Source organism: Nipponia nippon, unplaced genomic scaffold (assembly GCF_047370975.1).
Source record: "Nipponia nippon isolate SJK-2023a ecotype South Korea unplaced genomic scaffold, ASM4737097v1 scaffold_51, whole genome shotgun sequence".
NCBI lineage: Eukaryota > Metazoa > Chordata > Aves > Pelecaniformes > Threskiornithidae > Nipponia > Nipponia nippon.
The window spans coordinates 131,397-196,776 of NW_028262371.1; the positions used below are offsets into that span (position 1 = coordinate 131,397).

Sequence of the window (65,380 nt, forward strand, 5' to 3'; positions counted from 1 at the left end):
TGCGGCATCTCCTGCGCTCACCCCTCTCTGTGCAGGGCTCCTGCGCTGGCGGCACTGCAGAGCGGTGGGGAGAGGGCCGAAAAGAGCCTGCCGTGGAGGACGAGGAGAGCCCAGAGGACGCGTTGAGTCTTTGCCTTTCGGAGCCCTCACCTCTGAAAAGGTGAGTGTGGGCCAGCTTGAGGCCAGACCGGGCCAGCTGGGGGCTGGTGGCCCAGCTGGGGGGGAGAGAAGCAAGTCCCAGCGCCATGGGGCTGGAAACGGACAGGAGGAGGAGGAGGAGGAGAAGGAGGAGGAGGAGGGAGGAGGAGGAGAAGGAGGTGGAGCAAGAGGAGGAGGAGGAGGAGGAGGAGGAGGAGGAGGAGAAGGAGGAGGAGAAGGAGGTGGAGCAAGAGGAGGAGGAGGAGGAGGAGGAGGAGGAGGAGGAGGAGGAGGAGGAGGAGGAGGAGGAGGAGGAGGAGGAGGAAGAGGAGGAGGAGAAGGAGGTGGAGCAAGAGGAGAAGGAGGAGGAGGAGGAGGAGGAGGAGGAGGAGGAGGAGGCGGAGGAAGAGGAGGAGGTGGAGCAAGAGGAGAAGGAGGAGGAGGAGAAGGAGGAGGAGGAGGGAGGAGGAGGAGAAGGAGGTGGAGCAAGATGAGGAGGAGGAGGAGAAGGAGGAGGAGGAGGAGGAGACGGAGGTGGAGCAAGAGGACAAGGAGGAGGAGGAGGAGGAGGAGAAGGAGAACGAGGAGGAGGAGGAGGAGGAGGAGGAGGAGGAGGTGGAGCAAGAGGAGAAGGAGGAGGAGGAGAAGGAGGAGGAGAAGGAGGAGGAGGAGGGGGGAGGAGGAGGAGGAGGAGGAGGAGGAGGAGGAGGAGGAGGAGGAGGAGGAGGAGGAGGAGGTGGAGGAAGAGGAGAAGGAGGAGGAGGAGGAGGAGGAGGAAGACGAGGAGGAGAAGGAGGTGGAGCAAGAGGAGAAGGAGGAGGAGAAGGAGGAGGAGGAGGAGTAGGAGGAGAAGGAGGTGGAGCAAGAGGAGGAGGAGGAGGAGGAGAAGGAGGAGGAGGAGGAGGAGAAAGGATGAGGAGGAGGAGAAGGAGGTGGAGCAAGAGGAGAAGGAGGAGGAGAAGGAGGTGGAGCAAGAGGAGGAGGAGGAGGAGGGAGGAGGAGGAGAAGGAGGTGGAGCAAGAGGAGAAGGAGGAGGAGGAGGAGGAGGAGAAGGAGGAGGAGGAGGAGGAGAAGGAGGAGGAGGAGGAGGAGGAGGAGGAGAAGGAGAAGGAGGAGGGGGGAGGAGGAGGGAGGAGGAAGAGGAGAAAGAAGAGGAGGAGAAGGTGGAGGAGGAGGAGGAGGAGGAGGAGAAGGAGAAGGAGGAGGGGGGAGGAGGAGGAGGGAGGAGGAGGAGGAGGGAGGAGGAGGAGGAGGTGGAACAAGAGGAGAAGGAGGAGCAGGAGGAGGAGGAGGAGAAGGAGGAGGAGGAGGAGAACGAGGTGGTGGAGGAGGAGGAGGAGGAGAAGGAGAAGGAGGAGGAGGGAGGAGGAGGAGGAGGAGGAAGAGGAGGAGGTGGAGCAAGAGGAGAAGGAGGAGGAGGAGAAGGGGGAGGAGAAGGAGGAGGAGGAGGAGAAAGAGGAGGAGGAGGAGGAGGCGGAGGAGGGAGGAGGAGGAGGAGGAGGAGGAGGAGAAGGAGGTGGAGCAAGAGGAGAAGGAGGAGGAGAAGGAGGAGGAGAAGGAGGTGGAGCAAGAGGAGAAGGAGGAGGAGGACCAGGAGGAGGAGAAGGAGGAGGAGGAGGAGGAGGAGGGGGGAGGAGAAGGAGGAGGAGGAGGAGAAGGAGGAGAAGGAGGAGGAGGAGGAGGAGGAGGAGGAGGAGGAGGAGGTGGAGCAAGAGGAGAAGGAGGAGGAGGAGGAGGAGGAGAAGAAGGTGGAGCAGGAGGAGCAGGTGGAGCAAGAGGAGAAGGAGGGAGGAGGAGGAGAAGGAGGTGGAGGAAGAGGAGGACGAGGGAGGAGGAGGAGGAGGAGAAGGAGGTGGAGCAAGAGGAGAAGGAGGAGGAGGAGGAGGAGGAGAAGAAGGTGGAGCAGGAGGAGGAGGTGGAGCAAGAGGAGAAGGAGGGAGGAGGAGGAGAAGGAGGTGGAGCAAGAGGAGGACGAGGGAGGAGGAGGAGGAGGAGAAGGAGGTGGAGCAAGAGGAGAAGGAGGAGGAGGAGGAGGAGGAGAAGAAGGTGGAGCAGGAGGAGGAGGTGGAGCAAGAGGAGAAGGAGGGAGGAGGAGGAGAAGGAGGTGGAGCAAGAGGAGGAGGAGGAGAAGGAGGTGGAGCAAGAGGAGAAGGAGCAGGAGGAGGAGAAGGAGGTGGAGCAAGAGGAGAAGGAGGAGGAGGAGGGGGGAGGAGGAGGAGGGAGGAGGAGGAGGGGGAGGAGGAGGAGGAGGAGGAGAAGGAGGAGGAGGAGGAGGTGGAGCAAGAGAAGGAGGAGGAGGAGGAGGAGGTGGAGAAGGAGGAGGAGGAGGAGAAGTAGGTGGAGCAAGAGGAGGAGGAGGAGGAGGAGGAGGAGGAGGGGAAGGAGGAGGAGGAGAAGGAGGAGGAGGGAGGAGGAGGAGGTGGAGCAAGAGGAGAAGGAGGAGGAGGAGGAGAAGGAGGTGGAGCAAGAGGAGAAGGAGGAGGAGGAGGAGGAGGAGGAGGAGGAGGAGGAGAAGGAGGTGGAGCAAGAGGAGAAGGAGGAGGAGAAGGAGGTGGAGCAAGAGGAGGAGGAGGAGGAGGAGGAGGTGGAGCAAGAGGAGAAGGAGGAGGAGGTGGAGCAAGAGGAGCAAGAGGAGAAGGAGGAGGAGGAGGAGGAGGAGGAGGAGGAGGAGGTGGAGCAAGAGGAGAAGGAGGAGGAGGAGGAGGAGGTGGAGCAAGAGGAGAAGGAGGAGGAGGAGGAGAGGTAGGTGGAGCAAGAGGAGGAGGAGGAGGAGGAGGAGGAGGAGGAGGAGGAGGAGGAGAAGTAGGTGGAGCAAGAGGAGGAGGAGGAGGAGGAGAAGTAGGTGGAGCAAGAGGAGGAGGAGGAGGAGGAGGAGGAGCAGGAGCAGGAGCAGGAGCAGGAGCAGGAGCAGGAGCAGGAGCAGGAGCAGGAGCAGGATTTCTTCCAGGGGATGCCGGGGACCTCAGACTCCCGTTTCCGCCTGTTGCGACAGGCAGGATCCCATTTCTTTGGGTCACCAAGAGACAGAAACCTGCAGTGGTCACCACGCTCCCCTGCCCCAGCCGCTGCCCCACCTCGGGAGCTGGGCTGGGGGCGGCGGGGGCCGGGCCGGCCCCGGGTCCCCATGGTCCCGCCTGGGCCACGGCAGCTCCCTGGGGACTGCGGGGCCACGGGGACGCTGGAACCACCCCAGGATGGGCTTCAGGAAGAGCGGCCTCTGCAGCAGCAGCTCGTTTTGGAGGCAGAGGACACGGGCGGCCTGGTCGCCGTCGGCCTCCAGCTCCCGTCCGTCCTGCGCCTCACACCTTTGCTGCTGGTTGGTCACCGCTTCTGCCAGGTTTGGTGCTGCCCGAGCTTCCCCCCAAGCTCCCTCGCCAAATGCTCTCTCTCCTGAGGGTTAACTTGGTCCTTCCTTCGTGTCAGACTTCACGGGCGCTGGGTCTTCAACTGGTCCCGCTCTGTCCTTTGCCGACGTGGTAGCTGCTTCTTTCTCCTCCTCCTTCACGGTAGATGAGCCACCCCATTTTACATCCCGTTTGCTGGGAGTAAAGACAGAAAACCACCACGCGGAAGGTTGACAAGCGGTGAAAAAGAACGGCTCGCACTCTGCTGGGTGAATCTAAGGAGGTAAGGACTACGCCGAGCGCTGACCCTTCGTGACCTACAGTCTTCTCAGGGAATTGTATAGCGTCCGTTACGAAGACGGGTTTGGAGGAATTCTCTACCGCGAGCGGGGGTTTTAAATCCTTTTCACCATTCCTCTGTAGCTTGAAGAGCTTTTTTTACGCTATAAATGCAACGAGGAAAGCTTTTAAGAAGTGCTTAGCGAAGGGCAAGCAAGAACAGTGAGAGCTGTTAGCCCGTAAACCGAAACAAGAGGTTCCAACTTCTTCTCGTGCCATGGATTGGGGTTTTTCCCAGGGACCGGCGTGGGTGTGGGTTTTTTGTCGTGATTGTTGCTGGGTTTGGGAGGTTTTATAGTCCGGACGTTACGCGAGGTGTTACCGCGCTCCCCGAAGGAGATGCGTCACTCTTCGGTGGCCGGGCAGGCTTCAGCCGGGAGGTGAAGGGTGGGGGTCCGCTGCCGCGTGCGCCGGGCTGATCTGAAGCCTTGAGCACTGGGTCTGGCTCTGGGCTCCCCCTGCCTGGTAGGGAGAGTCCATCAACGGGCCCCAAAGGTGACGAAGGGACTGGAGCGTCTCTCCCATGGGGACGCTGGGAGAGCTGGGCCTGCTCAGCCCAGAGAGGAGGAGGCTCGGGGGGGGCGTCCTCAATGCGTCTCAACCCCAGGGTGCAAAGCGGACGGAGACCAGCTCTTTCCAGCGCTCCCCAGTGCAGGACCAGAGGCAACGGGCACAAACCCAAACACGGGAGGTTCCCTTGAACCTCAGAAAACACTTTTTTGACCGTGTGGGTGACTGGGCCCTTCCAACCTCAACCGTTCTGTGGTTCGGTGATCCGTGAGTGGAGACATCATCAAATAGCGTTCGTCCTCTCTGCTGCCCGCCTTAGGAACCTCTAGAAATCTCTCAGGGCGCAGATAAGGAGCCACCGAGATGCTCTTCAAATCGGCCAACTCTTATTTGGACGCCAGCGCGATCCCTATGTTTAAGGACGACATTTCTGAGCCGCCTTTCGAGCCCTCTGCCTCTTGGGCTGCGGATGAGGGGACGGATCCCAAACGCCAAGACAGTTTAGAAAAGAGAGCGTAGTTTGCTCAGGTTTCCTATTCCGACGGCATCTGCGTCGTGGCTGAACCCCAGCCAGCGACTAAGCCCCGCGCAGCCGCTCCACAGCGGGATGGGAAGGGTCAAAACGAGAAAATGCATGGGTTGAGACGAAGCCAGTTGAAGAGGGAAAGCGAAAGCCGCGCACGCAAGGGATTCATTGACTCCTTCCCATCGGCAGGCGGGGGTTCAGCCATCCCCAGGAAGGCAGGGCTCCGTCCCGCCCAACGCTTGGCGATTCCACGATTCTGTGACTCTACGTTAACGTCCCGTCGGCAGCTGTTAACACCCGACACCGACCGGAGGAGAGAGGCAGGTGGAAACATCTTCGTGCCGAAAGAGATTTTCAGAACGGAGGGGAGGGCGCGAATTTTAAGATGCCAGCGATTGCAGAAATGCGGAGAGAGCATCTCGTCCCGTCTGTGGTGAACTCCGCCCGGCGGCCAGCGTCGTGTCCTCACGGGAATGATGAAAGCTTAGCCCGAGATTGCCAAAGAATCGCTAAATGTCATTAGCAACCTCAAAAGGCAGTTGGGAGAGAAACACCCGGTCAGGATACTCGCCTTCCCTTTTGTCACCCGGCTCCGAGCTGAAAGCAGGAGGGGTTCTCGATCACGGTCCAAAACCAGCCCAAGGCGGAACCAGCAACCTCCATTTCCGAAAGGTTCCCTCCAAGGGCAAACGCAGGGGAAGATGCTTCCTTTTCCTCTTTTCTGCATGAGCTCTTGCGTTTGGTAGGAGGAAGAGAAGAGCTGAAGCGACAAAACCTCGGACTTGTGTGCAGCGTGACTAAATGTCGGACGTAACACTGCCAAGGGGGAGAGGCAGGGCTCCGGAGTGGGCTGAAGGGAAGGGAAGGTGCTGGGGACGCGTGAAGACGGGGCTGTGGGAGAGCTGGAGAGCAAGATGGAGGTCTGCAGGGAGCAGGAGGGCAACTGTGGGGCTTGGGACACCCCGAGAGGAGCCAAGTGCCCCGGGGCGAGTGGGGCCGGTGACCCCCCCCAGAGGACACCCTGCCCCTCCCGGCCTGGGTGACGGGTTTGGAAAATACCCGCGGCCTTCGGAGAAGAGAGACGTCGTCCTGGTGGCCGTTGCGGCCATGAGGGACTCCAGCGTCTGTGACAAGAGGGAGGCGAGCGGCATCCTGGATGTGGCCGTGAGAGAGCCTGCCTCCCGGCCGATGGAGGTAAGCGGCCCGCGGCCGCCCTGCCCTTGAGCCCTTGCAGGCGCTGTTCTTCCATGACGTCCCACCCTAACCCAGTGCCTCAGGCACCTTGAGGCCATTTGAAGCCAGCAGAGGAGGATGGGAAGGGCAGCAGGTTGAGAGGCAGCTGAGGACACGGCTGCAGCCCAGCGGCAGCACCATCCTCACCTACGTGCCCTCCAGGTGCCGGGCATCGTGAGGTGCATCCGTGAAAACGTGGCGTGCGTCCGCCCGGCGTCCGCCCGGCAGAGCCTGGACTTGCTGCTTCTCCTGATGACGGAGCAGGGCCCCGGGGAAGCGGTCACGAGCTTCTTGAAGCTTGAAGCGACAGGTACTGACCCCAGCAGCCCCCGGGGGCTTGGGCCGTGCGGGGAGAGGGGCCTGGAGACCTTCTGGCTGCCAGAGCCATGGGCAACTGCAGGACAGCCTGGGTCCTGCGGGGCTGGCCCGGGCACGCAGCGTGGTGGCCGAGGTAGCCCTGCTGACAGAGCGCTCTGGGCCTGGTCAAGGGAAGCCATGTTGGCTTGTTTGTCGCACGAGCCGTGGGGGTCCGCACTGCCTGGTGGTGGCCACCTGGGGAGCTTTGCAGGCCCGGAGGGTTACCAAGCCTTCTGGCCGTTCGGGCCAGTCGGGAAAGGGGGTGGCTGAGCAGGGGCCACGCGTTCTCCCCGTGTCCCCGTCAGCGTGCCCATGGCCACCGCCTGCCAGGAGGCTGCTGCAGGGATTCCTCTGCCGCCTGGGTGAGCATTTCTGCCAGGGTGATCGTTCGCCTCTTCACAAAAAGGCAATTCTCTGCTTCCTACAGGCAAGAAAAATGCTGGTCCTGCTGCCGGACATCACGGCGGCCCGGGAGAGTGCCAACATGGACAACAAGATGAAGGCCCTGCTGGTCTTCAGAAATGGGATGGGTCACACGAGGAGGGAGCCTGACCGCTCTGCAGCCGGCGGCGAAGCTCCGGCCGCTCTTTGATGATGGGAGGCCGCTGTGGGAGCCTCTCCCCTCACATCAGCCCCGCTGGCGCCCTTCCTCAGGGAAGTCCTCCTGTCCTCCTCCTTCCCAGGAGTCCAGCCGGCTGCGCGCGCTCTCCATCTGCCTCTTCCAAGACGCGATACAGATGGTGGGGGGGAAGGACAAGCGGCAGGTGAAGGAGAACGTGCGGAGAAGCCCGCTCCCGCTCTTCTTCCGCACGAGGGACCAGAGCGAGAGCCTGGCCAAGGTAGAGATTTCCAACGCGACCAGTGCTGCGGGGAAGGGCGTGCTGCCACCGCAGGCGTGGCCTGGGCGTCAGGGAGGGGCAAGGGCTGCCGGCCGTTGGCCTCTTGGCGTCTGTGTCGCCCCAGGGTGCAACTGCCCGAGTCGCTGAGGACAGGGCAGAGCTGCCCTCCTTCCCCGCCCCGGTCCCACCGCTGCTGCGGAGGGCAACTGGGGAGGGCCTGGGCCAGCCCCCTGCCCTTGCGCTCTCTCCAGCTGGTGCAGGACAGGAGCAGAGGTGAAGACTGCCTGAGTCAGGGCCTGCCGTACTTGAAGGACGCTCAGGTCCCCTTGCGAGAGGCGGCCGTGAGGTTCATCGGTGAGCCACAGCCCCTGGGGACCCTCCTTTGGCAGCCTGGCCCCGGTCCCAGCCGCTGCATGGCAACAAGGGGCAGCCCTGTGGCTACCAGAGCCCCGGCTGCCCTGTGCCTCCCTCTCCCAGCCCTGCCCACGCAGGAGGGCTTGGTGGCCACCTTGCTCGGTCCTGAGCAGCAGCTTCCAGCTGATGCCCTTGTCCCACCTGCTCCCCCTGGCCAGGGAAAGGGACCGGTGGGGCTGGCATGGCCTGGAGGGGACGCCTGGGGGTCTCTGCAGATCGGTGGCTTTCAGCTCTGTCCTCTTTCCTCCTCTTGCAGCCCTCCGGCTTTTGGAGAAAGACGCCGAACTCTCGGTCTCGTCCCCGGCAGCTCAGAGCGTGCTGATCCCAAGAGGAAGAAGCCAAGATGGGGACGGGGGCTGCGGGCGCTGCGCCGCTGGCCCTGCAAAGCCGGGCAGAAGCGAAGCTCTCTCCAAGAAAATGGATTAAAGCTGGAAGCACAAGCCCAAGGCCAGGGTGTCCTTCAGCCGGGAAGCACCCTGAGCGTGCCGAGGTGTGCTTCTGCCCCCGACACGTCCCTCTCGCCACTGCGACACCATTGGCTGGACCCCAAATCCCAGCCTGCATCAGCCCCGGACCAACGCGGGACCCAACACGAGGCCCGAGGGCTTCGAGACAGCGATAGGTTTGATGCGGTGGTAGCCCTTGGGCTCGGGAAGGTGGCCACCGGCTCCGGCCCTGGAGGAGGTTTCTGAGCCTGCGCTCTCTGGAGCAGCGCGGCCTGGGCCGTGGGGATGGGTGTAGCTGGAGGGCTGCAGGCTGCACCCTCTGCCGCCGGCGTTTTCCCCGGGCCGTCCTCGGCTCTTGCAGCAGAAGGATGAAGCCCATGAGCTGCGGGCGTTGCCCGATGGTACGTTCCCCCGACGGTTTTCATTTCAGAGACGTTGCGGTGGTTGGGGAACTGCTTCTGGGTCTTCTGGTGAGGGGTAGAGGGCGTCGAAAATGCCTCGGGCAGAACGGAGCCCCGTTACGGCCGGTCTCTCAGCCAGGGCTGCGGTGACCGACGCGTGTTGGCTCCAACCAGAGGAGAGAACCGACTGGGTTTGGTTTCTGTGGGTTTGGTGGGGTTTCCCCTGATTTTTCGTGTTGAATTCAGCACGCGATTAACAGCTGCTCGTCGCGACGTGCGACTGATGCAGCTTCCAAGTCCCGGCGCGCTCTTTGCCTGGCGTAAAGGCCTCGTTGTCGCAGAGACCCTGCCTCAAACGGTCCTCGCCGCTGCAGGGGTTGAATTTTTCCTTGTCCCTTGGCTAATTTTGCGGGTGTAAGAGTGAAACGCCGTAGACGTTCTGCTCCCGCTCTTTATAATTCGGTTTGGCATGGCTAGCTCTTTCCAAGTGAGCTCCGTGGTGAAACACAGTCTTCGACACAGACGAAGCAGAGACGTTGAATGCTTTCTTCGCCTCCGTCTTCAACGCCGATGATGGGCTCTGGGCTGGAGAACCACGACTGCGAGAAGGACAAACTCCCAACCAACCCCGAACTTGTGAGGGATTTGCTGCTCCAGCTGGATCCCGGTAAGTAAGGGGGCCCGATGGGATTCATCCGAGGGTACTTCAAGAGCTGGGTGACGTCGCAGCGAGACCTCTCTCAAGGATTTGTCAATGCTCTTGGGAAGCTGGGGAGGTCCCAGTTGACTGGAAGCTGGCAGACGTCATCCCAGTCTTCAAGAAGGGCAACAGGGATGACGCCGGGAAGCGCAGGCCTGTCAGTCTCACCTCTGGGCCCGGCAAAATCATGGAGAAGATTCTTCTGGGCGTTATTGAGAAACACCTGGAAGACAACGCAGCCATTGGCCCCTGCCAGCACGGCTTCACGAGGGGAACGTCCTGCTTCACAACCTTAATTTCCTTCTATGACAAGGTTACCCGCCGGGTCGACCAAGGGAAGCCAGTCGATGTCATCTTTTTGGACTGCAGGAGAGCCTTCCATACCGTCTCTCCCAGTATCCTCCTGGACAAAACGCCCAGCATCCAGCTGGATAAACCCATAATGCCATGGGTGAGCAATTGGCTGATGGGTCGGGCGCAAAGGGTTGTAGGAAATGGGCAACATCGGGCTGGCGACCAGTCGCTAGCGGGGTTCCGCAGGGATCCGTCTTAGGCTCTTCAAGCTCTTCATAAAGGACTTGGATGCAGGACTGGAAGGTTCGTCATCCCGGTTTGCCGATGACACCAAACTGGGAGGAGCCGTTGACGCTCTCGGGGGCAGGGAGGCCCTGCAGAGGGATCTGGGCAAATCAGAGAGCTGGGCAACCACCAACCGTACGAAGCTGAACGAGGGCAAGTGCCGGGTTTTGCACGTGGGACACGGCAACCCCGACGTACCTACAGCCTGGGGAAGGAGAGATCGGGGGGTCCTGGTCAACGGCAAGTTGAACACGAGCCAACGGTGAGCGCCGGTAGCCAAGTGGGCCAACCGTGTCCTGGGGCGCATCAAGCACTGGATTGCTCGCCGGGCGAGGGAGGGGATGGACCCGCTCTACGCCGCGCTGGTGCGGCCTCATCTTGAGCACGGTGCGCAGTTCTGGGCGCCGCGATGCAAAAAGGACGCGAAGCTACTGGAGAGCGTCCAGAGGAGAGCCACGAAGATGGCGAAGGGTTTAGGGACGAAGCCGTACGAGGAGCGGCTGAAGTCCCTTGGTCGGTTCAGCCTGGAGAAGAGGAGACTGAGGGGAGACCTCGTCGCGGTCTGCCGCTTCCTCACGAGGGAAGGAGGAGGGGCAGGCGCTGATCTCTTCTCCCTGAGGACCAACGACAGGGCCCGAGGGAACGGCAGGAAGATCTGCCAGGGGAGGGTTAGGTCGGACATTAGGAAAAGGTTCTTCACCCCGAGGGTGGTGGAGCACTGGAACGGGCTCCCCCGGGAGATAATCACAGCGCCGAGGCTGACAGCACTTAAGAAGCATTTGGACAACGCCCTCAGCCACGTGGTGGGAATTTTGGGGTTGTCCTACGCAGGGAGAGGAGTTGGACTCGATGATCCTTGGGGGTCCCTTCCAACTCAGGACATTCTGTGATTCTGTGAACTCCCTGAAGCCGAAAGCAGAAACCAGAAAGTTGAGAGGCAACTGAATGTCCCAAGCGGAGGAGGAAACCTGACAACAAGGGGAAGGGCGTACCTCCAGAGAGTCTGCTGAGAAGGCGTCCTGAGGCATGGCCACTGGCTCAGGAGAGGTGGGAAAACCTGGCCGTTTCTTCAAAGTACCCCAACGATTCAGCTGGATTTTTCCTCTCTTGATACCTACACACAGGGATCAGTCCCTTGGCCTATGGGCCATCCCTCTAAAACGTCTGCTGCGTTCCTTCGGTCCATGACTTTGGGCTCCATCTGTCACAACAGTCCTTCAGGGCAGGAGAGGTGGCGAGTGGTGTTGGACCGTTGCCTGCTGAAGCCAGCTCTGGTTCCGTTATCGCTGTCAGGTTAAACCACAACACACTGGAAAAAAGCCGAAAAGTGTAGACGCCTTTCTTTGCTTTGGATCTTTCTCTTCAGTTCTTCATGCTCCCATTTTCTGACATCTGACAGGCATTAAAGCAGGATCCTTTTGTGTCTTGCGCAGAGCCCCGTGTCCCCAGAACCTTCCCTGCCCAGGACTCCTCCGCCTTTGCACAGAGCGAGTCACACCGAGGTGTCGACCTCTCTTCACTGCTCTGGATGTTGGGTTAGAGGGTCACTTACAGCACGGGAGGATTCATGTCCCATAAACATCTGCTCTGCTCCAGTTAGAAACAGGGCCCAACCTCATAGGTTCGTAAAAGCACTGAGGCTGAAGGGACCTCAGGAAGGCTGCAGCCCACCCTCTCAGAGGCAGGGTCAGACCCAAGCCGTTCAAGGCTTGATTCAGTCCGAGTTGGAAAAGCCCCAAGGACAGAGACTGCAGAACCTCTGTGGGTGACCCGTTCCAGCGCTGGGCTGAGCTGGTGGGGAAAAAAGGTTTCCTTATGTCCTGGCTGAACCTCTTCTCTTCCACCTTCCTCCCGTTGTCTTTTGTCTTCCCACCATGCACCACGGTGAAGAGCCTGGCTCTGTGTTCTCCATGATCTCCTCGTAGGGACTGGCAGGCCGGGATGAGGTCCCCCTCAGCCTGCCCTTCTCAAGGCTGGACAAGCCCAGCTCCCTCAGCCTCTCCTCACCGGCCAAGTGCTCCAGTCCCTGCCTGTCCTCAGGGACACTGGTGGTGTTGATCATCATAAAAATGAGGCTTTGGAGCCTAAAATGAGGCTTTGGAAGGCAAAAGTAGGAGTTGGGAAGGCAAAAGTAGGAGTTGGGAAGGCAAAAGTAGGAGTTGGGAAGGCAAAAGTAGGAGTTGGGAAGGCAAAAGTAAGAGCTTGGAAAGCAAAAGTAAGAGTTGGGAAGGCAAAAGTAAGAGTTGGGAAGGCAAAATGAGGCTTTGGACACTACAAATGGAGTTTTGGAGCCTAAAAAGAGGTTTTCTGCCCCCCAAATATGAGAGTTTAGATGGTCAAAATGAAACTGTGGGCCCTAAAGAAAAAGGCGCTGGGTAATAAAAGATACGTCGGGAGCTTAGGAATGAGAGCTTGGAGCCTCAAAAAGAGGGTTTGGGCCCTCAAAATGGGGCTTCGGCCTCTAAAACTGAGGCTTTGGACCTTTGTAATCAGATTTGGGGCCTTAAAAATGACGCTCTGGGCCCTTAAAATGAGTCTTTGAACCTTAAAAGGGGGGGTTGGGGCTCATAAATGAGGCTTCGGACACTCGAAACGGAGCTTTGGAGCCTAAAATGAGGCTTTCTGACTGAAAAATTAGGGTTTAGACCCTAAAAATGAAACTGAGGGCCCTAAAAAAAAGCTCTGGGTAATAAAAGACAGGTTGGGACCCTAAAAATGAAGATTTCGGCCTTCAAAATGGGGTTTTGGGGCCTCAAAATGGGGTTTTGGGCCCTCAAAATTGGGCTTTGGGCTCTCAAAAGTGGGCTTCGGAAACGAAAATGAGGCTTTGAAGCCTGAAATTAGTTTTTTTTGCCCTCAAATAATGCTTTGCTACCAAACACTAAGGCTTTGCAGCCTCAAAATGGGTCTTTAGAGGCTAAAAACAAAGTCTTGGACGTGCAACAAATGAGGAGTTTGGGCCCTAAAATGGGAATTTGGAACCTAAAATGAAGCTTTGGGCACGAAAATGACGAGTTTGGGCCCTAAAATGAGGAGTTTAGACCCTAAAATGAGGAGTTTGGACCCTAAAATGAGGCTTCGGGCACTCAAATGAGGAGTTTGGGCCCTAAAATGAGGAGTTTGGGCAATTAAAATGAAGCTTTGGGCACGAAAATGACGAGTTTGGGCCCTAAAATGAGGAGTTTAGACCCTAAAATGAGGAGTTTGGACCCTAAAATGAGGCTTCGGGCACTCAAATGAGGAGTTTGGACCCTAAAATGAGCCTTTGGACAATCAAAATGTGGCTTTGGGCCCTAAAAGGAGGAGTTTGGGCCCTAAAACGGGAGTTTGAAACCTAAAATGAAGATTTGGGCACTAAAATGAGAAGTTTGGGCCCCAAAAATGAGGCGCTTGGGCCCTAAAATGAGAAGTTTGGACCCTAAACTGAAACTTTGTACCCTAAAATGAGGAGTTTCGACCCTAAAATGACGGTTTGGGCCCTAAAATGAGGAGTTTGGGCCCTAAAATGAGGCTTTGGGCTGAAAAATGAGGAGTTTGGGCCCTAAAATGAGACTTTGAGCCCTAAAATGAGGAGCTTGGACCCTAAAGTGAAGCTTTGGGCCCTAAAATGAGGAGTTTGGGCAATCAAAATGAGGCTTTGGGCCCTAAAGTGAAGATTTGGGTACTAACATGAGGAGTTTGGGCCCTAAAATGAGGAGTTTGGGCCCTAAAATGAGGAGTTTGGGCCCTAAAATGAGGAGTTTGGGCCCTAAAATGAGGAGTTTAGACCCTAAAATGAGGAGTCTGGGCAATCAAAATGAGGCTTTGCACCCTGAAGTAAAGCTTTGGGCACTAAAATGAGGAGTTTGGGCCATAAGATCAGGAGTTTGGGCCCTAAAATGAGGAGTTTGAACCCTAAAATGAGGCTTTGAGCCCTAAAATGAGGAGTTTGGACGCTAAAATGAAGCTTTAGGCCCTAAAATGAGGAGTTTGGGACCTAAAATGAGGCGTTTAGACCCTAAAATGAGGAGTTTGGGCCCCAAAAATGAGGCTTCGGGCTTTAAAATGAGGAGTTTGGGCCATACAATGAGGCTTTGGGCCCAAAAACGAGGAGTTTGGGCCCTAAAATGAGGCGTTTAGACCCTAAAATGAAACTTTGTACCCTAAAATGAGGAGTTTCGACCCTAAAATGAGGGTTTGGGCCCTAAAATGAGGAGTTTGGGCCCTAAAACGAGGCTTTGAGCCCTAAAATGAGGCTTTGGGCCCTAAAATGAGGAGTTTGGACCCTAAAATGAGGATTTGAGCCCTAAAATGAGGAGTTTGGGCCCTGAAGTGAAGCTTTGGGCCCTAGAATGAGGAATCTGGACCTGAAAATGAACCTTTGGGCAATCAAAATGAGCCTTTGGGCCCTCAACTTGCCTTTCAAGAGCTTCCCAACATCCACCGCGGCCAGGAATTCAGGACCCGGAGCCGGGAATGATTCCTTACCCTTTGTCTCACCACCACTGATCCTCCGGCACTTCCCATTTCAACCCATTGACCACATTTCAATGATTTACTTCAAAAAAAAAAACCCCGGAACCCCGAAACCCAGATGACTTCTTGCAAAAAACAATGAATCACCGTTTCATCGGAAAACAGGGAAGAAGCGTTGCCTCGCCATGGGGAAGTTCTGCCTCGCGGATGAGGTTCCTCAAGAATCGGGAAGTAAAACTGACATTTATTTCCTCCGAGCCCGGCGATAAAACTCGACGGTCAGCAGATGCCAGCGAGGAGAAAAGTTATTTCTGCTCCTTGCGCTTGCGTCAGGTTGGGTTGGGTTGATCCGTCGTTTCCCCCAGATGTTCGGCATCGTCGTCTCTGCCTGAAGAGAATCACAAAAAAAGAGGCTTTTAACCCCGCTTAGAAGCCCCGCCGCGGCCTGGCAAAGACCCAAGCCACCCGTTTTTGCCTTTTCTCACCCCAAAAAAGCTCTTCTGGAGACTCAAAGGACCCACGGCTCCTTAAATCAACTCAAATTCGGGGTTACCGCTTCAAAACCACGGTCGAAAAGAAGCACCCCACCAAAATCGCGCCATCTCCCGTGTCTTCCCACAGGCCGGCGACAACCCAACAGCTCCAGTTGAGTTGGCCAACTGGGAGCGCCTTTTCCCCCCCCAACTCTGGGCGCTTTTTCCTCCCCAAAACCCATCTCCCGCTCCCAATTTTCCGACCGAAGCCGCCGCCGTGGCTCATCGGGAGGGCGAAAGCGGTGACGCGGGTGACACCACGCAGATGCTCGGGTTGACCTCGGCGATGTTGCAATTTTATGATTTATTTTTTTAATTTAAGGTCAGGGGTTTTTATTTTTTTCCTCTTTTTTAGGTTGGTTGCCGCCGTTCCGTAGCAACCGGGGGCTCATGTGACGGCCGTGCCACCGGCCCGGAGCGAAGGGGAAGAAGATGTTCCTGTCATTGCAGCAAGGGAAAGAGGAGGACACCGCCCGCCATGGGGGCCCTTCACCTCATCCCGCTGCTCGGTGAGCCTTCCTCCTCCTCCTCTCCCAAGCCCACCAACCCTCCCTTTTTTCCCTATCCCTTCCGTTTTCCACCCAATTTCCAACTCCTCCCTTCTTCCTCCGGCCCTCCCCATTTTTCCGCACTGTCTTCCCCCGTATCTTCATTTTTTTCCCCAAAAAAATCACTTTTTTCACCAATTTCTTCCCTTTATTCCCCAATTTCTCCCCTTTATTCCCCAATTCCTTCCCTTTATCCCCCAATTTCTGCCCTTTTCACCAATTTCTCCCCTTTTCCCCCAACTTCTTCCCTTTATTCCCCAATTTCTTCCCCTTATTCCCCAATTCCTTCCCTTTATCCCCCAATTTCTCCCCTTTATTCCCCAATTTCTTCACTTTTTTCCCAATTTCTTCCCTTTATTCCCCAATTCCTTCCCTTTATTCCCCAATTTCTCCCCTTTTCACCAATTTCTCCCCTTATTCCCCAATTTCTTCCCCTTATTCCCCAATTTTTTCACTTTTCCCCGCATTTCTTCCCTTTATTCCCCAATTTCTTCCCTTTATTCCCCAATTTCTTTCCCTTATTCCCCAATTCCTTCCCTTTATTCCCCAATTTCTCCCCTTTTCACCAATTTCTCCCCTTATTCCCCAATTTCTTCCCTTTATTCGCCAATTTTTTCACTTTTCCCCGCATTTCTCCCCTTTTCCCCCATTTTCTTCCCTTTTTTCCCAATTTCTGCCCTTTTTTCCCCAATTCCTTCCCTTTTTCCCCCAATTCCTTCCCTTTATCCCCCAATGCCTTCCCTTTATTCCCCAATTTCTTCCCTTTATCCCCCAATTTCTCCCCTTTTCCCCAATTTCTCCCCTTTATTCCCCAATTTCTTCTCCGTCGGACGGCATCGGGGCAGCGACTCCTTCGGTCCTTTCCCATTCGCCTCTTGGATTGGATCCCTCCGGCCACGACGGAGCAGCCCCTCCCGCCCTTTTTTTCCGTTTGCCTTTTCTTTTTCTTCTCCATTTTTTCTTTTTCTTTCCATTTTTCCTTTCCCTTTCTCCATCTTCTTCTCCTTTTTTCCTTTATTTTCCTTTTTCTTTTTCATTTCTCGCTGTTCAAGTTTCTTTTTTCTCCTTCTTTTCCTTTCCATTTGTCCTTTTCCCCTTCTCTTTCCATTTTTCTTTTTTCTTCCCATTTTTCCTTTTTATTTTCCCTTTCTCTTCCCATTTTTCCCTTTATTTTTCCCTTTTGCCTCCCATTTTCCCTTTTTCTTTCCATTTTCCCTTTTCCTTTTACCTTTTTCCTCCCATTTTCCCCTTTTCTTCCCATTTTTCCTTTTTTTTTCCCATTTTTCCTTTTTCTGGTCGCTTTTCCCTTCTTCCCATTTTTCCCTTTTCTTCCCATTTTTCCCTTTTCTTCCCATTTTTCCCTTTTCTTCCCATTTTCCCTTTCCCTTCCCATTTTTCCTCTCCCTTTTTCTTCCCATTCTCCCTTTTTTTTTTCCATTTTCCCTTCTCCTTCCCATTTTTCCCTCTTCTTTCCCCTCTTTCTTCCCATTTCTCCATTTTTCCCCCCTTTTCCTTCCCATCCTCCCTTCCCCCGATTCCCCCTCCCCCCTCACTCACCCTCTCTCTCTTCCAGCCTCCCTCCAGACGCTTCTCCTACCCGTGGCACCCACAGGTAATGCCTCCCACCCCCAAATTCGCCACTTTTTACCCCAAAACCCGACGCACCTCAGCGCCGAACCCACCGAGGTCCCGCCTCCGGGCACCCAACGACCTCGATGACGATCCAGCCCCCAAAATCTCCATTTCTGAGGAAAATCGGGTGGTTTTGACGCCATCTGCTCCACTCTCACCTCCTCCAGCCCCAAAATCTCCAGTTCTGAGGAGAATCCAGTCGTTTCTCCTCAATCTGCTCCTCTGTCATTTCCTCCAGCCCCAAAATCTCCATTTCTGAGAAGATTTTTGAGGTAGTTTCTCCTCCAATTGGTCCAAATTTGACTTCTTGGCCCAACCGACGCCTCTGATAGGCCAAATAACCCGGAAAACCCACCCAAGCCCGCCTCCTCGGGGGCCATTTTGGGCTGGAAACCCCTCTTTTGACCTAGATAAGCTCTCCCCCAATCTCAGCACCAAGGCGATGGCGTCTGACGGGTCCCACCTCACCTCGAAGGCTTGGAGACCTCCCCCCAGCTCCCGTCGGCGGGCAACTCAGTTTCGCCCCCAAATCCTTCCTCCCCAGCCCTTCCTCCTCCTCCCAACATCACCGTGACGCCGGAAAAGCTGGAATATCTCATCGGAGACACCATCGCCATCCAATGCACGGCTCCCTGGTCAAAGAAAATCCAAGGTTTTCAGTTTTCCGGGACAAGCGGTTGGGCCGTGGACATCAGGACGACGAGGAAGACCTACGTCTACCGCTTCAACGTCACGGGGCCGAAGGACGGGGGGGCGCACGCTTGCACGTACACGGTCATCAACCAATTCCGCCAAACCGTCCGCTCCCAGGACAGCAAATCCATCATCATCAGCGTTAAAGGTAGGCGAGACGCCGCCGTTCGCCTCCGTCCCACCATCCATCCGCGGCTCCTCTTCCTCCAAGCCCCAAACCGGCCGTTTTTTTCCTCAAATTTAAACCCGGCAAAGCCAAATTCACCGCAACGCCCCGCTGAGGTCCACGGAGATGGAACTGGGTGGGCGAAAGAGCCAAATTCCACCCCACCCCCACCCCCCCCCCAGAATCCCCATTTTGGGTCTTTTTTTTTTCATTTTCAGACCGTCCCCCTCAACCCACGCTGGTGCTGAAGTCTCCAAGCCGCGTCACCGTCGAAGGCCAACCCCTCGTCTTCCTCTGCACGGCCCCGGCGACGGACGCAGAGCGGAAGTTTCATTTCTACAAAGGGAAAATCGAGGTCATCGGCGGAGCCGAATTGATTTTGGGGAACGCCGAAGCCCAGCTCCGGCTGGGGGAAAGCGATCGGAATCACACCGGTAACTTCACCTGCCGTTACGAGGAGAAAACCGAAGGCCGCTGGATCCGGTCCTACCTCAGCCAAGCCGTGGAGATCCTCGTGAAAGGTAACGGCAACATTTTTGAGGACAAATCCGGCTTTTTTTAGGCAAGAGGGCTAGCCGTTCGGCGAAGCGACCGCGAACCGCGACGCCTCGGTTCGGCCAAGAGCGCTGAGCGGAAGCCTCCTCCCGCTCGTTCTTCCTTTGCTTAAAATTGTCCTTTTTAAGCCTTTTTCCCCCCGATTTTTCTCCCCAGAGCCCGCCGCGGCTCCCCGCTTGGGCGTCGAGCCTCCCAGCGGGGTGGTGAGCGAAGACGATCCCCTCCGGCTCACCTGCGTCGCCTCCAGAACCGACTTCAAGCTAAAGTTTCGCTTCTACAGGAACGGGGCGGAGATCCCGCCGGGCCAAGGCGGCTCAAAAAGCGGGAACGTCGGGAATTCTTCCCACCTTTTCTTCCCGCGAAGCCCCAGGAGGTTCAGCGGGCGATTCAGCTGCGGGGTGGAGGAGGAGGTGGGCGGGACGTGGGTGCCGGCGGCCCGGAGCGAAGCCGTGGAGGTCGCGGTGAAGGGTAGGTTCCCCTCCCGGCGCGGCCCCGGCGGAATTGGGCCGCGAGTCGCGTCTTCGCGGCAGCGTCTCGTCGCGATGAGCTTCATCTCGTGACGATGAGCTTCGTCTCACGACGATGAGCTTCGTCTCGCGATGAATTTGATCTTTTCGTGATGGTGAAGTTCATCTCGTGACGCTGAATTCTGCCTTCTCGTGACGACAAATTTCATCTCGTGACGATGACTTTCATCTCACGACGATGAATTTCATCTTCTCGTGACAATGAATTTCATCTCGTGACAACAAATTTAATCTCGTGACGATGACTTTCATCTCACGATGATGAATTTCGTCTTCTCACGACGGTGAATTTAATCTCGTGACGATGAATTTCATCTCGTGATGATGAATTTAATCTCGTGACGACGAATTTCATCTCACAACGATGAATTTCATGTTCTCGTGACAATGAATTTAATCTCATGACAAATTTCATGTCATGATGAATTTAATCTCACGACGGTGAATTTAATTTCGTGATGATGACTTTAATCTCATGACGATGAATTTCATCTTCTCGTGACAACGAATTTAATCTCGCGACGACGAATTTCATCTCACGACGACGAATTTCATCTCACGATGAACTTAATCTTGTGACGATGAATTTAATCTTTTCATGATGATGAATTTAATCTTGTGACGATGAGTTTCGTCTTCTCGTGACGACAAATTTCATCTCGTGACGATGAATTTAATCTTTTCATGACGATGAACTTAATCTCGTGACGATGAATTTCATTTTCTCGTGACGACAAATGAAATCTCGTGACGACCTTCATCTTCTCGTGATGACGAATGAAATCTCATGATGAATTTCATCTTCTCATGATTTTAATGTCATGACGATGAATTTCATCTTCTCGTGACAATGAGTTTCATCTCACGATAATGAATTTCATCTCGTGACGATGAATTTCATCTTTTCATGACAAATTTAATCTCGTGACAAAGAATTTCATCATCTCGTGACGAGTTTCATCTCATGATGAATTTAATCTCGTGACAAATTTTATCTTCTCATGACGATGAATTTCATCTCACGACCATGAACGTCATCTTCTCGTGACGACGAATTTCATCTCACGATGAATTTAATCTTCTTGTGGTGATGAGTTTCACCTTGCGACGGTGAATTTCATCTCGTGACGAGGAATTTCATCTCGTGACGAGGAATTTCATCTCGTGACGATGAGCTTCACCTTCTCGCCACGATAACCTCACCTTCTCATGAGCTTCATCTTCTCACGACGATACGTTTCACCTTGCAAAGCGGAATTTCACCTCGCGACGCTGAGTTCCGTCTTTTCACGACGCCGAGTTTCCTCTCACGACAATGAATTTCCTCTCACGATGCCGAGTTTCCTCTCACGACGCCGAGTTTCCTCTCACGACGCCGAGTTTCCTCTCACGACGCTGCGTTTCCTCTCACGACGCTGCGTTTCCTCTCACGACGCTGCGTTTCATCATCTCGTGATGATTCTCATCTTCTCCCGAGTTTTATCTCCTCGTGACGAAGCTTTGAGCTTCCCACCCTCGCGCGACGATGCCGTGCCTCCCACGCTAACGAGCTTCAGGACCACGCGCGTCATCGCCTCACGATGACCAGTTTTATGTCGTGACGATGAAGTTCGTCTCCTCACGATGATGAAGATCATTTCGCGATGAGGTTCATCTCCTCACGATGATGAAGTTCACGTCACAATGAAGTTCATGTCACGATGATGACGTTCGTCTCCTCACAACGATGACGTTCATCTCACGATGATGAAGTTCACCTCACGACGAAGTTCATCTCGTGATGATGATGTTCACCTCCTCACGATGACGTTCATCTCACGATGATGAAATCCATCTCCTCGTGACGATGACGTTCATCTTGTGATGATGACGTTCATCTCCTCACGACGAAATTCCTCGCCTCGTGACGATGACGTTCATCTCGTGACGATGACGTTCATCTCCTCACGACGATGACGTTCATCTCACGACGGTGACGTTCATCTCCTCGCGATGATGAAATTCATCTCCTCGCGACGATGACGTTCATCTCGCGACGGTGACGTTCATCTCGTGACGATGAAATTCATCTCCTCACGACGATGACGTTCATCTCGCGACGGTGACGTTCATCTCGCGCCGACGAAGCCCCCCTCCCCGCGACCGCCGAGCTCGCCTCGCGCCGCTGAGCTCCGCCTTCGCGCGCCGACGACCGTTGCTCTCCCGCCCTTGACCCTGAGGCGCCGCCGCCCCCTTCTTCTCTCTCCCCAGACCTCCCTTCCCAGCCTGCTTTGCTCCTGGAGCCCGCCTCCGGTCACGTGACGGACGGCGACCCCCTGGCCCTCACCTGCGTGGCCGCCGGCCCCCTCGCCCAACGCAAATTCACCTTCTACAAAGACGCCGCCCAACAATTCTCCGCGATGACCTCAGAGGACCGCGCCCTTTTCACCATCCCCGTCGCCGAAACCGCCCTCACCACCGGCCTCTTCACCTGCCGCTACGAGGAGAAGCTCAACGATAGGTGGATCCCGTCCCCCTTGAGCCAATCCCGGAGGGTCATCACGCAAGGTGAGCTCCTCCCGCCGCCCCGCCCAATCGAGGCGCTGGAGCTGGAGGGGGGGGGGGGCGGGAGTGATGTCATCGCCCAGGGTGACCTTCTGATGACATGGCGGCAGGCTAAATTTGGCGGGAAACGGGTTGGGTTTGGAGAGGGGGCGGGGCAAGCCGGCATCTCCTGGCCTATGGGGTGGCCCCGAGGGGGACGGACAACTCGGGGGTCAGCGGGAGGGAAAGGGGGAGGAGCCGGGGGGCGGAGGAGGTCGCTTATTGGGCGTCTCTCTCGACCAGCCCGCTTTCACCTCGTCCCATTGGCGGCTGGCTGTGCCGCCGGCGCCGTCACATTGCTTCTGGGGCTCCTATTGGCCGTTTGCCTGTGTCGGAGGCGGAGAGGTAAGCGGTGGGGGGAGGGGACGACAGAGCGGGCTATCGCGATAGGGGAAGGAAGCGGTGACACCTCGGAGGAGAAGGTGTCGGCTCGAGGGCCACGCCCTCCTCCGAGGACGCCCTCCAATTGGCGAATCGCGCCCAAACCCCCAAAATATCGACCAATCCCGAGTGCCTTCCCCCCAAACCTGCGGTGGCGGCCCCAGGTTCTCCAACCACGCCTGAGGGTGGGGGGCGGGGGATTTCCCATGAGCCTTTTCGGCAAAGCCACACCCACCACCGCCACCGCCGCCTCTCGGCCAGGCGGCGTCCATTGGAAGGGGCTCCACAACAAGGAGGACGCCAGCACCTACCCCATGGCCAATGTCTACGGCGGTGATGCGTGACCTCGACGGCGCCGGAGCGCGACCTCCTTCCCGGGTGCGGCGGCGGTGAGGAGGAGGAGGAGGAGAGGGCGACCTTCCTCCCTCGAGTCGCTCGACCCCACCGTTGACTTTGTAGACGATGCCTGGCGTCGGCGCTCAGTAAAGATCTCCCTTCCCGTTTCTCCTCCCCTTTCCCAACGCCAGCGGGAAGCGCAGCCAAGATGGCCGACGGCGCTGGTTTGGGTGACACGGGGGGAGGAACGCCCCCGCGCCCAAGCGATGAGTTTTGGAGGGCGGAGCGCAGTGGCTGGCTCCCCAACATGGCCGCCGCCACCTCCACGGGCCGCCTGCCCCCCAAAATGGCCGCCTGCCCCCCAAATTGCCCTTTTGCCCCCCCCAAAATGCCCTCTTGCCCCAGAAAATGTCCTTCCACTCCCCAAAATGGCCGCCTGCCTCCCAAAATGGCCTCTTGCACCTCACTGGGGCCCTCCTACCCCCCAAAATGGCCACCGCCTGCCCCCCAAAACGCCCTCTTGCCCCCCAAAATGTCCTCTTGCCCCCCCAAATGCCTTTTACCCCCCAAATGCCCTCTTGCCCCCACAATTGCCCCCTTGACCCCCCAAAATGCCTCTTTTGCCCCCCAAAATGGCTTCTTGCCCCCCCCAAACTGCCCTCCTGCCCCCCAAAATGGCCTCTTGCACCTCACTGGGGTCCCCCTACCCCCCAAAATGGCCGCCCCCTGCCCCCCAAAACGCCCTCCTACCCCCCAAAAATCCCCTTAGCCCCAAAATTGCCCTTTTGCCCCTCAAATTTGCCCTCCTGCCCCCCCCAGCACCTCGCACCTCACTGGGGCTCTCCTCCCCCACAAAATGGCGGCCGCGCTCACCGCGCATGCGCCGACCGGTACCCGAGGGGAGGGGGGAGAGCGGCGCGGAGGGATCTGCGCATGCGCCGACCGGTACCCGAGGGGAGGGGGGAGAGCGGCGCGGAGGGATCTGCGCATGCGCCGACCGGTACCCGAGGGGAGGGGGGAGCGCGGCGCGGAGGGATCTGCGCATGCGCCGACCGGTACCCGAGGGGAGGGGGGAGCGCGGCGCGGAGGGATCTGCGCATGCGCCGACCGGTACCCGAGGGGAGGGGGGAGAGCGGCGCGGAGGGATCTGCGCATGCGCCGACCGGTACCCGAGGGGAGGGGGGAGCGCGGCGCGGAGGGATCTGCGCATGCGCCGACCGGTACCCGAGGGGAGGGGGGAGAGCGGCGCGGAGGGATCTGCGCATGCGCCGACCGGTACCCGAGGGGAGGGGGGAGCGCGGCGCGGAGGGATCTGCGCATGCGCCGACCCGTACCCGAGGGGAGGGGGGATCGCGCGGAGGGATCTGCGCATGCGCCGACCGGTACCCGAGGGGAGGGGGGAGCGCGGCGCGGAGGGATCTGCGCATGCGCCGACCGGTACCCGAGGGGAGGGGGGAGAGCGGCGCGGAGGGATCTGCGCATGCGCCGACCGGTACCCGAGGGGAGGGGGGAGAGCGGCGCGGAGGGATCTGCGCATGCGCCGACCGGTACCCGAGGGGAGGGGGGAGCGCGGCGCGGAGGGATCTGCGCATGCGCCGACCGGTACCCGAGGGGAGGGGGAGCGCGGCGCGGAGGGATCTGCGCATGCGCCGACCGGTACCCGAGGGGAGGGGAGAGCGGCGCGGAGGGATCTGCGCATGCGCCGACCGGTACCCGAGGGGAGGGGGAGCGCGGCGCGGAGGGATCTGCGCATGCGCCGACCGGTACCCGAGGGGAGGGGGGAGAGCGGCGCGGAGGGATCTGCGCATGCGCCGACCGGTACCCGAGGGGAGGGGGGAGCGCGGCGCGGAGGGATCTGCGCATGCGCCGACCGGTACCCGAGGGGAGGGGGGAGCGCGGCGCGGAGGGATCTGCGCATGCGCCGACCGGTACCCGAGGGGAGGGGGGAGCGCGGCGCGGAGGGATTTGCGCATGCGCCTACCGGTACCCGAGGGGAGGGGGAGCGGCGCGGAGGGATCAGCGCATGCGCAGTGAGCGCGGCCGCCATTTTGGGGGGGGAACCGGTAAGGGAGAGACCGGTAACGGCTTTTATTGAGGCGGGAAACAGGAGGCGGTTGCCGGGTAACGGCCCCCGGGGGAGGCCTGAGGTACCGGTAACGGGGAGGTTTTAGGGGATTAAAAGGGATTTAAATGTGGCGTTGGGGAGGGGTCTGAGGTCGCTGCGGGGGGGGGGGGGGGGGGGGGAAGGGGGAATTGGGGGGGCTGGGGGGGGATTTTGGGGTCCTGGGGGGATTGGGGGGCGTCCCAGAGGGTCCTGGGGGGAATTAGGGGGTCCTGGGGGGTCCTGAGGGGCACTGGGGGGTCCCAAGGGGTCCTGGGGGGAACTGGGGGGTCTCAGGGGGTCCTGGGTGGAACTGGGGGTCCTGGGGGGTGCTGGGGGGTTTCAGGGGGTGCTGAGGGGGTCCTGGGGGGAACTGGGGGGTGCTGGGGGGTCTCAGGGGGTCCTGGGGGGTGCTGGGGGGTCCCATAGGGTCCTGGGGGGGTCTCAGGGGGAACTGGGGGGTGCTGAGGGGGTCCTGGGGGGTGCTGGGGGGGTCCCAAGGGGTCTCAGGGGGTCCTGGGGGGAACTGGGGGGGGTCTCAAGGGGTCCTGGGGGGAACTGGGGGGTGCTGAGGGCTCCAGGGGGGGTCTCAGGGGGAATTGGGGGGTCCCAAGGGGTCCGGGGGGGTCTTAGGGGGAACTGGGGGGTGCTGGCAGGAATTGGGGGGTTCAGCGGGGGAACTGGGAGGAACTGGGGGGTCCCGTAGGGTCCTGGGGGAGGTCTGGGGGGTCTTAGGGAGTCCGGGGGGGAACTGGGGGGTATTGGGGGGAACTGGGGGGTGCTGGGAGGAATTGGGGGGGTCCCAGGGGGTGCTGGGGGGAACTGGGAGGAACTGGGGGTCCCGTAGGGTCCTGGGGGAGGTCTGCAGGGGGGTCTTGGGGGGAATTGGGGGGATCCCAAGGGGAACTGGGGGTGCTGGGAGGAACTGGGGGGTCCCGTAGGGCCCTGGGGGTCCCGGGGGGCTGGGGGTGTTGGGGTCCGTCAGCGCCTTCGGCAGTGGGCGTGGCAGTGGGCGGTCCTCAGACGGGGGGCGTGGCCCCATGGGGCGGAGGGGCCCCTCAGGGGGCGGGGGGGGCCGGGGCCGCCCCTCCCCCCCCCAGGCTGCCGGAGGCGGAGCGGGAGCGGGAGAGGCGCGTCATGGCCGCCGCCGCCACTGCCGGGAGGGGCGGGGCCTCAGGGGCACGCCCACCGCCTGGGCCACGCCCCCTCCCCTTCCTGGCCACGCCCCCCCTTTGTGCAACGCTCCCCCCACCCCTAAGGTAAGGCGAGAGGGGGAGTGGCCTCCTTCGGGCCACGCCCCCTGCTCTTAAGCCACCTGCAGGGCTGCTAGGCCACGCCCTGACCCTCAGGCCACGCCCCCCAGTGGGGTTAGAGGGGGTGGGAGCCACGCCCCTTTCTGTGAGACCACGCCCTCTGGGTAAAAGGCCACACCCCTTCCCTCAAGCCCCGCCCCCTCCCCGTGCCCAACCCCGGGGCGGGGGGGGGGGGGGAGGTGCGGGGATCTGTGACATCACGCGTGAGCTCACAGCGGGCGGGGGAGGTGGTGGTGACATCACATGCGAGCGGGGGGTGGGGGGGTGGGGGGGTGACCTCACGCGTGACATCACCGGTGACATCACCGCCTACCTGGCCCCACACTCCGCTTCCGGTCCAGGACGTGGGGGACTGGGGGGGGGCGGGGGGGGCACTTAATTACCCCCCGCATATTAATGACCCCGCCCCGCATATTAATGACCCCGCCCCGCCCGTTAACGGTCGCGCCCCGCCCGTTAACGAGCCCGCAATGACGTCATTAGCCCAGCGATGACTCACTGTAGCCCATTCCCTGCACAAAGTACTTGAAGGCCTCGGTCAGCTTGGCCGGCTGCGGGGGTCAAAGGTCACGGGGTCAACGGGGGTTTGGCCCCGCCCTGTGGCCCCGGTGACCTCTGACCCCACGGTGACCCCCGACCTTTGACCCCCGCGCCCTCACCTGGGTGAGCTGGGGCTGCCCCCCGCCGTCGGCCATCTGCGAGAGAGCGGAGGGGGCGGGGTCAAAGGGCGGAGTCAGGACCAAAGGTCAGGGGTCACAGTCAAAGGTCAGGGGTCAAGGTCAGGGGTCAGAGGTCACCTTGAGGAAGGAGGTCTGGGTGGGGTCCAGCATGGCGTTGCACTCCACCTGCGGGGGGAGGGGAAGGGAGGGGGGGCGGGGCCACGTGACATCACCCCGGGGTCACGTGACGTCACCCCTCCCCCCCGCCCCTCCCCCGCTCACCACGGCGTCCTCGTGGGGGGAGTTGTCGCCCACCACCAGCAGGACGGGGCAGCTGGCAGGGGGCAAAGGTCAGGGCGGGGTCAAAGGTCACCCCGGGCTCAGGGGTCACCCCGGGGTCAAAGGTCACCCCGGGGGCAGGGGTCACCCGGGGGTGAAGGGGTGGCGGGGGTCAAAGGGGCTGGGGGGGGGTGTCAGCAGGGGTTGGGGTCAAGGGTCACTGGGGGTCAGGGGTCACGGGGTCAGAGGTCACTCACCGCAGGCTGCCGCCCCCGCTGCGGCCCAGGCCCAGGTCCCCGCGGCTGGGGGAGGGGAGGGGGCTGCTCCCAGTGCTCCCAGTCTCCCCCGCATCCCCTCCCAGTGCCTCCCAGTGCCCCACAACCACCTCCCAGTGCCCCCCAGTCCCCCCAAATCCCCTCCCAGTCCTTCCCAGTTCCGCCCAGTGCCCCCTAACCCCCTTCCAGTCCCTCCCAGTGCCCCCAAATCCCCTCCCAGTCCCTCCCAGTTCCTTCCCAGTGCCCCACAACCATCTTCCAGTCCCTCCCAGTGGCCCCCAATCCCCTCAAATCCCCTCCCAGTTACACCCAGTCCCCCCAAATCCCCTCCCAGTCCCTCCCAGTTCCCTCCCAGTCCCTCCCAGTGCCCCCAAATCCCCTCCCAGTGCCCCCCAGATCCCCCAAATCACCTCCCAGTCCCTCCCAGTCCTTCCCAGTGCCCTCAAATCCCCTCCCAGTTCCCTCCCAGTCCCTCCCAGTGCCCCCCAGTGCCCCCAGTCCCACCTGTTGTACATGGCCCACAGCAGGGGGGCGTTGGGGGTCGCCCCCAGCCGCTCCCGGCCCTGCCGCACCGGGGGAGGGGCGGCCGCCAGCTCCTCCTGGGGACAGCGAGCGCTCGGACCCCCAAGTGCCCCCCCCCAGACCCCCAAGTGACCCCCCCGGACCCACAAGTGGCCTCTGGGACCCATAAGTGACCCCCCCAGACCCATAAGTGACCCCTGGGACCTCCAAGTGCCCCCTGGGACCCATAGCTGACCCCCCCCAGACCCATAAGTGCCCCCCAGACCCACAAGTGCCCCCCTGGGACCCATAAGTGACCCCCAGGACCCATAAGTGCCCCCCCCGGGACCCCCAAGTGGTCTCTGGGACCCATAAGTTGCCCCCCCAGACCCATAAGTGAGCCCTGGGACCCACAGGTGACACCCAGGACCCACAAGTGCCACCTGGGACCCATAAGTGCCCCCCAGCCCCATAAGTGCCCCCCGGACCCATAAGTGACCCCCCCAGCCCCATAGGGACCCCCTCCAGCCCCATAAGTGCCCCCCGGACCCATTATTAACCCCCCCAGCCCCATAAGTGCCCCCCAGCCCCATAAGTGACGCCCCCAGACCCATAAGTGCCCCCCGGACCCATTATTAACCCCCCCAGCCCCATAAGTGCCCCCCAGCCCCATAAGTGACACCCCCAGACCCATAAGTGCCCCCCGGGACCCCCATACCTGACCCTTGAGACCCCCAAGTGCCCCCCCCGCCCCATAAGTGCCCCCCTCCAGCCCCGTAAGTGCCCCTCCCGCCCCATAAGTGCCCCCTGGCCCCATAAGTGCCCCCCGGCCCCCCAAGTGCCCCCGCCCCACCTGGGTGAAGAGATGGGCCAGGATCATCTCGGTGGTGGAGGACGTCAGCCCCGTCAGCTGGGGGGGGGGCACCCATGGGACCCACGGCACCCGTAGGGGCCATAGGGACCCACAGGGACCCATAGGGATCCACAGGGACCCACAGCACCCGTAGGGACCCACAGGGACCCCCTGCACCCATAGGGGCCATAGGGACCCACAGGGACCCACGGCACCCATAGGGACCCATAGGGACCCACGGCACCCATAGGGGCCATAGGGACCCACAGGGACCCACGGCACCCATAGGGACCCATAGGGACCCACAGCACCCATAGGGGCCATAGGGACCCACAGGGACCCCCAGCACCCATAGGGACCCACAGGGACCCACGGCACCCACAGGGACCCACAGCACCCATAGGGGCCCATAGGGACCCACAGGGACCCACAGCACCCATAGGGACCCACAGGGACCCCCTGCACCCATAGGGGCCCATAGGGACCCATAGGGACCCACAGGGACCCGTAGGGACCCACAGCACCCATAGGTGCCCTTAGGGACCCATAGGGACCCGCAGGGACATGAAGACCCATAGGGGACCCATGGCGACATGGGAACCTATAGGGGACCTATAGGAGACCCATAGGGAGCCTATAGGTGCCCTGCAGGTGACCCATAGAGCCATGGGCACCCATAGGGGCCCTATAGGTGACCCATAGGAGCCCCATAGGGGACCCATAGGAGGCCCATAGGGGCCTATAGGTGACCCATAGAGACAAGAGAGACCCTATGGGTGCCCCACAGGTGCCCCACAGGGTGATGGGGACCCATAGATGACCCATAGGGAACCTATAGGTGCCCCATAGGTGACCCCCAGGTGCCCCATAGATGCCCTACAGCACCATAGGGACCCATAGGTGCCCTAGAGGTGCCCCACAGCACCATGGGGACCCATAGGAGACCCATAGGTGCCCTATAGGTGCCCCATGGCGCCATGGGGACCCATAGGGACCCATAGGGCACCCATCAGGGCCCACAGGTGACCCATAGGGGAGCCATAGGGACCCATAGGTGCCCTATAGGTGCCCCACGGCGCCATGGGGACCCATAGGGACCCATAGGGAACCTATAGGTGCCCCATAGGTGCCCCACAGGGTGATGGGGACCCATAGGTGCCCCACAGCCATGGAGACCCATAGGGTCCCATAGGAGACCCGTAAGGAACCTATAGGTGCCCTATAGGTGCCCCACAGCACCATGGGGACCCATAGGAGACCCATAGGTGCCCTATAGGTGCCCCACAGCCCCATGGGGACCCATAGGGCACCCATAGGGAACATATAGGTGCTCTATAGGTGCCCCACAGCCCCATGGGGACCCATAGGAGACCCATAGGGGCCCTATAGGTGCCCCATAGGTGCCCCTCAGCACCACAGGGACCCATAGGTGCCCCCCGTGGCGATGGGCCCGGGAGCGGGCGGCACCCCAAAGGCCCCGCCCACCCCCTTGGCCCCGCCCACCCCCCCCGCGGCCCCGCCCACCTTGTGGGCGGCCCAGTCCACCCAGCCCTTGGCCTGGGGGTCGATGTTGATCAGCACCAGTCCCTCCACCGCCGCCGGCTGCAGCAGCTGCGGGCACCCGCGGCTCAGGGACCCCCCACTGCACCCCCAACCCCCCCAGGGACCCCCCACAGCCCCCCCAACCCCCCCAGGGAACCCCCACCCCCCCACTGCACCCCCAACCCCCCCAAGGACCCCCCCCACCCCCCACTGCACCCACAGCCCCCCCAACCCCCCAGGGACCCCCCCCCCCCGAACCCCCAAATCCCCCCCAGGGCCCCCAACCCCCCCAGACCCACAGCGACCCCCCCAGACCCCCAGGGACCCCCCCGAACCCCCAAATCCTCCCCAGAGCCCCCCAATCCCCCCCCCAGGGCCCCCCAACCCCCCAGACCCACAGCGACCCCCCCACCCACCCCAGGGACCCCCCCACAACCCCCAAATCCCCCCCAGAGCCCCCCAATCCCCCCAGGCCCCCCAACCCCCCCAGACCCACAGCGACCCCCCCACCCACCCCAGGGACCCCCCCACAACCCCCAAATCCCCCCCAGAGCCCCCCAATCCCCCCCAGGGCCCCCCAACCCCCCCCAGACCCACAGCGACCCCCCCACCCACCCCAGGGACCCCCCCCGAACCCCCAAATCCTCCCCCAGAGCCCCCCACCCCCCCCCAGGGCCCCCAACCCCCCCCAGACCCACAGCGACCCCCCCACCCACCCCAGGGACCCCCCCGAACCCCCAAATCCTCCCCAGAGCCCCCCAATCCCCCCCAGGGCCCCCCAACCCCCCCAGACCCACAGCGACCCCCCCAGACCCCCAGGGACCCCCCCGAACCCCCAAATCCTCCCCAGAGCCCCCCAATCCCCCCCAGGGCCCCCCAACCCCCCCCAGACCCCCAGGGCCCCCCAAATCCCCCCAACTCACCCCAAATTTAGCCAGGACGAAGGCGCCGGCCCCCACCCCCACGCCGATGATGCTGGCGATGCTGGGGGGGAGGGGGGGGGTCAAGGTCAAGGGCAGGTCAAGGGCAAGGTGGCCCCCCCTCCCCCTCCCCCCCACTCACTTGAGGTACTGGAGGATGCAGGGGATCATCTCGGCCAGTTGCTCCAGTGAGGGGTACTGGTAGCTGTGAGGGAGGGGGAGGGGGGGGTCACGGGGGGCAGCGAGGTCAAGCCAGGGGTCAACGGGGTCAAGGGGGGGTCAAGGCGTGGGGTGGGGGGGTCAATTGGAGGGGTCATGGGGGGAGGGGTCAAACTGGGGGGTCAGTGGGGTCAACTGGGGGGGCACTGGGGGTCAATGGCGGGGCAACGGGGTCAACTGGGGGGCTCAGAGGGGTCAACTGGTGGTTAGTGGGGTCAACTGGGGGTTAACTGGGTAAACTGGGGGTTCAATGGGGTCAACTGGGGGATTAACTGGGGGTTCATTGGGGTCAACTGGGGGTCGACAGGGTCAACTGGGGGGTCGATGGGGTCAACTGGGGGTCAGTGGGGTTAACTGGGTAAACTGGGGGTTCAATGGGGTCAACTGGGGGGGTCAACTGGGGGTTCATTGGGGTCAACTGGGGGGTCAATGAGGCCAACTGGGGGGTCAGTGGGGTCAACTGGGGAGTCAACAGGGTCAACTGGGGGGTCAATGGGGTCAGCTGGGGGGTCAGTGGGGTCACAGGGTCAACTGGGGGACAATGGGGTCAACTGGGAGGTCAGTGAGGCCAACTGGGGGGTCGGGGGGTCAACTGGGGGGTGAACGGGGTCAACTGGGGGGTGGATGGGGTCAACTGGGGGTTGGTGAGGCCAACTGGGAGGTCAATGAGGCCAACTGGGAGGTCGATGGGGTCAACTGGGGGGTCGGGGGCGTCAACTGGGGGGTGGATGGGGTCAACTGGGGGGTGGATGGGGCGGAGGGCTGTCCCTGGGCGCAGGGGGTGGGGTCAGGGGGTGCCGGGGAGAGGGGGCGTGGCCGGGGGCGTGGCGACGCACCCCGGGGGGTAGGGCGGGGCGCCCTCCTCCATGCCGGGCGGGTCCACGTGGACCAGCAAGAAATTCCGGACGATCTCCTGCATCTCCTCGTGGGCGAAGAGCGGGGCGAAGCAGGACTCGTCTGGGGGGGGGAGGGGAGGGGCGGTGGGACCCCTCCCCCCCCAGCACCCCGAGGCGGGGGAGGGGGGGAGGGGAGGACGGGACTCACGGGTGTGGCCGACGTCAGGGAAGGTGAGCAGGGCGGGGCGGCCGGGGCGGGGCGCCCCCACCAGGGTGACGCTGACGGCCCCGTAGGGCGTCTCCAACACCGCCCCCTGCTGGAGGGGAGGAGAGGCGGGGGGACCCCCCCCTGTACCCCCCAGATCCCCGCCCCTCCCCCCATCACCCGCAACCGCCCCCAGAACCGGCGGCGGCCAAAGGGAGGGGGTCGCCCCCAATCGGCCCCTTCGGCCCCCCCAAATGGCCCCGCTTGGCCCCAAAATTGCCTATTTTTGACCCCAAATGGGCCCCTTCTGCCCCAAAATGGCCCATTTTTGACCCCAAAGTGGCCCATTTGGCCCCAAAATGGCCCATTTTTGACCCTAAAATTGCCCATTTGGACCCAAAACTGGCCCCTTCTGCCGCTAAATCCCCCATTTTGGCCCCAAATTGGGCCCTTCTGCCCGAAAATTGCCTGTTTGGCCCCCAAATTGCCCATTTGGACCCAAAATTGTGCATTTGGACCCCAAATTTGCCCATTTGGACCCCAAATTGGCCCATTCTGCCCCAAAATGGCCCATTTTCCCCCCCGAGTTTGGCCCTTCTGCCCTAAAGTCCTCATTTTACGCCAAAATTGGTCTGTTCTGACCCCAAAAATGCTTTTTTTACATTAAAATTACCCGTTTCTCTCTAAAATCGGTCCTTTGGCCCCAAAAGTGCCCGTTTTCCCCCCAAATCCCCCGTTCCACCCCCAAATCCCCTGGTTTGCCCCCAAATCCCTCATTTCACCTCCAAAATCCCTCATTTCCCCCCAAAATCTCGTTTTCCCCCCAAATCCCTCGTTTTTCCCAAAAATCCCGTTTCACCTCAAAATCCCCCGTTTCGCCCCCAAAATCCCCCATTCCTAGCCAAAATCCCTCATTTTTGCCCCAAACCCCTCCGTTTCACCACAAAATCCCTTATTTTCCCACAAAATCCCTTATTTTCCCACAAAATCTCCCGTTGTCCTCAAAAATCCCCCAAAATACCTCATTTTTCCCCCCCAAAACCCTCGGTTTTCCCCCCAAAATCCCTCATTTCACCCCAAATTCCCTCATTTTGCCAAAAAATCCCCCGTTTCGCCCCCAAAATCCCCCGATTCCCCCCAAATCCCTCATTTTCCCCCAAAATCCCTCGTTGTCCTCCAAAATCCTCCATTTCCCCCCAAATCCCTCATTTTCCCCCCCAAATTCCCTCATTTCACCAAAAAATCCCCCATTTCGCTCAAAAATCCCCCATTTCGTCCCCAAAATTTCCCATTTTCCCCCCAAATCCCTCATTTTCCTCCCAAATTCCCTCATTTCACCAAAAAATCCCCCGTTTCCCCCCAAAATCCCTCATTTTCCTCCCAAATTCCCTCATTTCCCCCCAAAATCCCCCGTTTCCCCCCAAAATCCCTCATTTTCCCCCCAAATTCCCTCATTTCACCAAAAAATCCCCCGTTTTGCTCAAAAATCCCGTTTCGTCCCCAAAATTTCCCGTTTTCCCCCCAAATCCCTGATTTTCCTCCCAAATTCCCCCATTTCCCCCCAAATCCCTCATTTCCCCCCCAAATTCCCTCATTTCACCAAAAAATCCCCCATTTCGCTCAAAAATCCCCCATTTCGTCCCCAAAATTTCCCATTTTCCCCCAAATCCCTCATTTTCCTCCCAAATGCCCTCATTTCACCAAAAAATCCCCCGTTTCCCCCCAAAATCCCTCATTTTCCCCCCAAATTCCCTCATTTCACCAAAAAATCCCCCGTTTTGCTCAAAAATCCCGTTTTGTCCCAAAAATTTCCCGTTTTCCCCCCAAATCCCTGATTTTCCTCCCAAATTCCCCCATTTCCCCCCAAATCCCTCATTTCCCCCCAAATTCCCTCATTTCACCAAAAAATCCCCCATTTCGCTCAAAAATCCCCCATTTCGTCCCCAAAATTTCCCATTTTCCCCCCAAATCCCTCATTTTCCTCCCAAATTCCCTCATTTCACCAAAAAATCCCGTTTCCCCCCAAAATCCCTCATTTTCCTCCCAAATTCCCTCATTTCCCCCCAAAATCCCCCGTTTCCCCCCAAAATCCCTCATTTTCCCCCCAAATTCCCTCATTTCACCAAAAAATCCCCCGTTTTGCTCAAAAATCCCGTTTCGTCCCCAAAATTTCCCGTTTTCCCCCCAAATCCCTGATTTTCCTCCCAAATTCCCCCATTTCCCCCCAAATCCCTCATTTCCCCCCAAATTCCCTCATTTCACCAAAAAATCCCCCGTTTCCCCCCAAAATCCCTCATTTTCCTCCCCAAATCCCTCATTTTCCCCCAAAATCCCCCGTTCTCCTCCAAAATCCCCCATTTTCCCCCCAAATTCCCTCATTTCGCCAAAAAATCCCCCGTTTCCCCCCCAAATCCCCCATTTTCCTCCCCAAATCCCCCGTTTCCTCCCAAATTCCCTCATTTTCCCCCCAAATTCCCTGTTTTCCCCCCAAACCCCCCCCCCCCCCCCGCCCCCCCCCCCCCCCACCTGGGGGGGGGGGAGGGGCCTCGGGGGGTGGGGGGAGGGGAGGCCGTTCCGGGGTGGGGGAGGGGTCTCACCTTGGCCTCGGGGGGAGGGGCGCCCTCCTTCGCCTCCATGACCTGCAACGGGGGCGGGGGGTCAGAGGTCACGACCCCCCTCCCCCACCCCCTCCCCTCCCCCCACCCCGGAGTGGGGGGAGGGGAAACCCCCCCTCCCCCCGGCCTCCGCCGACCCCCACCTTCCACCTTGACTTTGCCTTTGACCAAAACAGCCCCTCCCCCGCCCTCGCCCCTCCCCCCGCCCTCGCCCCTCCCCCACCCCGCCCAGGGGAACGGGGGGAGGGGCGGGGCTATAAATAGCCCCGAGGCGAGGGGGGGGAGGGGCCGAACCCGGACGCTGGGCGTTGCCCCGCCCCTCCCCCCCCCCAATCACGCCACGCGGTTCATTAACGCCCCGCCATTAATTATTCATGAGCTCGTTCGTCAGCGGGGGGGGGGGGGGGAGGGGCGGGCGCGCGATGGCGGCGGCGCTGAGGGAGGGGCGGGAGGCGGGGCCGTGCTGCGGGGCTTTAATTAATGGGGGGGGAGGGGTTAATGCCCTGGTTAATGGGGGTGGTCCCGGGGGGGAGGGGCGGGGCAGCGTGGGACGGACACGGGACGGACACGGGACGGACACGGGACGGACACGGGATGGACGTGGGACGGACACGGGACGGACACGGGACGGATGTGGGACGGACACGGGTCAACATGGGATGGACACGGGACAGACACGGGACGGACACGGGATGGACGTGGGACGGACGTGGGACGGACACGGGACGGACACGGGATGGACGTGGGATGGACACGGGACGGACACGGGACGGACGTGGGACAGACACGGGACGGACACGGGATGGACGTGGGACGGACGTGGGACGGACACGGGACGGACACGGGATGGACGTGGGACGGACACGGGACGGACACGGGTCAGCGTGGGACGGACGTGGGACGGACACGGGATGGACACGGGTCAGCGTGGGACGGACACGGGATGGACGTGGGACGGACACGGGACGGACACGGGTCAACATGGGATGGACACGGGACGGACACGGGATGGATGTGGGACAGACACGGGATGGACACGGGTCAACGTGGGACAGACACGGGACGGACACGGGATGGACACAGCTCAACATGGGACAGAGGGGATGAACATGGGACGGTCATGGGATAAACATGGGATGGACACGGGACAGAGCCGGGTCAATGTGGGACGGACAGGGGACGGACACGGGTCGGTCATGGGATAAACATGGGACGGACACGGGATGGACACGGCTCAACATAGGATTGACACGGGACGGACATGGGACGGACACAGGTCAAGAGGGGATTGACGCGGGACGGACACACGTCATCATGGGACGGACACGGGATGGACACGGCTCAGTCATGCGATAAACATGGGACGGACACGGGATGGACACGGCTCAACATAGGATTGACGCGGGACGGACACACGTCACCATGGGACGGCCACGGGACGGCCACGGATCAATGTGGGACGGACACGGGACGGACGTGGGTCAACACGGGACGGCCACGGGGCTTCCGGGCTGCAGACATGATTGACACGCGAATGACACGCAACGACCAGGCCGACGCCGTGGGATCGACACGGGATCGCCGCGGGATCAAGGCACCGTCAACGGGGGGGGGGGGGGGGGCGGGGCCGGCCGCGGGACGGACAGCCGCGGGACGGACGGACACGGGACGGCCGCCGCCTTCCCGTGTGCTAAGCGTGTTGCGGCGTGGGCTGGGCCAGGCGAGGGGCCAGGGCCACCAGCAGCGCCCGCAGGTGCCGGGCCCCGGCCTGGGCGGCCGCCAGCACCTCCTCGTGCCCGGGGGGCGGGGCCCGCCCCTCCCCCTCCCCCTCCCCCCCCTCGGCGTCATCCGTGACGTCATCGGCGTCGGCGTCCCCCGGCGCCGCGTTGGTGATGAGCGACAGCCCCAGCAGGCGCAGGCCGCAGTGCCGCGCCGCCACCGCCTCCGCCACCGTGCTCATGCCTGCGGGGGGGGGGGCGACACGCTAAGGACACGCTAAGGACACGCTAAGGGCACGCTAAGGGCACGCCGAGGGCATGACACGCCGAGGCGGGGGGGGCGGGGCCTCGGCCTGCTCAGCCCCACCCCCACCCCTCTGCGCATCCCAGCTCCATTTACCCTCCTTAGCGTGTCCTTAGCGTGTTCACCCTTCCAGCCCCCATTCCTTCCCGTGTCCTTCGCGTGTCGCCCCCTCCTCCCATGTCCTTAGCGTGTTCTGCATCTCTCAGCACCAGTTACCCTCCTTAACGCACCCTTAGCGTGTCCTTAGCGTGTTCAGCCCCCGTCCCCTCTCCTTCCCATGTCCTTAGCGTGTTCGGTGTCTCCCAGCACCAGTTACCCTCCTTAACGCACCCTCAACACGCCCTTAGCGTGTCCTTAGCGTGTCCAGCCCTCCACCCCCATTCTTTCTCCTGTCCTTCGCGTGTCGCCCCCTCCTCCCATGTCCTTAGCGTGTTCTGCATCTCTCAGCACCAGTTACCCTCCTTAACGCACCCTTAGCGTGTCCTTAGCGTGTCCAGCCCTGCACCCCCCATTCCTTCCCGTGTCCTTCACGTGTCGCCCCCACCTCCCATGTCCTTAGCGTGTCTGCGCATCCCAGCACCATTTACCCTCAACGCACCCCTAGCGTGTCCTTAGCGTGTCCTTAGCGTGTTCACCCTTCCATCCCCTATTCTTTCTCCTGTCCTTCGCGTGTCGCCCCCTCCTCCCATGTCCTTAGCGTGTTCCATCTCTCCCAGCACCAGTTACCCTCCTCCACGTGCCCTTAGCGTGTCCTTAGCGTGTCCAGCCCTCCACCCCCTATTCTTTCTCCTGTCCTTCGCGTGTCGCCCCCTCCTCCCATGTCCTTAGCGTGTTCTGCATCTCCCAGCACCAGTTACCCTCCTTAACGCACCCTTAGCGTGTCCTTAGCGTGTCCTTAGCGTGTCCAGCCCTCCACCCCCTATTCTTTCTCCTGTCCTTCACGTGTCGCCCCCTCCTCCCATGTCCTTAGCGTGTCTGCGCATCCCAGCACCATTTACCCTCAACGCACCCCTAGCGTGTCCTTAGCGTGTCCTTAGCGTGTTCACCCTTCCATCCCCTATTCTTTCTCCTGTCCTTCGCGTGTCGCCCCCTCCTCCCATGTCCTTAGCGTGTTCCATCTCTCCCAGCACCAGTTACCCTCCTTAACGCACCCTTAGCGTGTCCTTAGCGTGTCCTTAGCGTGTTCACCCTTTCACCCCCCATTCCTTCCCGTCTCCTTCGCGTGTCGCCCCCCCGTCCCCCCACGCCCTTCGCGCCCCCCCCCCCCCGGAGCGTGCCCTTAGCGTGCCCTTAGCGTGCCCTTAGCGTGCCCGTAGCGTGCGGCCGGCGACTCACCGACGGCGTCGGCGCCCAGGCGCCGGAGGAGGCGGCACTCGGCGGGGGTCTCGTAGCTGGGCCCCCCCACGCCGCAGTAGACGCCGGGGCGGGGCCGCAGCGGGGGCGGGGCCAGGGCCAGCGCCAGGCGCCGCAGCCCCGCGTCGTAGGCGCCCACCATCGGGGGGAAGCGGGGGCCGAACCTGGGGGGGGGGGGAGGGGGAGGGGTCAGGCCCCCCCCCCCCCATTTTGGGTCCCCCCCCTTTGCCTCAGTGCCCCCTCCTCTCCCTTACCCCCCCCCCAACACCCTTGAACTTTGGTTCCCCCCCCCCCACTTTAGGTCCCCCCATCCCCCCCGCTTTGCCTCGGTGCCCCCTCCTTTCCCTTCCCCCCACCCCCAACACCCTTGAACTTTGGTTCCCCCCCCCCCCCCCCCAATTCCCCCCCTTTGCCTCGGTGCCCCCCTCTCCCTCCCCCCCCCCAACACCCTTGAACTTTGGTTCCCCCACACACTTTGGTCCCCCCATTTTGGGTCCCCCCACCCCCATTTGCCTCGGTGCCCCCTCCTCTCCCTTCCCCCCACCCCCAACACCCTTGAACTTTGGTTCCCCCCACACTTTGGGTCCCCACACACTTTGGGTCCCCCCCATTTGCCTCGGTGCCCCCTCCTCTCCCTTCCCCCCACCCCCAACACCCTTGAACTTTAGTTCCCCCCATCCCCCCCTCCCCCCCTTTGCCTCGGTGCCACCTCTTTTCCCTTCCCCCCTCCCCATACCCTTGAACTTTGGGTCCCCCCCGATTTGCCTTGGTGCCCCCTCTTTTCCCTTCCCCCTCCCCATACCCTTGAACTTTGGTTCCCCCCCACTTTGGTGTCCCCCCCCACTTTGGTTCCCCTCCCATTTGCCTCGGTGCCCCCTCCTCTCCCTTCCCCCCCCTTTAGGTCCCCCCATCCCCCCCCTTTGCCTCGGTGCCCCCTCTTTTCCCTTCCCCCTCCCCAAACCCTTGAACTTTGGTTCCCCCCCCCCACTTTGGTGTCCCCCCCCCATTTTGGGTCCCCCCACTTTGGTTCCCCTCCCATTTGCCTCGGTGCCCCCTCCTCTCCCTTCCCCCCCCCCAACACCCTTGAACTTTGGTTCCCCCCCCCTTTAGGTCCCCCCATCCCCCCCTTTGCCTCGGTGCCCCCTCTTTTACCTTCCCCCTCCCCAAACCCTTGAACTTTGGTTCCCCCCCACTTTGGTTCCCCCCCCCCCCCCCCCCCTCCCCCCCCGGCCCCGCCCCCCACCTCTCATCGTTGGGCCCGGCCAGGGGGCTGCGCCCCGCCAGCCCGGGGAGGTCGATGTGGTCGCGGATGACCAGGAGGTGGCCGGGGGCCAGCGCGGGGTGGAGGCTGCCGGCCGCGTTGGTCAGCACCAGCGTGTGCACCCCCAGCAGCGCCAGCGTCCGCACCGGCATCGCCACCTGCGGGGGCGGGACCCACACCTAGGGGGCGGGGCCCACACCCAGGGGGCGGGGCCCCCCACCCCGGGGGCGGGGCCCCACATCTGTGGGGCTGGCCCCGTAGACATCGGGTGGGGATCAAGATCTATGGGGCGGGACCCACATCTAGGGGTCAGGATGGTCACCTATGGGGCTGAGGCCCACATCTATGGGGCTGGGACCCCCAGCTATGGGGGCCCCCGCATCTATGGGGCTGAGATCCACACATCTATGGGGCAGACCCCCATCTATGGGGCCAGACCCCCCACATATAGGGCTCTGGGACCCCCCCATCTATGGGGCGGCCCCACACATCCATGGGGCGGCCGTACCTGGGCGGGGCTGTAGCCCTCGTAGAGGTGGAAGCGGCCCTGCAGGATGGCGCAGGGGGCGGCGCCCAGGCGCCCCACAACCAATCGCCCGGCGTGGCCTTCAACTGGGGGCGGGGCCAGGGCTCACCCCACAGCCCCGCCCCCCCCACTGCCCTCCCAGTCCCCCCAGTTGCCCCTCCACCCCAAACCAGCCTCCCAGTAGCCCTCAGTTCCCCCAAGTGCCCTCCCAGTCCCCCCAGTAGCCCCCAAGTGGTCCCAGTAGCCCCTCCACCCCCAAACCAGCCCCCCAGTAGCCCTCAGTCCCCCCAAGTGCCCTCCCAGTGCCCCCAGTAGCCCCCAGTCCCCTTCCAGTAGCCCTCCAGCAGCCCCCAGTCTCTCCCAGCAGCCCCCCAGTGCCCTCCCAGTTCCCCCCAGCAGCCCCCCAGTCCCCCCCCACTGCCTCCCAGTTGCCCCCCAGTCCCTCCCAGCCACCCCCCAGTGCCCTCCCAGCAGCCCCCCAGCCCTCCCCAGTGCCCTCCCAGCTCCCTCCAGTAGCCCCCATCCCCCCCAGTAGCCCCCCAATCCCCCCCAGCAGCCTCCCAGTTTCTCCCAGCAGCCCCCCAGTGCCTCCCAGTGCCCTCCCAGTAGCCCCCATCCCCCCCAGTAGCCCCCCAGTCCCCTCCAGCAGCCCCGCAGTCCTTCCCAGTGCCCTCCCAGTCCCCTCCAGCAGCCCCCAGTGCCCTCCCAGAAGCCCCCCAGTCCCTCCCAGTGCCCTCCCAGCGCCTCCCAGCAGCTCCCCAGTGCCCTCCCAGTAGGCCCTGTCCCCCCCAGTAGCCCCCCAGTTCCCCCCAGTCCCCACCCACTAGCCCCTGTCCCCCCCAGTAGACCCCAGGGCCCTCCCAGTCCCCTCCAGCAGCCCCCAGTGCCCTCCCAGCAGCCCCCCAGTCCCTCCCAGTGCCCTCCCAAGCAGCTCCCCAGTCCCTCCCAGTAGCCCCCCAGTCCCTCCCAGTGCCCTCCCAGTAGCCCCCGTCCCCCCAGTGCCCCCCAATCCCCTCCAGCAGCCTCCCAGCAGCCCCCCAGTGCCCTCCCAGCAGCCCCGCAGTCCTTCCCAGTGCCCTCCCAGTCCCCTCCAGTAGCCCCCAGTGCCCTCCCAGTGCCTCCCAGCAGCACCCCAGTGCCTCCTAGTGCCCTCCCAGTAGGCCCTGTCCCCCCCAGTAGCCCCCCAGTTCCCCCCAGTCCCCTCCCACAGCCTCCCAGTGCCCTCCCAGTAGCCCCCGTCCCCCCCACTAGCCTCCCAGTTCCCCCCAGTCCCCTCCAACAGCCTTCCAGTGCCCTCCCAGTAGCCCCTCAGTGCCCTCCAGCAGCCTCCCAGTACCTCCCAGCAGCCCCCGTCCCCCCCAGTGCCCTCCCAGCAGCCCCCGTCCCCCCCAGTAGCCCCCCAGTGCCCTCCAGCAGCCTCCCAGTGCCCTCCCAGTAGCCCCCCAGTGCCTCACCAGTGCTGCGGGGGAAGTGGGGGATGTGGGCGTAGTCGAAGGCCTGGGGCTCCTCCAGCTCCTGGGCCAGGGCCCCCAGCCCCGAGCCGCAGACCAGGGCCACCCGCGGCGGCGCCCGCACCCGCGCCCGCAGCCAGGCCGCCGCCTCCGCGCACGCCTCGTAGCTGCGGGGGAGGGGACGGGCGCGTCACCCGCGGGGGCGAGGGGCGGCCGGCACCCGGGGGGGGCACCCAAGATGGCGCCTGGGACCCATACGTTGACCCCCAACGTCAACCAGCACCCATAGGGTGACCCAAGATGGCGGCCAGGACCCATAGGGGCACCCAAGATGGCGCCTAAGACCCATACGTTGACCCCCAACGTCAACCAGCACCCATAGGGTGACCCAAGATGGCGGCCAGGACCCATAGGGTGACCCCCAACGTCAACTAGGACCCATACGTTGAGCCAAGATGGCGCCCAACACCCACAGGGGCACCCAAGATGGCGCCCAGGACCCACAGGGGCACCTGGGACCCATAGGGTGACCCACGGAAGCGCCCAGGACCCACGGAAGTGCCCAGGACCCATAGGGGCACCCACAGGGTGACCCCCAACGCCCCCCAGCACCCATAGGAGCACCCAGCACCCATAGGGTGACCCCCAACGTCAACTGGGGCCCATAGGGGCACCCATAGGGGCACCCAGGACCCATGGGAGCACCCGGGACCCATGGGGTGACCCCCAGCGTCCCCCAGCACCCATAGGAGCACCCAGCACCCATAGGGTGACCCAGCACCCACGGGGTGACCCACAGCAGCACCCAGGACCCATAGGGGCACCCAGGACCCATAGGGTGACCCCCAACGTCAACTGGGACCCATAGCAGCACCCATAGGGGCACCCAGGACCCACGGGGTGACCCCCAACATCCCCCAGCACCCATAGGGTGACCCATAGGAGCACCCAGGACCTATGGGGGGCACCCAACATCAACTGGGACCCATAGGGGCACCCACAGCGGCACCCAGGACCCATAGGGTGACCCCCAACGTCAACTGGGACCCATAGGGTGACCCCCAACGCCCCCCAGCACCCATAGGGTGACCCATAGGAGCACCCAGCACCCATAGGGTGACCCAGCACCCACAGGAGCACCCAGCACCCACGGGGCCACCCCTGACCCTCGCTCCCCACCCGGGCCCGGGGCCAAACGGACTTGGGACAGCGGGAGGGGCCGCCCCTCCCCCACCCCCACCCCCACTCCCGCTCGGGGGGGGGGAGGGGCGGGGCCGGGCCCCCCCCCATAGGCGGCGGGGGCCCATCTATAGGCGGCGAGAGCCCCCCCCTATAGGGGGCGGGACCCCCACCTATGGGGCAGGGCCCCCCCATGGGGGATCCCAGGCCTCGCCTCCCCTCCCCCCGCTCCGTGGGCGGGGCCCCGCCCCCCGCGCTGATTGGCCGCCGGAGGGGGTGGGGCAGCCCCTTCCCTTCCCTTCCCTTCCCTTCCCCCCACCTCGCCTCCATCGCTGCCACCGCCGCCGCTCTGCGCCCTCCCCGCCCCGGCCCCGCCGCTTATATAGGCCCCGCCGCCCTGACGTCACGGCGCCGGCCACGCCCCCCCGCCTCCACCAATCACCTCCCGACTCCCGCCCCCCCCCCCCGCTTCCGGCGCCGAGTCGCTGTGGAGACGCCGGGGGCGGCGGGGTCACGTGAGGGGAGCGGGCCAATGGGAGGGCGGGGAAGGGAGGGCGCTGTCGCTTGGCAACGGCGCCGCGGGTCACGTGAGGGGAGCGGGCCAATGGGAGGGCGGGGAAGGGAGGGCGCTGTCGCTTGGCAACGGCGCCGCGGGTCACGTGAGGGGAGCGGGCCAATGGGAGGGCGGGGAAGAGAGGGCGCTGTCGCTTGGCAACGGCGCCGCGGGTCACGTGAGGGGAGCGGGCCAATGGGAGGGCGGGGAAGGGAGGGCGCTGTCGCTTGGCAACGGCGCCGCGGGTCACGTGAGGGGAGCGGGCCAATGGGAGGGCGGGGAAGAGAGGGCGCTGTCGCTTGGCAACGGCGCCGCGGGTCACGTGAGGGGAGCGGGCCAATGGGAGGGCGGGGAAGGCGCCGGCCGGCGTAAGATGGGGGGGGGGAGCGCTCACGTGATGCGGGCGGGCCAATGGGCGGGCGAGGGGCGGGGCCCGGGCGCTGTCATGGCGGACGGGGAGCGCTCGCCGCTGCTGCCGGCCGAGGCGGGGCCGGGGCCGGGGCCGGGGCCGGGGGCGGGAGGGGCCCCGGGGGCGGGTGAGTGGGGGCGTGGCCTGCCGCGGAGGGGGCGGGGCCTGCGGGGGCGGGGCCGGGGGGCGCGGGGTGGGGGGTTGAGGGAGGGGGCGGGGCTTGAGGGCGAGGGAGCGGGGCTTCAGGGCGGGGTGAGGCCGGTGGGAGGGGCCTGGGGGCGAGGGGCGGGGCTAGAGCGGGCGTTGCCTGGCAACGGCGCGGCTGACTCCGCCCCCCCGTTGCCAGGCACCGCAGGGGCGGGGCCGGGGGCGGTGCTGCCGGGGGAGGCCCCGCCCCCTTACTCGCCATTGGGCAGCCCGGAGGGAGGGGCGGGGCCAGCGGTCACGTGCCGCGTCTGCCAGCGGCCAATCAGCGTCGAGGGGAAAACCCACCAGCACGTGGTGAAGTGCGGGGGCTGCGGGGAGGCCACGGTGAGGGGCGGGGCCTCGGGGGCGGGGCCTCGGGGGGCGGGCGGGGCTTAGGGGAGTCGGGGGCGGGGCCTTGGGGCGGGGCAGGGCTTGAAAGGGGCGGTGCTTTGGAGGGGCGGGGCCTGAAAGGGACTCTGGGGGCAGGGTTTAGCGGTGTGGGCAGGGCTTGGAAGGCGTGGGAGGGGCTTAAAGGGGGGTAAGGGGCGGGGCTTAGCGGTGTGGGTGGGGCTTGCTGTGTGGGCGGGGCTTTAAAGGGGCGTGGGTTGGAGGGGCGGGGCTTAAACGGGGCATAAGCAGATCGGAGGGGCGGGGCTTAGCGGTGTGGGCGGGGCTTGGGAGGCATGGGGGCTTAAAGGGGCGGTGCTTGGAGGGGCGGGGCCTAATGGGGCGTAGTGGCTCTGAGGGGCGGGGCTTAGTGGTGTGTGGGCGGGGCTTAAAATGGGCGTGGCTTGGAGGAGGCGGGGCTTAAAGGGGTCTGGGGCGGGGCTTGGGTGCAGATGTGGCTTTAAAGGGGCGGGGCTTGGAGGGGGCGGGGCCTAAAGGGTGTCAGTGGTGGGGCTTGGTGTGTGGGCGGGGCTCGAGAGGTGGGGAGGGGCTTAAGGGGGCGTGGGTTTTAAGGGGGCGGGGCCTAATGGGGCCTTAAGGGTGTCTGAGGGAGGGGCCTTAGGCTGTGGGCGGGGATTAAGCGGTAGGCGGGGCTTGGGGTGGGAGTGGCTTCAATGGGCAGGGAGTGGGGGCGTGTCCCCGTTGTGGGCGTGGCCTGAGGGCCGGCCCCGCCCCCAGCCGATCCGCACGGCCCCCGGGGGGAAGAAGTACGTGCGGTGCCCCTGCAACTGCCTGCTGGTCTGCAAGGCCTCCTCCCAGCGCATCGCCTGCCCCCGGCCCTACTGGTCAGACTGGGAGGCACTGGGAGGGGCGGGGAGGGGGGTTGGGGGCCCTGCGAGGGGCTGCGAGGGGCTGGGAGGGCGCTGGGAGGGACTGGGAGGGGGCTGGGAGGGACTGGGAGGGTGCTGGGATGGACTGGGAGGGTGCTGGGAGGGACTGGGAGGGCACTGGGACATACTGGGAGGGCACTGGGACGGTGCCGGGAGCAACTGGGAGAGGGTGTGGGGGGACTGGGGCAGACTGCGAGGGCACTGGGAGAGACTCAGGGGGTACTGGGGGATACTGGGAGGGAGTTTAGGGGCACTGGGATGTACTGGGAGGGCACTGGGAGCACCTGGGGTGACACTGGGAGCGACTGGGAGAGGGTTCTTGGTCACTGGGATAGACTGGGAGAGTACTGGGGGATACTGGGAGGCTGTTTTGGGGTACTGGGATGTACTGGGAGGGGACTAAGATGGACTGGGAGACGGTGTTGGGGTACTGGGAGGTGACTGGGATGTACTGGGAGGCTCTGGGAGGGGCACTGGGCCATACTGGGGGGCACTCAGGGAGCGCTGGGGTGTCACTGGGCCATACTGGGAGGCACTGGGGGGTTTACTGGGCTGTACTGGGAGATAGTGGGGGGCACTGGGTCATACTGGGAGGCATGGGGGGGGTCACTGGGCCGTACTGGGAGATAGTGGGGGGCACTGGGTCATACTGGGAGGCATGGGGGGGGTCACTGGGCCGTACTGAGAGATGGTGGGGGGCACTGGGCCATACTGGGAGGCACTGGGAGGGAGTTCTTGGCCACTGGGATCGACTGGGAAGGGGGGGTCGGGGTACTGGAACGGCACTGGGAGGGACTGGGATATACTGGGAGGGGCTTCCTGGCTATCGGGAGGGGACTGGGATGGACTGGGAGGGGGTGTTGGGGGACTGGGATGTACTGGGAGGCACGGGGAGGGGCACTGGGCCATACTGGGAGGCACGGGGGGAGCCACTGGGCCGTACTGGGGGATAGTGGGGGGCACTGGGCCATACTGGAAGGCACGGGGGGGGCACTGGGCCGTACTGGGAGATATTGGGGGTCACTGGGCCGTACTGGGAGGCACTGGGGGGGCAGTTCTGGGGCACTGGGATCGACTGGGAAGGGGGGGTCGGGATCCTGGAACGGCACTGGGAGGGACTGGGATATACTGGGAGGGGCTTCCTGGCTATGGGGAGGGGACTGGGATGGACTGGGGGGGGGGGTTGGGGGACTGGGATGTACTGGGAGGCACGGGGAGGGGCACTGGGCCATACTGGGAGGCACGGGGGGGCACTGGGCCGTACTGGAAGGCACGGGGGGGGCCACTGGGCCATACTGGGAGATAGTGGGGGGCACTGGGCCATACTGGGAGGCACTGGGGAGGAGTTCTGGGGCACTGGGATCGACTGGGAAGGGGGGGTCGGGGTCCTGGAACGGCACTGGGAGGGACTGGGATATACTGGGAGAGGCTTCCTGGCTATCGGGAGGGGACTGGGGGGGTCACTGGGCCATACTGGGAGCACTGGGAGGGGGTGGCCAAGGGGCTGGGACCCTGGCGGGGGGGGGGGGGGAAGGGCGCTCTGGCACCCCTCCCCCCCCTCCCAGTACGGCCCAGCCCCCTCCCAGTACGCCCCAGTGCCCTCCCAGTATAACCCAGTCCCCTCCCAGTAAGCGCATCATCAACCTGGGCCCGGTGCAGGCGGGGGCCCCCAGCCCCGACCCCGCCCCCGGCGGCGTCCGCGTCGCCTGCGCCCACTGCGGGGGCCCCTTCCTGGTGAGCCCCGCCCCCACGGCTGGCCCCGCCCCCCCGTGGGGGCCCCGCCCCAGAGCTGAGGGTCTCCGCCCCCTATATATTGGTCCCGCCCCCTGTATGTGGGTCCCGCCCCGTAGATGTGGGTCCCGCCCCCTATAGATGGGTCGCCACCCCTTATATGTGGGTCCCGCCCCCCTGTATGTGGGTCCCGCCCCCCTGTATGTGGGTCCCGCCCCATAGATGTGAGCCCCGCCCCCATAGATGGGTCCCGCCCCCCTGTATGTGGGTCCCGCCCCCCTGTATGTGGGTCCCGCCCCATAGATGTGAGCCCCGCCCCCATAGATGGGTCCCGCCCCCCTGTATGTGGGTCCCGCCCCCCTGTATGTGGGTCCCGCCCCATAGATGTGAGCCCCGCCCCCATAGATGGGTCCCGCCTCCTGTATGTGGGCCTCCGCCCCCTATATGTGGGTCCCCACCCCATAGATGTGGGCCCCGCCCCCTATAGAGGGGTCACCACCCCTTACATATGGGTCCCGCCCCCTAGATGTGGGGCCCCGCCCCCTGTATGTGGGCCCCGCCCCCTATAGATGGGTCGCCACCCCTTACATATGGGTCCCGCCCCATAGATGGGTCCTGCCCCCTGTATGTGGGCCCCGCCCCCTGTATGTGGGTCCCGCCCCCTAGATGTGGGCCCCGCCCCTATGTGTGGGCCCCGCCCCCATAGATGGGTCCCTGCCCCATAGATGTGGGCCCCGCCCCCTATAGATGGGTCCCCACCCCTTATATATGGGTCCCGCCCCCTGTATGTGGGCCCCGCCCCCATAGGTGGGTCCCTGCCCCATAGATGTGGGTCTCACCCCCTATAAATGGGTCCCGCCCCCCAAGCGTGGGTCCCCGCCCCCCGCTGGCCCCGCCCCCTCTAACCCCGCCCCCTCCCCCCGCAGTGGGCGGAGTTCGCCGACCGCGCCCTGGCCCGCTGCCCCCACTGCCGCAAGGTGTAAGTGCCCCTCCCCCCCCCACGCCCCGCCCCCAGCCCCGCCCCCCCCACGCCCTAAGCCCCGCCCCCTCCTCCTCCCTTCCCAGGTCCGCCATTGGCCGCCGGTTCCCGCGGCGACGCTGCCTCTGCTGCCTCCTCCTGGCGCTCCTATTGGCCGGGGCCGCCGCCGGGCTGGCGGTGAGGGGCGGGGCTTCGGGGGGTGGGCGGGCGCGGCCTGAGGGGTGGGGGCGTGGCCTCAAAGGGGGTGGGGCTGTAGGGTGGGGCTAGGGGGCAAAGGGGCGGGGTCTGGAGCGCCCCGCCCTCACCCCGCCCCCCCTCCGCTCTCCCATAGGTGGGGACGTGGGGCCCCGCCCACCGGCTCCGCCCCCTGCACGCGGGTTGGGCCCTGCTGGGGGCGGGGGCGGGGGCGTGCCTGCTGCGGGCGGCCTATTGGGGCTGCCTGCGCGTCAGCCCGCCCCTCCCCCCCCGCGCCTGACCCCGCCCCCGGCGGACACGCCCGCGTCACGTGACACGGCTGGGACACGCCTGCGTCATGGGCTGCGCACCAGAGCCTCCGGCGTCACGTGACGCGCGTCGGACACGCCCGCGTCACGTGACGCGCATCGGACTCTTCTGTGTCACGTGACGCGGCTGGGACACGCCCGCGTCACGTGATGCACCTCAGCCCCGCCTGCGTCCCGTGACGCGCGTCGGACACGCTCGCGTCATGTGACACGCCACGGACACGCCCGCGTCACGGGACACGTCATGGACACGCCCGCGTCACGTGACACGCTGGGGACACGCCTGCGTCATGGGCTGCGCACCAGAGCCTCCTGCGTCACGTGACGCGCGTCGGACACGCCCGCGCCACGTGACGCACCCCAGACCCGCCCCCGTCACGTGCCACGCGCCCGGGCCACGCCTGCGTCACGTGACGCGTCGCGGACGCGCCTACATCGCGCGCCGCGCCTGGATCACGTGACCTCGGGGCAGCCCCGCCTCCCCCGTGACGTCCTCGCTCCCCCGGGGGGCTTGGGGGCGGGGCGGCGGCCATCTTGGGTGGAGCCTTCAGGGCGGCGGCCATCTTGGCTCCACCAACCCCCCCCACCCCCCCGGGGCGGCGGCCATCTTAGAGCGACCCCCACCCCGCCCGGCGGCCATCTTGGATCAACCCCTGGGGGTGGCGGCCATCTTGGACTGACCCTCCCGGGCGGCGGCCATCTTGCTCCCCACCCCACCCCGCCCCAGCATGCGCCTGGCCCCGCCCACACGGGGGGCCCCTCCCCCCTCCTTCCCAGCATGCACCCGGCCCCGGGAGGCCCCGCCCCCGCTGTACATAAGCCCCGCCCCCCCACAGCTCTATTTAACGATTGGCTCCTCCCCCGCACGCCGGGGGGCGGGGCCAAGGCTGGAAACAAAGCCCTGATTGGTTCAACGACGGCGTTTATTCCCCCCCCCCCCCCCCCCCCCCCCGGGGGGGGTAAAAATAGGGGGGGAGGGGATCCCTGAGGGTTGGGCCGGGCCCATGGGGGCTATGGGGGGTGGGGGAGGGGCTATGGGGGGTGGGGGAGGGGCTATGGGGGAGGGGGGAACCCGACGGATGCTATAGGGTTGGGGGGGTCTATAAAAAAGGAGGGAATCTATAGGGGGTGGGGGTGGGGTCTGGGGGGGGGGCACCTATAGGAGGTGGGAGGGGCTATGGGGGGCGGGGGACCCCGATGGGTCCTATAGGGTTGGGGGACTCTATAGGGGATGGGGGGGTCTATAGGGGTCAGGGGGGTCTATAGGGGTCGGGGGGGACCTATAGGAGGTGGGAGGGGCTACGGGGGTGGGAGGGGCTACGGGGGTGGGGAAAGGATCTATAGGGGGTGGGCTATAGGAGGTGGGAGGGGCTGCGGGGGTGGGAGGGGCTACGGGGGTGGGGAAAGGATCTATAGGGGGTGGGCTATAGGAGGTGGGAGGGGCTGCGGGGGTGGGAGGGGCCGGCGTGACGCCGCGGTGATGTCATCAAGCCCAACGTGGGGGGCGTCGGGGGCGGATCCGTGGCCAAAGGGAGGTTGAGGGGGTCACGGTGCCGCCATCTTGGTCCGCGGTGACGTCATCAAGCCCCGTTTGGGGGCGTCCAGGGCAGATTCAGGGCCAAGGCGACGTTGGCGGCGTCACCGTGACGCCATGTTGGTCCGTGGTGACGTCATCAAGCCCAACTTTGGGGCATTTAGAGCAGATTTACGGCCAAGGAGAGGTCGACGGGGTCGTCGTGACGCCATGTTGATCCACGATGACATCATCAAGCCCAATCCGGGGGCGTTCCGGCTGGATTTGTGGCCAAATAGAGGTTGACAGGGTCATCGTGACGCCATGTTGACCACGATGACATCATCGAACCCAATTTTGGGGCATTTAGAGCAGATTTACGGCCAAGGAGAGGTTGACGGGGTCATCACGCCGCCACGGTGACATCATCAAGCCCGGTTTTGAGGCGTTAGGAGCAGATTTCTGGCCAAGGAGAGGTCGACGGGGTCACCGCGCCGCCATATTGATCCACGATGACGTCACCAAGCCCAACTTTGGGGCGTTTAGAGCAGATTTACGGCCAAGGAGAGGTTGACGGGGTCATCACGCCACCACGGTGACATCATCAAGCCCAATTTGGGGGCGTTTAGAGCAGATTTCTGGCCAAGGAGAGGTCGACGGGGTCGTCGTGACGCCATATTGATCCACGATGACGTCACCAAGCCCAACTTTGGGGCGTTTAGAGCAGATTTATGGCCAAGGAGAGGCTGACGGGGTCATCACGCCACCACGGTGACATCATCAAGCCCAATTTGGGGGCGTTTAGAGCAGATTTCTGGCCAAGGAGAGGTCGACGGGGTCGTCGTGACGCCATATTGATCCACGATGACGTCATCAAGCCCAACTTTGGGGCGTTTAGAGCAGATTTACGGCCAAGGAGAGGTTGACGGGGTCATCGTGACGCCATGTTGATCCACGATGACGTCACCAAGCCCAATTCTGAGGCATTTAGAGCAGGTTTGCGGCCAAGATGACGTCGACGGGGTCACCGCGCCGCCACGTTGGTCCCCGATGACCTCATCAACCCCCCCTTTCGGACCGCTTAGAGCCGATTTACGGCCAAAGCGGGGGGGTCGATGGCACCGCCGCCCCCAATGACATCACCTACCCCCGATCCGGGGCCGTTTCGAGCCGCCTCACGCCCGCCGCCGCCGCTATAGGGCGAGGTAGAGGGCGACGGGGCAATGGTCGCTCCCCAGGACGCGGTTGCGGATCTTGCTGTCGCAGAGGGCCCCTTCCAAGCGGCGCGAGATGACGCAATAATCCAACCGCCAGCCGACGTTGCGCTCCCGGGCCCCGCCCAAATACGTCCAAAACGTGTACGCGTGGGGAACGTCGGGATAAAGATGGCGGAAGGAGTCGAGGAAGCCGGCGTCCAGCAGCGCTCCGAAGCCTTCCCGCTCCTCCGCCGTGAAGCCGGCCGAGCGCCGGTTGGCGCGGGGGTGCCGCAGATCGATTTCGCCGTGGGCGACGTTGAGGTCGCCGCAAAGCGCCACGGGCTTGCGGGCGTCCAATCGGGTGAGGTAAGAGCGGAAGGCGGCGTCCCAGCGGCGGCGGTATTCCAAGCGGACCAATCCGCGGCCGGCGTTGGGGACGTAGGCGGCCACCACGAAGAGGGCGGGGAATTCGGCCGTCACCACCCGGCCCTCGCGGTCGTGCTCCTCCTCGCCTGCGGGGGAGGGGTGACTGGGGTGACTGGGGGGGGGTCAACCGAGGTAACTGGGAGGCGACTGGGGGCGATTGGGGGGCGACTGGGGGCAATTGGGGGGCGACTGGGGGCAACCGGGAGCAACTGGGGGGCAACTGGGGGCAATTGGGGGCGACTGGGGGGCAACTGGGGCACAACTGGGGGCAACCGGGAGCAACTGGGGGGCAACTGGGGGCAATTGGGGGGCGACTGGGGGTGACTGGGAGCAACTGGGGGGCAACTGGGGGTCAACCGAGGCAACTGGGAGGCAACTGGGGGCGATTGGGGGGCAACTGGGGGCGACTGGGGGCAATTGGGGGGCGACTGGGGGCAACCGGGAGCAACTGGGGGGCAACTGGGGGCAATTGGGGGCGACTGGGGGGCAACTGGGGCACAACTGGGGGCAACCGGGAGCAACTGGGGGCCACTGGGGGCAATTGGGGGGCGACTGGGGGTGACTGGGAGCAACTGGGGGGCAACTGGGGGTCAACCGAGGCAACTGGGAGGCAACTGGGGGCGATTGGGGGGCAACTGGGGGCGACTGGGGGCAATTGGGGGGCGACTGGGGGCAACCGGGAGCAACTGGGGGGCAACTGGGGGCAATTGGGGGCGACTGGGGGGCAACTGGGGCACAACTGGGGGCAACCGGGAGCAACTGGGGGCCACTGGGGGCAATTGGGGGGCGACTGGGGGTGACTGGGAGCAACTGGGGGGCAACTGGGGGTCAACCAAGGCAACTGGGAGGCAACTGGGGGCGATTGGGGGGCAACTGGGGGCGACTGGGGGCAATTGGGGGGCGACTGGGGGCAACTGGCAGCAACTGGGGGGCAACTGGGGGCGACTGGGGGCAATTGGGGGCGACTGGGGGGCAACTGGGGCACAACTGGGGGCAACCGGGAGCAACTGGGGGGCAACTGGGGGCGACTGGGGGCAATTGGGGGGCGACTGGGGGCGACTGGGAGCAACTGGGGGGCAACCGAGGCAACTGGGAGGCGACTGGGGGCGATTGGGGGGCAACTGGGGGCGACTGGGGGCAATTGGGGGGCGACTGGGGGCAACCGGGAGCAACTGGGGGGCAACTGGGGGCGACTGGGGGGCGACTGGGGGCAATTGGGGGCGACTGGGGGGCAACTGGGGCACAACTGGGGGCAACCGGGAGCAACTGGGGGGCAACTGGGGGCGACTGGGGGCAATTGGGGGGCGACTGGGGGCGACTGGGAGCAACTGGGGGGCAACTGGGGGTCAACCGAGGCAACTGGGAGGCGACTGGGGGCGATTGGGGGGCAACTGGGGGCGACTGGGGGCAATTGGGGGCGACTGGGGGCAACCGGGAGCAACTGGGGGGCAACTGGGGGCGACTGGGGGCGACTGGGGGCAATTGGGGGCGACTGGGGGGCAACTGGGGCACAACTGGGGGCAACCGGGAGCAACTGGGGGGCAACTGGGGGCGACTGGGGGCAATTGGGGGGCGACTGGGGGCGACTGGGAGCAACTGGGGGGCAACTGGGGGTCAACCGAGGCAACTGGGAGGCGACTGGGGGCGATTGGGGGGCAACTGGGGGCGACTGGGGGCAATTGGGGGGCGACTGGGGGCAACCGGGAGCAACTGGGGGGCAACTGGGGGCGACTGGGGGGCGACTGGGGGCAATTGGGGGCGACTGGGGGGCAACTGGGGCACAACTGGGGGCAACCGGGAGCAACTGGGGGGCAACTGGGGGCGACTGGGGGCAATTGGGGGGCGACTGGGGGCGACTGGGAGCAACTGGGGGTCAACCGAGGCAACTGGGAGGCGACTGGGGGCGATTGGGGGGCAACTGGGGGCGACTGGGGGCAATTGGGGGGCAACTGGGGGCAACCGGGAGCAACTGGGGGGCAACTGGGGGGCGACTGGGGGCAATTGGGGGCGACTGGGGGGCAACTGGGGCACAACTGGGGGCAACCGGGAGCAACTGGTGGGCAACTGGGGGCGACTGGGGGCAATTGGGGGGCGACTGGGGGCGACTGGGAGCAACTGGGGGTCAACCGAGGCAACTGGGAGGCGACTGGGGGCGATTGGGGGGCAACTGGGGGCGACTGGGGGCAATTGGGGGGCAGCTGGGGGGAACCGGGAGCAACTGGGGGGCAACTGGGGGGCGACTGGGGGCAATTGGGGGCGACTGGGGGGCAACTGGGGCACAACTGGGGGCAACCGGGAGCAACTGGGGGGCAACTGGGGGCGACTGGGGGCAATTGGGGGGCGACTGGGGGCGACTGGGAGCAACTGGGGGGCAACCGAGGCAACTGGGAGGCGACTGGGGGCGATTGGGGGGCAACTGGGGGCGACTGGGGGCAATTGGGGGGCGACTGGGGGCAACCGGGAGCAACTGGGGGGCAACTGGGGGCGACTGGGGGGCGACTGGGGGCTATTGGGGGCGACTGGGGGGCAACTGGGGCACAACTGGGGGCAACCAGGAGCAACTGGGGGGCAACTGGGGGCGACTGGGGGCAATTGGGGGGCGACTGGGGGCGACTGGGAGCAACTGGGGGCAACTGGGGGTCAACCGAGGCAACTGGGAGGCGACTGGGGGCGATTGGGGGGCAACTGGGGGCGACTGGGGGCAATTGGGGGGCGACTGGGGGCAACCGGGAGCAACTGGGGGGCAACTGGGGGCGACTGGGGGCAATTGGGGGCGACTGGGGGGCAACTGGGGCACAACTGGGGGCAACCGGGAGCAACTGGGGGGCAACTGGGGGCGACTGGGGGCAATTGGGGGGCGACTGGGGGCGACTGGGAGCAACTGGGGGTCAACCGAGGCAACTGGGAGGCGACTGGGGGCGATTGGGGGGCAACTGGGGGCGACTGGGGGCAATTGGGGGGCAACTGGGGGCAACCGGGAGCAACTGGGGGGCAACTGGGGGGCGATTGGGGGCAATTGGGTGCGACTGGGGGCGACTGGGAGCAACTGGGGGGCAACTGGGGGTCAACCGAGGCAACTGGGAGGCGACTGGGGGCGATTGGGGGGCAACTGGGGGCGACTGGGGGCAATTGGGGGGCGACTGGGGGCAACCGGGAGCAACTGGGGGGCAACTGGGGGCGACTGGGGGCGACTGGGGGCAACTGGGGGCGACTGGGGGCGACTGGGGGCAATTGGGGGCGACTGGGGGGCAACTGGGGCACAACTGGGGGCAACCGGGAGCAACTGGGGGGCAACTGGGGGGCGACTGGGGGCGACTGGGGGGCAACTGGGGCACAACTGGGGGCAACCGGCAGCAACTGGGGGTCAACCGAGGCAACTGGGGGCGACTGGGGGCAATTGGGGGGCGACTGGGGGCAACCGGGAGCAACTGGGGGGCAACTGGGGGCGACTGGGGGGCGACTGGGGGCAACTGGGGGCGACTGGGGGGCGACTGGGGGCAATTGGGGGCGACTGGGGGCAACTGGGGCACAACTGGGGGCAACCGGGAGCAACTGGGGGGCAACTGGGGGCGACTGGGGGCAATTGGGGGGCGACTGGGGGCGACTGGGAGCAACTGGGGGTCAACCGAGGCAACTGGGAGGCGACTGGGGGCGATTGGGGGGCAACTGGGGGCGACTGGGGGCAATTGGGGGGCAACTGGGGGCAACCGGGAGCAACTGGGGGGCAACTGGGGGGCGATTGGGGGCAATTGGGTGCGACTGGGGGCAATTGGGGGCGACTGGGGGGCAACTGGGGCACAACTGGGGGCAACCGGGAGCAACTGGGGGGCAACTGGGGGGCGACTGGGGGCAATTGGGGGGCGACTGGGGGCGACTGGGAGCAACTGGGGGGCAACTGGGGGTCAACCGAGGCAACTGGGAGGCGACTGGGGGCGATTGGGGGGCAACTGGGGGCGACTGGGGGCAATTGGGGGGCGACTGGGGGCAACCGGGAGCAACTGGGGGGCAACTGGGGGCGACTGGGGGGCGACTGGGGGCAACTGGGGGCGACTGGGGGCGACTGGGGGCAATTGGGGGCGACTGGGGGGCAACTGGGGCACAACTGGGGGCAACCGGGAGCAACTGGGGGGCAACTGGGGGGCGACTGGGGGCGACTGGGGGGCAACTGGGGCACAACTGGGGGCAACCGGCAGCAACTGGGGGTCAACCGAGGCAACTGGGGGCGACTGGGGGCAATTGGGGGCGACTGGGGGCAACCGGGAGCAACTGGGGGGCAACTGGGGGCGACTGGGGGCGACTGGGGGCAACTGGGGGCGACTGGGGGCGACTGGGGGCAATTGGGGGTGACTGGGGGGCAACTGGGGCACAACTGGGGGCAACCGGGAGCAACTGGGGGGCAACTGGGGGGCGACTGGGGGCAATTGGGGGGCAACTGGGGCACAACTGGGGGCAACCGGCAGCAACTGGGGGGCAACCGAGGCAACTGGGGGCGACTGGGGGCAACCAGGAGCAACTGGGGGGCGACTGGGGGCGATTGGGGGGCGACTGGGGGCGACTGGGGGCAACTGGGAGCAACTGGGGGGCAACTGGGGGGCAACTGGGGGTCAACCGAGGCAACTGGGAGGCGACTGGGGGCGATTGGGGGGCAACTGGGGGCAACTGGGGGGCAACCGAGGGTCAACCGAGGCAACTGGGGGTGACTGGGGGGCAACTGGGAGCAACTGGGGGGCAACTGGGGGTCAACCAAGGCAACTGGGGGCGACTGGGGGGCAACTGGGAGCAACTGGGGGGCAACTGGGGGTCAACCGAGGCAACGGAAAGGCAACTGGGAGCAACTGGGGGCAATTGGGGGGCAACTGGGGCACAACTGGGGGCAACTGGGGGGGAACTGGGAGCAACTGGGGGGCAACGGGGGGGCAACCGAGGCAACTGGGAGGCGACTGGGAGCAACTGGGGGCAATTGGGAGGCAACTGGGGGCAACTGGGGGGCAACAGGAAGGCGACTGGGAGCAACTGGGGGCAATTGGGGGGCAACTGGGGCACAACTGGGGGCAACTGGGGGCGACTGGGGGGCAACTGGGAGCAACTGGGGGGCAACCGAGGCAATAGGAGGCAACTGGTGGCAACTGGGAGCAACTGGGGGCAATTGGGAGGCAACTGGGAGCAACAGGGGGGTCAACCAAGGCAATGGGGGTGAACTGGGGGTCGCAGCTGGCTACTGGGAGTCCCAGGTGGCTACTGGGGGTCCTGGGTGGCTACTGGAAATCCTGGGTGACTACTTATGGGTCCTGTGCGGCTACTTATGGGTCACAGGTGGCTACTGGGAGTCCTGGGTGGCTACTTATGGGTCACAGGTGGCTACTTATGGGTCCTGGGTGGCTACTGGGGGTCCTGGGTGGCTACTTATGGGTCCTGGGTGGCTACTGGGGGTCCTGGGTGGCTACTTATGGGTCACAGGTGGCTACTTATGGCTCCTGGGTGGCTACTTATGGGTCCCGGTTGGCTACTGGGGGTCCTGGGTGGCTACTTATGGGTCCTGGGTGGCTACTGGGGGTCCTGGGTGGCTACTTATGGGTCACAGGTGGCTACTTATGGGTCCTGGGTGGCTACTGGGGGTCCTGGGTGGCTACTTATGGGTCCTGGGTGGCTATTGGGGGTCCTGGGTGGCTACTTATGGGTCACAGGTGGCTACTTATGGGTCCTGGGTGGCTACTTATGGGTCCCGGTTGGCTACTGGGGGTCCTGGGTGGCTACTGGGGGTCCTGGGTGGCTACTTATGGATTCCGGGTGGCTACTGGGGGTCCTGGGTGGCTACTGGGGGTCCTGGGTGGCTACTTATGGGTCCCGGTTGGCTACTGGGGGTCCTGGGTGGCTACTTATGGGTCCTGGGTGGCTACTTATGGGTCACAGGTGGCTACTGGGGGTCCTGGGTGGCTACTTATGGGTCCTGGGTGGCTACTGGGGGTCCTGGGTGGCTACTTATGGGTCCCGGTTGGCTACTGGGGGTCCTGGGTGGCTACTTATGGGTCACAGGTGGCTACTGGGGGTCCTGGGTGGCTACTTATGGGTCCTGGGTGGCTACTGGGGGTCCTGGGTGGCTACTTATGGGTCCCGGTTGGCTACTGGGGGTCCTGGGTGGCTACTTATGGGTCACAGGTGGCTACTGGGGGTCCTGGGTGGCTACTTATGGGTCCTGGGTGGCTACTTATGGGTCCCGGGTGGCTACTGGGGGTCCTGGGTGGTTACTTATGGGTCACAGGTGGCTACTGGGGGTCCTGGGTGGCTACTGGGGGTCCTGGGTGGCTACTTATGGGTCCTGGGTGGCTACTGGGGGTCCTGGGTGGCTACTTATGGGTCCTGGGTGGCTACTTATGGGTCACAGGTGGCTACTGGGGGTCCTGGGTGGCTACTTATGGGTCCTGGGTGGCTACTTATGGGTCACAGGTGGCTACTGGGGGTCCTGGGTGGCTACTTATGGGTCCTGGGTGGCTACTGGGGGTCCTGGGTGGCTACTTATGGGTCACAGGTGGCTACTGGGGGTCCTGGGTGGCTACTTATGGGTCCTGGGTGGCTACTTATGGGTCCTGGGTGGCTACTGGGGGTCCTGGGTGGCTACTTATGGGTCACAGGTGGCTACTGGGGGTCCTGGGTGGCTACTTATGGGTCCTGGGTGGCTACTTATGGGTCCCGGGTGGCTACTGGGGGTCCTGGGTGGTTACTTATGGGTCACAGGTGGCTACTGGGGGTCCTGGGTGGCTACTGGGGGTCCTGGGTGGCTACTTATGGGTCCTGGGTGGCTACTGGGGGTCCTGGGTGGCTACTTATGGGTCCTGGGTGGCTACTTATGGGTCACAGGTGGCTACTGGGGGTCCTGGGTGGCTACTTATGGGTCCTGGGTGGCTACTTATGGGTCACAGGTGGCTACTGGGGGTCCTGGGTGGCTACTTATGGGTCCTGGGTGGCTACTGGGGGTCCTGGGTGGCTACTTATGGGTCACAGGTGGCTACTGGGGGTCCTGGGTGGCTACTTATGGGTCCTGGGTGGCTACTTATGGGTCCCGGGTGGCTACTGGGGGTCCTGGGTGGTTACTTATGGGTCACAGGTGGCTACTGGGGGTCCTGGGTGGCTACTGGGGGTCCTGGGTGGCTACTTATGGGTCCCGGGTGGCTCGTGGAGGTCCCGGGCGGCTACTGGGAGTCGCGGGTGGCTACTGGGGGCTGGCGGGGGCTCTCACCGATGCCGTAGGTGACGCTGAGGGGCTCGTGGCGGGCCAGCAGCCCCACGCCGCTGTAGCCGGGCCGGCCCTCGGGACTGGCCCAGAACTGGTGGGGGAGCCCCGGGAGGGCTCGGACCTCGGGGGGCACGGCCCCTCCCCCGCACTTGGTCTCCTGGAGGCAGAGGACGTCGGGGGCCTCCTCCTGCACCCACTGCGGGGGGGGGGAGAGCGGTGGGGGGGGTCCCCGTCTTGGGGGGGGTGGGGGGGGGATGGGCGCCCGTTTGGGGGGGATTTGGGGGGGTTATGGGGGGATGGGCGCCCGTTTGGGGGGGATGGGTCCCATTTTGGGGGGGTTATGGGGGGATGGGCGCCCGTTTGGGGGGATGGGGGGGATGGGCGCCTGTTTGGGGGGGATTTGGGGGGGTTATGGGGGGATGGGCGCCCGTTTGGGGGGGATGGGTCCCATTTTGGGGGGGTTATGGGGGGATGGGCGCCCGTTTGGGGGGGTTATGGGGGGATGGGCGCCCGTTTGGGGGGGATGGGTCCCAGTTTGGGGGGTTATGGGGGGATGGGCGCCCGTTTGGGGGGGATGGGTCCCATTTTGGGGGGGTTATGGGGGATGGGCGCCCAATTTGGGGGGGTTGGGGGGGATGGGCGCCCAATTTGGGGGGTTGGGGGGGGATGGGCGCCCGTTTGGGGGGATGGGTCCCATTTTGGGGGGGTTATGGGGGACGGGCACCCAATTTGGGGGGATGGGCGCTCAATTTGGGGGGATGGGGGGATGGGCGCCCGTTTTGGGGGGCTGGGTCCCCTTTTGGGGGGTTGGGCCGCCTGGGGTCCCCCCTCCCCCCATTTCAGGGTCCCCCCCTTTTTCGAGCCCCCCCCTTTGCCCCCCCCTTGGGTTCCCCCTCATTTTTGCCCCCCCCGCCATTTTGCCCCCCCCGTTTTGGGCCCCCCCCCCTTTTTGGGCCCCGCCCCCATTTTGGGGTCCCCTCCCCTTTTACCCCCCATTCCCCCCCCGCCATTTTGCCCCCCCCGCCACTTTGCCCCCCTCCCCCCATATTGGCCCCCCCCCAATTTTTGCCCCCCCACCCCCATTTTGCCCCCCCGCCATTTTGCCCCCCCTATTTTTGCCCCCCCGCCATTTTGGGCCCCCCCCGCCATTTTGCCCCCCTCCCCCCATTTTGGCCCCCCCCCCGCCATTTTGCCCCCCCCATTTTGCCCCCCCCCCCGCCATTTTGGCCCCCCCCCCCGCCATTTTGCCCCCCTCCCCCCATTTTGGCCCCCCCCGCCATTTTGCCCCCCCATTTTGCCCCCCCCCGCCATTTTGGGCCCCCCCCGCCATTTTGGGCCCCCTCACCTGCAGCCCCCCCTTGCGCACCCAGGCCCGCAGCCCGTCCACGTTCCAGGAGGCCACCTTCAGGGTGAAGCGCTGGCCCCCGGGGGCCACCTCCCGGGCGGGGGGGTCCTGGTACTGGGGGGGCTCCTCCCGCCCCGCCTTGGCCGGCCGCCGCCCTGCGGGACTGGGGTCACTGGGAGGCACTGGGAGGGGACTTGGGGGGGCTGGGAGGGCACTGGGAGGGACTGGGAGGGACTGGGAGGGGATCTGGGGGCACTGGGGGGCACTGGGAGGGGACTGGGAGAGAACTGGGAGGCACTGGGGAGCTGTGGGAGGGAACTGGGAGGGACTGGGAGGGGACTGGGAGGGCACTGGGAGGGGATATGGGGGCACTGGGGAGCTGTGGGAGGGAACTGGGAGGGACTGGGAGGGGATTTGGGAGCACTGGGAGGGGACTGGGAGGGCACTGGGAGGGGATATGGGGGCACTGGGAGGGGACTGGGATGGGACTGGGAGAGAACTGGGAGGCACTGGGGAGCTGTGGGAGGGAACTGGGAGGGACTGGGAGGGGATTTGGGGGCACTGGGAGGGCACTGGGAAGGACTGGAAGGGCACTGGGAGGCACTGGCGAGCTGTGGGAGGGAATTGGGAGGGACTGGGAGGGGACTTGGGGGCACTGGGAGGGGACTGGGAGGGTGCTGGGATGGGACTGGGAAGCACTGGGAGAGAACTGGGAGGCCCTGGGAGAGAACTGGGAGGCACTGGGAGCAGACTGGGAGGGTACTGGGAGGCACTGACATCGTACTGGGAGGCACTGGGAAGGAACTGGGAGGGTACTGGGAGGCACTGAAAGGATATTGGGGGGCAGCGGGAGGGGTTTATGGGGCACTGGGAGGGAACTGGGAGGGTACTGGGAGCAAACTGGGAGGCACTGGGGCCACCTCCCGGGCGGGGGGGTCCTGGTACTGGGGGGGCTCCTCCCGCCCCGCCTTGGCCGGCCGCCGCCCTGCGGGACTGGGGTCACTGGGAGGCACTGGGAGGGGACTTGGGGGGGCTGGGAGGGCACTGGGAGGGACTGGGAGGGACTGGGAGGGGATTTGGGGGCACTGGGGGGCACTGGGAGGGGACTGGGAGAGAACTGGGAGGCACTGGGGAGCTGTGGGAGGGAACTGGGAGGGACTGGGAGGGGACTGGGAGGGCACTGGGAGGGGATATGGGGGCACTGGGGAGCTGTGGGAGGGAACTGGGAGGGACTGGGAGGGGATTTGGGAGCACTGGGAGGGGACTGGGGAGGGCACTGGGAGGGGATATGGGGGCACTGGGAGGGGACTGGGATGGGACTGGGAGAGAACTGGGAGGCACTGGGGAGCTGTGGGAGGGAACTGGGAGGGACTGGGAGGGGATTTGGGGGCACTGGGAGGGCACTGGGAAGGACTGGAAGGGCACTGGGAGGCACTGGCGAGCTGTGGGAGGGAATTGGGAGGGACTGGGAGGGGACTTGGGGGCACTGGGAGGGGACTGGGAGGGTGCTGGGATGGGACTGGGAAGCACTGGGAGAGAACTGGGAGGCCCTGGGAGAGAACTGGGAGGCACTGGGAGCAGACTGGGAGGGTACTGGGAGGCACTGACATCGTACTGGGAGGCACTGGGAAGGAACTGGGAGGGTACTGGGAGGCACTGAAAGGATATTGGGGGGCAGCGGGAGGGGTTTATGGGGCACTGGGAGGGAACTGGGAGGGTACTGGGAGCAAACTGGGAGGCACTGGGGCCACCTCCCGGGCGGGGGGGTCCTGGTACTGGGGGGGCTCCTCCCGCCCCGCCTTGGCCGGCCGCCGCCCTGCGGGACTGGGGTCACTGGGAGGCACTGGGAGGGGACTTGGGGGGGCTGGGAGGGCACTGGGAGGGACTGGGAGGGACTGGGAGGGGATTTGGGGGCACTGGGGGGCACTGGGAGGGGACTGGGAGAGAACTGGGAGGCACTGGGGAGCTGTGGGAGGGAACTGGGAGGGACTGGGAGGGGACTGGGAGGGCACTGGGAGGGGATATGGGGGCACTGGGGAGCTGTGGGAGGGAACTGCGAGGGACTGGGAGGGGATTTGGGAGCACTGGGAGGGGACTGGGAGGGCACTGGGAGGGGATATGGGGGCACTGGGAGGGGACTGGGATGGGACTGGGAGAGAACTGGGAGGCACTGGGGAGCTGTGGGAGGGAACTGGGAGGGACTGGGAGGGGATTTGGGGGCACTGGGAGGGCACTGGGAAGGACTGGAAGGGCACTGGGAGGCACTGGCGAGCTGTGGGAGGGAATTGGGAGGGACTGGGAGGGGACTTGGGGGCACTGGGAGGGGACTGGGAGGGTGCTGGGATGGGACTGGGAAGCACTGGGAGAGAACTGGGAGGCCCTGGGAGAGAACTGGGAGGCACTGGGAGCAGACTGGGAGGGTACTGGGAGGCACTGACATCGTACTGGGAGGCACTGGGAAGGAACTGGGAGGGTACTGGGAGGCACTGAAAGGATATTGGGGGGCAGCGGGAGGGGTTTATGGGGCACTGGGAGGGAACTGGGAGGGTACTGGGAGCAAACTGGGAGGCACTGGGGCCACCTCCCGGGCGGGGGGTCCTGGTACTGGGGGGCTCCTCCCGCCCCGCCTTGGCCGGCCGCCGCCCTGCGGGACTGGGGTCACTGGGAGGCACTGGGAGGGGACTTGGGGGGCTGGGAGGGCACTGGGAGGGACTGGGAGGGACTGGGAGGGGATTTGGGGGCACTGGGGGGCACTGGGAGGGGACTGGGAGAGAACTGGGAGGCACTGGGGAGATGTGGGAGGGAACTGGGAGGGACTGGGAGGGGACTGGGAGGGCACTGGGAGGGGATATGGGGGCACTGGGGAGCTGTGGGAGGGAACTGGGAGGGACTGGGAGGGGATTTGGGAGCACTGGGAGGGGACTGGGAGGGCACTGGGAGGGGATATGGGGGCACTGGGAGGGGACTGGGATGGGACTGGGAGAGAACTGGGAGGCACTGGGGAGCTGTGGGAGGGAACTGGGAGGGACTGGGAGGGGATTTGGGGGCACTGGGAGGGCACTGGGAAGGACTGGAAGGGCACTGGGAGGCACTGGCGAGCTGTGGGAGGGAATTGGGAGGGACTGGGAGGGGACTTGGGGGCACTGGGAGGGGACTGGGAGGGTGCTGGGATGGGACTGGGAAGCACTGGGAGAGAACTGGGAGGCCCTGGGAGAGAACTGGGAGGCACTGGGAGCAGACTGGGAGGGTACTGGGAGGCACTGACATCGTACTGGGAGGCACTGGGAAGGAACTGGGAGGGTACTGGGAGGCACTGAAAGGATATTGGGGGGCAGCGGGAGGGGTTTATGGGGCACTGGGAGGGAACTGGGAGGGTACTGGGAGCAAACTGGGAGGCACTGGGGCCACCTCCCGGGCGGGGGGGTCCTGGTACTGGGGGGGCTCCTCCCGCCCCGCCTTGGCCGGCCGCCGCCCTGCGGGACTGGGGTCACTGGGAGGCACTGGGAGGGGACTTGGGGGGGCTGGGAGGGCACTGGGAGGGACTGGGAGGGACTGGGAGGGGATTTGGGGGCACTGGGGGGCACTGGGAGGGGACTGGGAGAGAACTGGGAGGCACTGGGGAGCTGTGGGAGGGAACTGGGAGGGACTGGGAGGGGACTGGGAGGGCACTGGGAGGGGATATGGGGGCACTGGGGAGCTGTGGGAGGGAACTGGGAGGGACTGGGAGGGGATTTGGGAGCACTGGGAGGGGACTGGGAGGGCACTGGGAGGGGATATGGGGGCACTGGGAGGGGACTGGGATGGGACTGGGAGAGAACTGGGAGGCACTGGGGAGCTGTGGGAGGGAACTGGGAGGGACTGGGAGGGGATTTGGGGGCACTGGGAGGGCACTGGGAAGGACTGGGAGGGACTGGGAGGGGTTGGGGGCACTGGGAGGGGACTGGGAGGGTACTGGGATGGGACTGGGAAGCACTGGGAGGGCACTGGGAGAGAACTGGGAGGCACTGGGAGGGAACTGGGAGGGGATTTGGGGGCACTGGGAGGCACTGGGAGGGACTGGGAGGGGAGATGGGGGCACTGGGGGGCACTGGCAGGGGATTTGGGGGCACTGGGAGGGAACTGGGAGGCACTGGGAAGGGAGCTGGGAGTACTGGGAGGGACTGGGAGGGGATTTGGGGGCACTGGGAGGGGACTGGGAGAGAACTGGGAGGCACTGGGGAGCTGTGGGAGGGAACTGGGAGGGACTGGGAGGGGATTTGGGGGCACTGGGAGCAGACTGGGAAGCACTGGGAGCAGACTGGGAAGCACTGGAAGGGCACTGGGAGGCACTGGGGAGCTGTGGGAGGGAACTGGGAGGGACTGGGAAGGGATTTGGGGGCACTGGGAGGGGACTGGGAAGCACTGGAAGGGCACTGGGGAGCTCTGGGAGGGAATGGGAGGCACTGGGAGGCACTGGGAGCAGACTGGGAGGGACTGGGAGGGGATTTGGGGGCACTGGGAGGGACTGGGAAGGAACTGGGAGAGGAATTGGGGGAAGTGGAACAGACTGGGAGAGGATACTGGTCTATAATGGTCTATACTGGTTCATACTGGTCTGTACTGGTCCCTAGCGGTCTATATGATCCATACTGGTCTATAGTGGTCTGTACTGGTTCCTACTGGTTTGTAGGATCCATACTGGTCTACACTGGTCCATAATAGCCTGTACTGGTCCTTACTGGTCTGTCTGATCGGTATTGGTCTGTACTGGTGCATACTGGTCTGTACTGGTCCTTACTGGTCTGTATGATCGCTACTGGTCCATAATGGCCTACACTGGTTCCTACTGGTCTATGTGATCCGTACTGGTCTGCGCCGCTCCCTACTGGTTTGTAAGATCCATACTGGTCTGTACTGGTCCTTAATGGTGTGTAACAGTCTATACTGGTCTCTATTGGTTTGGATGTTCCCTACTGGTCTGTACTGGCCTATACTGGTCTGTAGCGGTCTATACTGGTCCCTACTGGTCTGTACGATCCGTACTGGTCCAAAGCAGCCTATACTGGTCCATAATAGTCTATACTGGTCCCTACTGGTCTGCACGACCTCTACTGGTCTATACTGGTTCTTACTGGTCTGCGTGATCTGTACTGGTCTGTAATGGCCTATACTGGTCTGTAGCGGTCTATACTGGTCCCTGCTGGTCTGTATGATCCGTACTGGTCCATAGTGGCCTATACTGGTCCGTAATGGTCTATACTGGTCCCTACTGGTCTGCACAACCTCTACTGGTCTGTACTGGTCTGTAATGACCTGTACCAGTCCATAATAGTTTATACTGGTCCGTACTGGTCCATACTGGTCTATACTGGTCCACAGTAGTCTGTATGATCCGTGCTGGTCTGTAGTGGCCTATACTGGTCCGTAGTGGTCTATACTGGTCCCTGCTGGTCTGTATGATCCGTACTGGTCCCAAGTGGCCTATACTGGTCCGTAATGGTTTATACTGGTGCCTACTGGTCTGCACGACCTCTACTGGTCTGTAGTGGTCTGTAATGGCCTATACCACTCCATAATGGTCTACAGTGGTCTGTACTGGCCCATACTGGTCTGTACTGGTCCACAGTAGCCTGTATGATCCGTACTGGTCTGTAGTGGCCTATACTGGTCCGTAGTGGTCTATACTGGTCCATACTGGTCTGTATGA

General features: G+C 63.9%; 6 protein-coding genes and 1 long non-coding RNA gene across 11 annotated transcripts in view; 3 read left to right on the forward strand and 4 right to left on the reverse strand.

The window, feature by feature from the left end:
- Positions 1-2,835: 2,835 nt before the first annotated feature.
- LOC148051889 (uncharacterized) lies at positions 2,836-8,126 on the forward strand. Its single transcript, XM_087735023.1, has 4 exons — positions 2,836-6,400; positions 6,875-7,286; positions 7,538-7,640; positions 7,957-8,126. The coding sequence occupies exons 2-4, from the start codon at positions 6,969-6,971 to the stop codon at positions 8,124-8,126; spliced, it is 591 nt and encodes a 196-aa protein (XP_087591149.1). The 5' UTR covers positions 2,836-6,400; positions 6,875-6,968.
- Positions 8,127-9,081: 955 nt separating this feature from the next.
- Positions 9,082-22,402, forward strand: LOC148051890 (Fc receptor-like protein 5). The gene is made up of 9 exons (XM_087735022.1): positions 9,082-9,214; positions 15,170-15,323; positions 16,936-16,974; positions 17,539-17,835; positions 18,072-18,374; positions 18,565-18,876; positions 21,186-21,482; positions 21,762-21,863; positions 22,161-22,402. Exons 2-9 carry the CDS (start codon positions 15,293-15,295, stop codon positions 22,241-22,243), a joined length of 1,464 nt encoding a protein of 487 aa, XP_087591148.1. The 5' UTR covers positions 9,082-9,214; positions 15,170-15,292; the 3' UTR covers positions 22,244-22,402.
- On the reverse strand, positions 14,347-22,349 carry LOC148051891 (uncharacterized). Its single transcript, XR_015699426.1, has 2 exons — positions 22,211-22,349; positions 14,347-14,669 (listed from the first exon to the last, which is right to left on the reverse strand). It is a non-coding gene; the product is annotated as an uncharacterized LOC148051891 (long non-coding RNA).
- Positions 22,403-25,090: 2,688 nt separating the features above from the next.
- LOC148051892 (protein NDRG2-like) lies at positions 25,091-34,803 on the reverse strand. Of its 3 annotated transcripts, none has more exons than XM_087734995.1 (16): positions 34,697-34,803; positions 34,536-34,577; positions 31,942-32,050; positions 31,734-31,854; positions 30,821-30,883; positions 30,682-30,742; positions 29,741-29,827; positions 28,217-28,273; positions 27,367-27,461; positions 26,845-26,889; positions 26,591-26,642; positions 26,447-26,494; positions 26,309-26,344; positions 26,149-26,200; positions 25,963-26,001; positions 25,091-25,489 (listed from the first exon to the last, which is right to left on the reverse strand). In XM_087734995.1, the coding sequence occupies exons 2-16, from the start codon at positions 34,572-34,574 to the stop codon at positions 25,395-25,397; spliced, it is 999 nt and encodes a 332-aa protein (XP_087591121.1). In that variant the 5' UTR covers positions 34,575-34,577; positions 34,697-34,803; the 3' UTR covers positions 25,091-25,394. The 3 variants fall into 3 exon arrangements, with proteins under 3 accessions (XP_087591121.1, XP_087591122.1, XP_087591123.1); XM_087734996.1 differs by having other exon boundaries at positions 31,942-32,047; positions 34,697-34,788; XM_087734997.1 differs by lacking the exon at positions 25,963-26,001.
- A 974-nt stretch (positions 34,804-35,777) lies between these two features.
- PNP (purine nucleoside phosphorylase) lies at positions 35,778-42,706 on the reverse strand. 2 transcript variants are annotated; one of them, XM_087734993.1, is made up of 6 exons: positions 42,665-42,706; positions 41,170-41,333; positions 39,698-39,801; positions 39,172-39,347; positions 37,911-38,092; positions 35,778-36,515 (listed from the first exon to the last, which is right to left on the reverse strand). In XM_087734993.1, the coding sequence occupies exons 1-6, from the start codon at positions 42,673-42,675 to the stop codon at positions 36,244-36,246; spliced, it is 909 nt and encodes a 302-aa protein (XP_087591119.1). In that variant the 5' UTR covers positions 42,676-42,706; the 3' UTR covers positions 35,778-36,243. The 2 variants fall into 2 exon arrangements, with proteins under 2 accessions (XP_087591119.1, XP_087591118.1); XM_087734992.1 differs by lacking the exon at positions 42,665-42,706 and adding an exon at positions 42,299-42,471.
- A 637-nt stretch (positions 42,707-43,343) lies between these two features.
- Positions 43,344-48,897, forward strand: PIP4P1 (phosphatidylinositol-4,5-bisphosphate 4-phosphatase 1). 2 transcript variants are annotated; one of them, XM_087735020.1, is made up of 7 exons: positions 43,344-43,434; positions 43,654-43,838; positions 44,619-44,725; positions 46,399-46,504; positions 47,428-47,480; positions 47,567-47,657; positions 47,812-48,897. In XM_087735020.1, exons 1-7 carry the CDS (start codon positions 43,344-43,346, stop codon positions 47,953-47,955), a joined length of 777 nt encoding a protein of 258 aa, XP_087591146.1. In that variant the 3' UTR covers positions 47,956-48,897. The 2 variants fall into 2 exon arrangements, with proteins under 2 accessions (XP_087591146.1, XP_087591147.1); XM_087735021.1 differs by lacking the exon at positions 47,567-47,657.
- A 266-nt stretch (positions 48,898-49,163) lies between these two features.
- Positions 49,164-65,380, reverse strand: part of APEX1 (apurinic/apyrimidinic endodeoxyribonuclease 1) — a 17,946-nt gene continuing 1,729 nt past the window's right edge. Inside the window, exons 3-5 of the mRNA XM_087734982.1 lie at positions 59,695-59,849; positions 58,353-58,545; positions 49,164-51,204 (exon numbers count right to left, since the gene is read on the reverse strand). Of these exons, the coding sequence (XP_087591108.1) occupies positions 50,690-51,204; positions 58,353-58,545; positions 59,695-59,849 (863 nt within the window). The 3' untranslated portion in view covers positions 49,164-50,689. The remainder of the gene's footprint in view (positions 51,205-58,352; positions 58,546-59,694; positions 59,850-65,380) is intronic.

Coding starts and splice junctions, on each gene's coding strand:
- LOC148051889 (XM_087735023.1), top strand. CDS start 6,969: ATGGGATGGGTCACACGAGGAGGGAGCCTGACCGCTCTGCAGCCGGCG. Junction 7,287..7,537: donor AGAGCGAGAGCCTGGCCAAG/GTAGAGATTTCC, acceptor CGCTCTCTCCAG/CTGGTGCAGGACAGGAGCAG. Junction 7,641..7,956: donor GGCGGCCGTGAGGTTCATCG/GTGAGCCACAGC, acceptor CTCCTCTTGCAG/CCCTCCGGCTTTTGGAGAAA.
- LOC148051890 (XM_087735022.1), top strand. CDS start 15,293: ATGGGGGCCCTTCACCTCATCCCGCTGCTCG. Junction 18,375..18,564: donor CGTGGAGATCCTCGTGAAAG/GTAACGGCAACA, acceptor TTTTCTCCCCAG/AGCCCGCCGCGGCTCCCCGC. Junction 21,864..22,160: donor CCTGTGTCGGAGGCGGAGAG/GTAAGCGGTGGG, acceptor CCTCTCGGCCAG/GCGGCGTCCATTGGAAGGGG.
- LOC148051892 (XM_087734995.1), bottom strand. CDS start 34,574: ATGGAGGCGAAGGAGGGCGCCCCTCCCCCCGAGGCCAAG. Junction 32,051..34,535: donor CCCCTCCCCCCGAGGCCAAG/GTGAGACCCCTC, acceptor CCTCCCCTCCAG/CAGGGGGCGGTGTTGGAGAC. Junction 30,884..31,733: donor GCCCCGCCCTACCCCCCGGG/GTGCGTCGCCAC, acceptor CCTCCCTCACAG/CTACCAGTACCCCTCACTGG.
- PIP4P1 (XM_087735020.1), top strand. CDS start 43,344: ATGGCGGACGGGGAGCGCTCGCCGCTGCTGCCGGCCGAGGCGGGGCCG. Junction 43,839..44,618: donor GGGGCTGCGGGGAGGCCACG/GTGAGGGGCGGG, acceptor CCCCGCCCCCAG/CCGATCCGCACGGCCCCCGG. Junction 47,658..47,811: donor GGGCCGCCGCCGGGCTGGCG/GTGAGGGGCGGG, acceptor GCTCTCCCATAG/GTGGGGACGTGGGGCCCCGC.
- PNP (XM_087734992.1), bottom strand. CDS start 42,456: ATGGGGGGGGGCCCGGCCCCGCCCCTCCCCCCCCCCGAGCGGGAGTGG. Junction 41,334..42,298: donor CGTGGGTGCTGGGTGCTCCT/GTGGGTGCTGGG, acceptor CCTCCCCCGCAG/CTACGAGGCGTGCGCGGAGG. Junction 38,093..39,171: donor GCCGGGCCCAACGATGAGAG/GTGGGGGGCGGG, acceptor CCCCCCCCCCAG/GTTCGGCCCCCGCTTCCCCC.